Below are 71,910 nucleotides of genomic sequence, written 5' to 3'. Positions count from 1 at the left end.
AGATGAGACCAGACGATCTTTCTTTCAGCCTTTCAGGTGTACAACAGCAGCAGAGGGCCAAACCTTCATAGAATTCATAGACTCCATCCTTTGAAGGCTGCGGCTCCTGAACTGGTACCGGTATGCACCGGTGTATAGTTCAGTCTTCAATACTGTCCTGTTCTTTCTGAATAATAACAAAACACATTTACTGAAATGAAAATGTCACAGCGTGTTTACTCATAAGTCTCTAGTGATAAATGAGCAATGTTGCATCTTCACTTCCCTGTGTATCTTTACTCTGAACTGAGTTTTTGCCACTACCCTGAGTTACATGGCTTTGTATCAATAGCACAGAGTTGCCATGAATTAACTGGCTTGTGCTGAACTTAAACTAGATAAGGCTTTTGTTTGAGCCAAAGCAGAGGTGATTGTATCAGACTCAGAGAGGTGGAACGGCTATTGAAGCTCTGGGGCACAAATTCAGCATTGTTAAAACCAGGCCAGGGTGAAAAGCTGTTAGTCTGATAAAGCCCAGGCACCTTCTCCCGCATTTTTATACTCATCTAGACAGGCACAACTAAATGGTGCACACACACTTGCACACACAAACAGATTTTGGCAACTTTGGTGGCGTGCTGGAGTCAGCCACAGACTGCAGCGCAGATGTGCTATTGAATACTTCAGACTAATTAAATACAAGTCAATAAATGAGCCCATGCTGATCAGCCTGCATCCACAGAGAGAGAAGGGGAGTGTTATAGATAGGGTCAGCAGCTGTATAGCAGTTAAACTTTTATCTGACCTCTAAATAATGAAAAATAGGTTACTGCACTAAAAACAACCTTGTGCAAGAGGATATTAAAACCCTCTTACCACAGCCAAGTCTGTAAAACAGACTTGAAAGGAGGATTAAAGGAATGATACGGGGAAGGAGGATTATTTTAAAGAATTCACATGAACCAGCAGGTTAAATTTTACTGCTACATTTGTAATGGGATGGTAAAAGCAGATTATGGTTTTTTTAATTCTTAATATTCAAACCACAGTGTATTATTGAACATAATAATGTCCAGAAATACTTGTTTGTTGGTCATTTTAAGGTTTTCCATTCACTGATAATCCTGCAACAACAAGTTCAAATAAACACGTTAATGCTGGCACTTGACTTGATCACAGACAAACATTATATATATATACGTATGTACATAATATTTTTTGTATTACACTTTAATACTTAAAAAAATGAGGGGCCAAGATATCTGGACTGTTTTTCCCTAAAATATTGGATCATATATTTTCCATAGTATAGCACTTTCAAAAGTTAAGGATTAAGACTTTGTTGTGTCCGTCTCTTTGATGGACAGAACTGTAAAACTTCAGCCATTTTTCTATCATTTTAATTTTATTTGAAAGACATACTGAAGCCTGTTAAATAAAGCAGGAATTTTTATTATGACTTGGTTATGCTGCTATAAAAACGTGGAAAGAAAGATTAACAGACACAGACTGTACTCTTCACGTCATAACCAAATGAAAATGATTCTCTTTTTCCTGCAGTGACAATAGAAGGCAATGAAATGCTAAAGTCATTGTGCCTAAACAGGCAAATGTGAATAATGTATTTGACAATGTATTTAACAGAAAAAGATAATTAAAATCTGAAAAACCCATTGAAAAGAATTTGAATGGAACTCAAATGACTTGCTGCAGCCACACCTAAAAACAAGATTCTCACCATGGCCATAAAACCGGATGGAAAGTATGGAAGCAATTGTCCAGCATTGGAGACTGAGATGTCCACCACTTTTTTTACCCTTGTTGTTTAAAAAAAATAATTCAGTCCTTGGCAGTGATTGTACCTCTGCACAGTTTGAAGAAACTACTAAAAGGGCCTAGAATGTGTTTACACTGCAGCCAAGTCTTGGTTTGAAGTACCATTGTGCACTCCAGATTTAACTCTGCAGAGTGGATGTTCAGGTACCATGTAACTATCTGCAGTGGCTGTTGTTTTAATGACCCAGATATGTGCATGTATGTTAACCGGTTGTGTAATCTTTCTGCATTAAACGAAAACAAACTGCTCCTCAGTACACAAGGTACTGAAGAGATTGACGCACTGTAGGCAGTCAAATCTTTGCAGTAATTACATTAAACCGCCCTCCAAGCGTTTGTGTTGCTGTCTCTGTGGTGCATGCGAAGGTTGGACGTTGAGGCTGCGGGTGCTTTCATGCCTGACCTTCTTGGGTTCAGCAACTATTGTTTGTGTTTAGTGCAGTTCATTCATGGTGTAATCAATCAAACTCTGGTGCGGACCAAACAAACAAACACACTGAGACCACTTGAGAACAGGTCTTGGTCTGCTTGTTAGTGTGGTTTCTTTTTGCTGTCAAAGCAGACCAACAGACCTACCACGGGATTTAATGATATGGCAGAGTTCCCCTCAAATCACAGATAATAAATCTCAATTCTGGAATTGATTCTGTTTGGCTATCATCAGGGCTAAAGAATTAATTGAATTATAACTTAACCTTGGGCGAATTTAATTTCAGAACTGCACAAGCTACAATTGGTTTTGATAAAGGAAAAATGTGTTTATTATAACTTATGCTGCATTGTTATGAATGTACCATAAGTGTTTTAATGCTACAGAGACACTTTAGTTTGCAAGTCATATAGACCAGATGTTAAAGAACATGTTGGTATATTGCAAGACTCACCAAAAACGATTTTGGTTGTGAAAATAAAATTGACCATTCTATTGGAAACATTGCCAAGATAATTGCATTGTGATTTATATGTTCTGTGAGTTGTGCAGGCCTGGCTTCCATTGCTAAACATCTGCCAGGTACATATTAACACAGTAGACGTGGGGTGTGAAAAATACTACCAATTTAGCTACTTCAATAAAATTTAAACTAAACATGGCACATCTGGAAAACTTTATTTATTCATGATAGATGTGAAAACAACACTGTGAGAAAGTAATAATATGAGACCATAAATGTGACAGTTAATTTAATCTGATTTCCTAGTGTGGTTCTTTCCTGAGGAAGTAGTGCTGGATTTCTTCCTTCCAGGTCTGATGAATTAAGGATTAACTCACATGCAGTGCAGTTGGATCCAGTTAAGTCATCTCAAAAATTCCAATTTGTTGTATCAAATGTTATTACAAACTGGATTTGTGCCTTGGCTTCAGGTTAGCTTTTGCAATCTCAGTATTTGCATATTCATGTATCTGAGGTCCATGAGCAGAAGACCAGCAGACTGAGTTCAGATATTCCTGTTTAACATAAATCATGGTTATTGTCATTCATACTTGGATGGAAGGTTGATAAGACACTAATCAGTGATAAGACATGATATGAAATTAACATTCATTCCATTATCATTTAATGACTGGAGCATTCTATAGCTTTACATTTAAAGACGGTCCCTGAATACAGGCAGCCGGGGCGGGGGGTTCAACCTAATTAAAAGTTTCAAGTTGGAGGCATGCTGATTGTTAATGACTTCAGATGATGCTGGTGGGCTTACCGTTGATCTCAAGCTGTTCATGCAGTTAATTAAAAAAAACGATGTAGCGAACCAAATCGGTTACAGATTGCAATTAATGCACTCTGTGAGCCGGGCCAGGAGAAACCTATCCTGCCTCGTTAGCAAGTGCACGCCTGCCGGGGTCAGCCTATTGGAGAGAAACTGTGTTTATTTGTTTTTCATCCTTTTTCATAAGCCATTATTAATACCAAACCAAGCAATAAGCAATCATGTGCAAAAGAAATAACCAAAAAAACAAAAGCTGCACCCCTTGGGAAAAGCTTAACTGTTGCCTGGCAACCTCCCCATGCGCATGAGAATGGGGGTGATTTTATTTTGAAGGACAGCCCTCTCTTTATCTTCACCCTCTCTCTTTTTTTCATCGGCCTGTGTGATGATCAAAGGTATGACAGGTAGATAAAGAAGTTGCAGTAAAATGGAGGGTGGAAGACAGGAGAAAAAGGGGAAAGGGTGGAGGCTTTGGAAGGTTTGAGAGCATGTATTAAAAAAGACGCTTTAAAGGATAAACTGCTGTGAGACTTCGTTAAATCTCAGCTGGGTAATTTAGCAACTGTCACATTTTCATTTAAACCAGCTCCCTTTGACCTCAAAACGCACCTGACTTTGGCAGTGATGAGTGGTGTTATTCCCCCCGTATGACACATCAGGTTGCAGCTCTCAGTATGGTTAACGTGATGTGTTCTGTGATGTAGTCGCAATTAGGTTTGCTCTGCTTTGTGGGTTTTATTCTGGGCGCTTCTCCCCCCTTACCTGTAAGCTGTACGCAGAGCAGAAGAAGAGGGTTACACACAGGAAACAGAAAACTCCTGGGGGATGACAAGGAGAAAAACAGCCGCACCCGACATCACAACGATATGGAAAGAAAGTTAAACAGGAACACTGCTCCATCAATTCAGTCACACTACACTTGTTACTAATCTGAGGACAGTGTAGAGGATGAGGATGAGATTCAGCTTCACACACACACCGGCACAGTGATAAAGTGTTTGAAGATAAGGTGGGTAGTCAGATCATCACACCGCAAAAGTTCTTGATAGGAAGCATGTTACTGTGTCATTACACTGAGAGGACAGGACAGTCCAGCGTGGAGCCCAAGCAGCTTTTTTCTCAGAGTGAGAAGATAGGGAGTTAACTCGCTGAAAGGCTGGATGACTCATTTTAATGAGACACAACAAGCACTGAGCAGGATCAGCAAAGCTTCCTTTGACCTGCTTATATCGTAATGATGATGATGATCGAGTTTTTCCCTTGGATTGTTTCAATCATGTTCACAAGGATTGCATAAAACCAACCGTGGATGAGCTCTCAAATGGTTCAGGCCGCAGGTGTACATTCTACATGTTTAACTTCTATCAAACTGATTTTTAAGATGAATTGAGTTCCTAACTATAAAATATTGCTTTTCCTATTTAAATAAGGAGGCTTTTGAAGAAGTTTTCATTTCCTGTTTTCAGTTTAATTATCTATATAACAATGTGGACGTTTTTTTCTTTCTTTTTTTTTTTTTTTTTTTTTTTTGCTTTTTACTTTAAATCCTGAATGAAAGAGAGAGCACCAGAGAAGCTGTAACCATGTGTTGATTTTTTTTTTCAGCTAATTTACTTGGATGCTTTCTTGTGTAAAGCAGTACAGATGATCGAAGTGCTGTAAAAGTATACTATGTCAATGTAAATTATGGTGAAGTTGAAATTAAAAGTACCATGAAAGGGAAATGCAGAAGTACTGGAAACTGTACTTAAGGGAATGTATGTCATCCTGCAGGCTGCAGCAAATGCTAAACCCTAAATATGTGCACAGCTCTTCAGTGGAGTTCGAAAAATTTGATTCACTTCTTCATGCTTGGCTGTGCTGCTGAATTAATTTTCACTTCATGTCTTCTCCAGGGCTTACCTTGAGGCAGCGAACTGTCCCCAGGGAGAAGAGTTCAGCTTGGTCTTTAACTGCTCCGACACTGAAACTGCTCGTCTCCTCTGTACCTTTCCAATGAAGAACTTCCTCTTCACCCTGGGGCTCTGACTTCACAGTCTTCCTACTCTTTTACGCCTTCATTGCCCCAGCTTCCTTCATCAGTCCACCTCCAAAACTTCCCCAACTCTAGGTCTTTTTCCTCATACCTTACACCTCCCCTTCCCAGTGAGTCTATCCCTAGGGTACTGAAGACATGGCGGTCCCTTCAGCCCATGAGTTTCACTGGCAGAGTCTGGCACGACTGTCCAGCGGCCGTGTCTACCACACTTTGTCTGAGGTTGGGGGGCAGATGTACATGTTGGGGGGCTGTGACACTGCGGGGAGGCCATGCCCTGGCCTGGAGTTTTACTCCCCCGAGGTACCAAGCAGACACAATCTGATGTTTCACTTTTACACTTAGAGGAGTAGATAATGCAAGAGTTACAAAATGTTGTTAGACGTGATGTTAAAGAAATTGGTTCAGCTGCAGGTTTTTTACAGAATATTTTTTCAAAGGTATGAAAGCAACAACAACAATCTGGACAAGAGAACATTCACACACACAATGAGGGGTATGTCCATAAAATGTTTTGTTTTGGGTTTTTTTTTGTTACGACATAGGCAAGTGCATCCTTTCTGTCACAAAGTTTCCACATCGTGTTTCCCATCACCCAGACTATTTGAAATGAGTTTCACAATGACCATGAAATAAAGTTCCAAAATCAAACAAAATGTATTGAACTGGCCTCTCAAACTAGTTTCGAGTTCTGTGTAAAACTCTGGGCAATTCTAACCATCCACCAAAGAATGAATGTGTCAGGCTTTTAAATGGAATGGGATGTGTGTCTCTGATTAGTTAATTATGCCCAAAACACTCTAGCATTCCTAATTAACAGATGAGGCATGGAATCATGGACTAAGAGTTTTTTCAGCAATTAAAAAATTATGTGAACCCAACGTAGATGCATTTAAAAACACTTGCTTTAAACTATTTGAGTAGAGCCCATTACATTAATTTCTACACTATGTAAAACTGGAATGCTAACCTTGTAATAAAAACAGTATCTCAACAAGATTCCGATTGGTATAGAAGCTGCTCTGCCGATGATTTATTTAAAAATAAATTATATTACATTACATAAGCCTACTAAAGACACAATTTTTTTTCTTTCCATTGAGTGGAAATTAACCTGCTCTCCATGTAAAGTAAATCTCAGAACTGAAGAGAGAAAAACCTCTAAAACACAGGAAAAAATATTTTTTTTCAGATGTGTTACATTACCAAATAGCGGTTATTTCCCTTAATGCTGTTGTTTTTTTGTTTTTGGTTTTTTTTGTCTTTTTTTATGATGGCGATGTAGCCATGTGTTTTTCCAGCTGTCCTGTCCTTTGTGACATGGAATGTAGCTGCTCTGCCTGACTGCAGCTCCTCATCCCTGTTTGCAGGGGGACCGGTGGATAAGTTTGCCGCCAATGCCTACTCCTCGTGCTGGGGCTGCTGTAGCTGTACTTGGAAAGCAAATCCTGGTGGTGGGGGGAGTTGGGGAGGACCAGACCCCCCTGAAGGAGGTGGAGATGTACAACACAGAAGAGGGAAAGTGGAGGAAGAGGAACTCTCTGCGCGAGGCCCTGATGGGTGTATCAATCACTGTGAAAGGTATGGATCACAACTTATTAACCGTTAACACAAAACCCAGAACAGACAGTGTAGGCACACAGTGTGTTGTGGTGCTGTGTCTGATACATCTTATATAATAGAAAATTACGTATTTGTCAATTTGAGAAAAAGCTGTCACAGCTACTGCAGCTCTCAACTTAACACCTCACTCATCATAAAATACAAAAATACACATAGTATCTCTTTAATGTGGCTTATTAAACAAATCATCTTTTCATTGCTTAAAAAACATCACACCTTTGTTGCTGGTTGTCATTTTTCTTTTATATGGAAGCAGCAGGGGATGTGCTATAAAGCAGCATGTGAAAGCAAAACACCTTTAAATAAAAAACAAAACAAAACACTGTAACTTACTGAAAAATCATTTCAAGGCGCGGAAAGACTAAAATTGTCACTTTTATGGTTTCCATCAGAACAAGTTTTTTCTTCCATGGATGATTATAAAAGAGCAAAGGATCATTTAAGTCCTGTAAAATGGGTACTACTCTGCGTTGATTTAGTTGTTAAGATTGAGTCCAACTCATTCATTCTGATTCTGTATTTAGCAATATTTAGATATTCTCTTCATTCTTATTCACCATTCAATAAACTAGTGAAGGTGTACCTCTCTTATCTGTTCTGAATGAGGTAAATGTCTGGTAACAAGTCCTCACTTTTCTGAACCATGGTTGATATTGTTGATGTCCTTTCACCGCACAGCAGCAACTCGTGGAGGCACATGTATTTTAGTCACAGAAGCAGTTGGTCAGAGTAGCCATCATGCACAGGTGACACAGGCAAACTTTTAACAATCTGGACTGCAGTATTTTAGCAAGTAACTTGGGCTTGTGCTTCAATGAGGATCTTGCTCAATCTTGGTAGGTAGTAGGGAGGCAGCTGCTGTGATCAAACTTTCCTCCAGGCACAGCCTGTTTCTCTGCTTTGTTTTGATCACAGTCATTGCAGAGAAGGAGGCCTCAGAGAAATATGTGGAGGCAAAGGTAAGTAGCTGCTCCAAAGCTTTCTGCCCCTGATTCACACACGCCTGAAACTGTGAGTGTGGATGTGGTAAACTTCATCTGGAGGCCACTGTCATATGACACTTCAGGAGATTATCCTGATAAATGGCGGTGTGTTGGCTTCATGCTATTCTTGGCTAATTTCTGCCCACATAAAAAACACAATGCCATGGGAGGTTTGCAGCTTGTGGATAGAAATCCCATCAAAACATATTCTTCCAAATACTGTCAGAATTTTGCCAGCTGTGTTTTCACCTTCTTTGGCACTTGTCCATCTGTTTTTTCAGCAGCACTGCTGCTCTGCTTCCACCAAATCTCCATATTTTAAGTTGTCAAGATGGCAGTGATTGATAGGCGATGCCATATGAAACATGCCAGACTGGGTAATACCATCCTGGTATAACGGAGACTCTAGGCATACTGAATGTAAAATTAATCTAAACTTACATAACACTCATATTTTATTTAAATATTCAATATGTAACATTTTTAAATGACCTGTGAATTTATGCTATTTTTAACAAATATTTTTAAAGAAGTCTTCTTCTGGAGTGGCCTCAAGTACCCCTAGGGGTATGCATACCCCTATTTGAGAACCACTGGAATAGAAACATAACAGAGTCAGCTCAAAGTTCATACAGGATTACAACTGCTGGCTATACTGCCAGTGTGTGATTTTTATCATTGTGTAGTGTGAATCTGATATCTGAAGTCTGCTCAGCAGATCACCAGTCGAAAAGTAAATTCAGACACAACTTTAATCCTCAGCTTGTTCGACCAAGGTAGCGGCAGAGCAGGTCATACATGCATACCTGGAAGTCTCTACTTCCAGGTGTCCTTGGGTAAATTAAACTCCAACCGGACTCTAATGATTGTTTCATCCTATTGTTCCAATGGATGATGTCACAGCCCACTGGTGTCTCATTCAGAGGCCCAACTGTCAGCTGTTTACATAGCCAAAGTGTTTGGGATCATTTGCTTTTTCATGATCACTGTTTAAAAGACTGAGCAGAACTCATGATCAGATAAAAATAGGAACTTCAAATTAGACCACCCAAACACGTTTGAAATTCTCTATGTTGAAGATCTCTTTGGTTATTATGGCTTCTATCTGTAAAATTAGAAAAAAACAAAAAATAAATACAAGCTCCTTTCTTTTATGTGGCTATTATCCCATTTTTCAGTTAACATATATAATTAGCTTAAACTATGCTGACTTAATATGTAAAGCACTTCATGAAAGTATTAAAACAAAAAGAAATAATGGGAAGGAAAATACAAAAGAATAGAAATAGCCTAAAATTGTGGCTCTAAAATGGTTAGACTGCCAGTACGCTTTAATTATAAAGGCAGAAGTGTTTGAGGTAAATTTTCCAGCATGACGTCAGTGGAGCAGTGTTTTGGCCCTGACGTTTTTATTCTCACATTTTGGAATCATTTGGTTTACATAAAGAAACAGTCTTCTCTGCATTGGTGGATGACTTTGTGTTCAGTTCACCGGTACATTTGTCAGTGCCTGCAGGAATGCAGATAAATACTGCATACACCTAGACTTATTGGCTGAATATAGGCTTCATCGTGCTGCTCTCTCCATCTTCCCGACTGATCTTCGATCTTTGGCCCTTCGCTTGTAGTTTTATCCCCAAACTCATTCCCAGCAACTGAGAAAGAGACAAATGATCTGACAAAATGATCAATGGGGCCAAATGAAAACAAATATGGTATTTTAAAATGGATAGTCTTCACAGAATTGACTAAATGATCCCGTTTTTATTAACATTTGTGAGTCATTATTTCCCACATATTAGATGATGAACTTTAGGTAATGAGGTTTTGTTTTTGTTTTTGTTTTTTTGTTTGTTTTTTTACCCCATTAGATTTTTCTTCCTTTTATTATTTATACATTCAGTTTTCAGCTTTTAAATAAAAGTAAAAACAAAATAAAATGCAGATTGATTGGCTTGTGCTTTACTTTTGTTTTGACACTCTCACCCTGTCACCCATCTCTATTCTTATGCTGGAGGTGTCACACTAAGGTGCCAGACATGGCCTCTGCATTTCCTCTGCTGCTGCATATGTCCTGTGCTCCTTATGTCTGTCACAGTCTCTTGCATCATCACTAGTTAACTTCTCCACCAGCTCTGCAGTTTGGCAGATTTTTAACACTTCATAAAGAGCCAGTGAGGTGTTTCCACCAGTTGGGACTGTTGTTATTGCAGGAGTGAATTTTTTGAGATGGTTCTGATGGTGAGTAATTTCTTAGAATAAACTTGAATCCATAAGATGCATTTCATTAAAACAGTCACATATAAAAGTCCTTTGACATAAATTTGGCTCTGTGTGTGTGCAGATGGAAGGGCACTGGCTGTGGGAGGAATGGGTGCTGACCTGCTCCCTCGTAGCATCTTGCAGCAGTATGACCTTCGAAAGGACATGTGGGCACTACTTCCCTCCATGCCAACCCCACGCTATGATGCCAATATCAATCTGATTGGTAACAAGCTCTACGTGGCAGGTACAACCCATAGAAAACCTGAACTACGATTTGTTTCAATGCATGCTCTACAATCATCAAAATAGCTGCATACTCTTTGTTTTCATGCTCTTTAAGGCGGACGTCAGTGTAAGAGACCAGTGAAGGCTTTTGAGGTGTATGATGCAGAAGGACGTTCGTGGACCACACTACCCACGATACCATGCAAGAGATCATATGGCGGGGTGGTATGGGACACAGCTGGAAGGCTGTGCCTGCTCGGAGGACTGCGTCAAGGAGGAGGACACCAGAGCTCCAAGTTCACCAAGAACGTCAACATTTTTGACACCAACCAAGGTACAGAAAGACAAGCACACACACGTACACACTGTTATTGGCCACTTGCGATACTTATCCTCAGCATAGCCTCAAGCTATCCCTAATCAACTGATCTCAGTCTGAAATGTATCTTGTGAATGACAAAGGGAGATGCCAGTGACAGATGGAGACTTGTTTGTAATGTCATCACAATCGTTATAGATACATTATAAATTCATTTATTAGATGATTTTCTGACACATGTACATGCAACACATGATCTGTGCCAGACGGTTGTTCAGAACTTTGTTTCAAATTTCAGGTCTCTGAAGAGGTCAAATATGTTGGTGTTAATCTTATTTAAAGCTGATAAAATCAATCCACTTGGAATATTTCACTTCCTGAGGGCAGGATTCAGTGTCAGTGAAAAGCTGAAACTAAAATGAAATGTAAAGACAGTTTGAGGGCTTTAAAACCCTGTACACAGTATATAAACACTGTACCCACAAACTGTACATATGTGGCTTTGTTGCCTTCTTGTAAAGTAGTTTGCACATGGAAAACTTTAATGCTTTAAAGGAACAGAGCTATATTTTTGGAAATATGCAAATTTTCTTTATTTCCAAAGGGAGGTAGGAAGAGATCTGGATTTGGTTGTGTTGGATTATTTTAGTTTCGTAAACAGTTACCCTGAGTTTGTTTAAACTTCAAAAATAGTTTTCCAGCCTAATTAATCTTTATTTCCAGAAATTATGGAGTGTCTTGCTGGATCTGTTTCTTGATGAATAGTTTATTCGTGGGACAAAATGTCTGTGTAGAACTAATTGCCAGAAATGGTTAGAACAGAGGATTTCATTTTGGTCACTGTACACGCACATGGATATCAAATGTGGGAACTCGCCATTGTGATGACAACACTTTGCTCACTGGACCTAAGTACTCTTCAGCAAGAAATTTACAGAAAAAAAGTTCCAGCACATTTTTCCCCATAAATGTAAACATTCACACATGCAGCTAAAGCAAAACGCACCAAACAAGGGTCAGGTGTTGAGTCAGACTTCTATACATACAGGAAAAATATTTTGTATAAAAATTTTGTGTGAGAAATCTGCAGACCTATGCTTGAGGCTATGCGTCAGTTTATGGCTGCTTTAGCTACTGCTGGCATAATATATGACTAATTGAACTGTGAGTGGTGGAGTAGCATTATGGCGCTTATGTAAGTGTCAGCTTTTGACAAGAAAGCAGGATAAAAAAGACAATTGTTTCTTTGAGTTTGGTAATATTTTGCAATTGACCGTGAGCTCCATAACATTAGGTGTGAAATGTGAACAGCCGAATTTAGAGCAAGCTTTTTCTCTCTGCCTCCGATCGTTATGCTACGCCGCTGTTTTGCACTACTAGAAGTAATTTGGAGATTGGCAATTAATATCAATGATTATGAAACTGATAATTGATATGTAAAATTTTTTAAGTTTTAAAATTCAGGGCACCACCCTGTTAGGGTTAGGGTTAGGGTCAGGGACCAATGTCCAAATTAGCAAAATCAATATCAATTCTCAAAAGGGTTAACAAAAGGAGTAAATTTGAACATTGACCGTTATGAATCCAGCAATTGTCACAATTATAGCCACAATAATCACAAACAACAACAGTTTAAAATATAACAGAATTTATTCACAGCAATAATTCAATATCAAAATAACATCACTCTGGATAAATGGCTTTTATAGTTTGATTATTCAATGATACATCAGCTACTAAACTACAACAGGTAACACACATCTAATGAGAATGGGTTAGCAATATGGATAGCCTTAGCCATGGTGATAGCTATAGCGGTAACAGTAGTAACATCATATGCAGCAACACTACTAAATAGCGATAGCAATGACAATCGCAATAGCAACTAATTGCCAATTGCGAGTTTGTGTGTGTGTGAGCAGTAAAGATGGCTGGAGAGTCACATGAGTGATGTCTGTACTGGTCAGAGCCAAGATGGCGACGGAGTGACGTTGACTACACATCTGTCGGAGCCAAGATGGCGACTGGTCACCGCGTGTTAATGTGTATGAGGGGAAGAAGAGGAAAGAGAAAGAAATTGCAGACGACGTCACGAGAGTTGACTATTACAATATCACTGCACAATAGCCGAGCTGGCGAATGGAGTTCACTGGTTGGGTATTGGTCTTTTAACTAGTGATATTGGTCAATCACTGATCAGGGTGACGGCTGACACAAATCAGTTTTGCTACTTATAGGAGGGAGTTAAAGAGAGAGGGGGATCCAGTCCGAGTTTCCGCAACGCATTCTTCACTATTCTTATCCTGAGATAACAGCGACATGATGAATCCCTCGGCAGCAGCAGGAAAGATCACGGACGACGATTGTTCTTTGTTAGCTTCTGGTAACAAAGTTGGCGTGCTTGTCTTCTCAGAACGTGGATCAGCTGATCATTCAGCGGTTCGAGGAGGGGAAAAAAAGGAAAAACAAACAAAACGGAAAACAGCAGTCTACGCTCGTCCTGCGAGTTGAAGACTGTGAGTTTTGTGGTGGTAGAATCCAAATGTTTGGTGTTGCTCCCCTGATCTGGTCCAGATGAAAGCTGGGACAGCTCTGCACTAAAACTAGAGCCTGGGAAAAAGCGAAGGTGGATGGCCGCCGAGCGTCTTTATCACCTGTGTCACCGAGTACCCCTGCTAAGGGCGCTGGCATCCAGCCAATGCCCTCCTGTTCAAACTCAGAACCACACCTTAGAGGTGGATCTTGGGGGTCGTGGTGCCATTTTCAAACAGGCAGACAACTCAGCCCAGGCTTCAGGAGGAACATGTAGGCCTCTCTATTGTTCTTTTCAGAGCACGTGGGAGGCGATCCCAACACTGCACTAAATACGTGCTGGCTCCTGCTCCAGACACAACTCCAGACACTCTGTGATAATACTCTGATCATAATATGCATATTTCTGAACTGTTTGTTTAAAATGCTTTAAGTGTTAGACATATCATCATCTCCTTTTCCACTGACAGCCTTTGTCTTTGTACAGGCCTATTCAAAGTAGCCATGATCACCAGCCTTGCCGTGAAGAACAATTCTAAATTAGTCAAACAGGCTCATGCCGTTCTTAATTCCTAGCACACTCAGCCTCCCAAAACACAGCAAGATGACTTGATGACCTTTTATCCCACAAAGACACCCTAGAGTTAACAGGTGAGCAAATTGAAGAGGGGCCGGAAGAAGAAATGAGGGAAGAGGGGGATGCAAAAATCGATAAGTCATTTAAGACACTTGGCTATATCGACGTAAGGCAGATGAAAGCCAAATAAAGCAGGACATGGAAATGATAATGTTATTTTATGATAATTTGGAGAAAGTTTGGCAACAGTGTGTTTAGGAGAGATAAAGGGAAAAAAAGAAGGAAAGGAAAGGGCTGCCAGCACAAGTATTCATGTGCATAGACTAATTTGTATCCATGTGCACACAAACACACACACACACACACACACACACACATACAGAGAAGGCAGCAGTACACGCTTCTCCAATCTAATTTTGGTGGAGATGAGATGGTAGATGAGGTGCGGAGGGAGGGCTGGTGATGAGAAGCGCTTTAAATTACAAGATCCAGAAACAGATTGCTTTATTATCCATCTGCAGCAATACCTCTCCACACACACACACACACACACACAGGACCATGCAATCTGCTGTCACATAGTGATATTCTATTACTTTTCCACATCACCAGTATTGAGACACATGACCGTTAGGGGATGTTTCACCGTTGTTGACAAGCTGCAATAATAACAACAGAAAACACAAAGTACGAAGGTGTAAAAGAAAATTAACACCGTGATTTGAGAAAATTGCTTAAGAGGTCACTTCACCCAAATGATCAAAGCAAATTTTCTGTGTTTCCTCTGGCGGTACCTGGCACCAAAAAAAAAATCATTGGAGGATTCAATGTTCTGGACGAACAGAAGAAAAACTACTGCACTTCTCAGATTTCAGGCCTAGTTCAATTTTTGACATTTTAAATGTCAGAATTTAAACTTGAAACATCACATTCGTATAACCATTTATGTGCTTCTTACAAACTCAAGCACCTTTAATTTTTCTGCTTTTCCACCTGGCCCAAATGAGTGGAGTACTGCCATGATGATTGTCCTTCTGGGACTTTCTCCCAACTCCACAGGGAGACAGGTTAGGGAAGGAGAGCTGAGCCTGTCCTCTGAAGACGAAATTATTTTTTGCAGAAATTAAAGAGACAGGTTAGGGTTAGGGTTTGTTCTTCAAAGTCACCTTTGTCATCCCCACACTTAAGCCTGGTGGCCAGCTCTACAAGGCTGTTGCAAATGTCTTCCATTGAGAATGACGGAGTGATGACCATTGTTCTCTTGGGAACCTTAGGTGCAGCAGAAAATGTTTGGGTGGATGCTTGAGCCCTGCAGACAGCAACTTCTTACGCATGTCTTTATTCTTTTTTTCCTCCGATGTCCTAAGTCAGCTGTGGGGTGTGTCTTTCCAAATGAGGTTGAACCAAGTGAATTCACCGCTGATGGACCCCAATCTGAATATTTTTGTCAATGGTTGCGTGAAGTCACAATCATTAGCCACTCTTGCCTGACACACCTGTATTGAGTCCCTGCTTTAGCCTTTGGCTTGACTATGATAGTTAGATGCATGCTCAAGCCTCACCACAATGTATTTACAGCTTCATACATCAAATAAGCACTGCATAACAATATATTTCTTTTTAGAATGACCTTTTAAACTGAATCAAAGGTCTAAAGTATGATAAAGAACGCACAAGTGAGGTAATGAGGAAGTGGTAATGGCCTTGGTTATTTACAGTAAAGATCTTAGTAATGTGCTAAACTTTAAATTAATTAAATCCACAATCTGTTTTCTTGTTGGAGACTTGATACGTAATGATACATATTTTTTATCTTTATTACTAGTACCTGCAGTCTTCTCTTCCCATTAGATGCGGCAATCTTCAATTTGCAATCGAGACAAAGGTTAGGCTAAAACTGCCAACAGGCCTTCACTTCTGCTTGTAAAGGTTAATTACTGAGCACACAATAATAATTGAGGTGGTGACAGTCAAATGAGCATAAATATTTAACAACTCCTAGATTCCCCCATCTGCCTGCTGTTGAGATTCTCTGACACTGCATCGTTCAGCAAATTAGCTTGAGTTAATATAAATCACAGCTATCGCCGTAAGATGCCGACTGGCAGCCCTAGCTACTGGGCTTGTCTGTTACTGTTTTCAGGCTGGTTTTCCACATTTGGCTTGTTGTTGTTGGCATTTTTTCCCCGTGTACATCAACTTTTATTCAGCCTCTACGTTTGGATAATAGTGATGTGTTAAATCCCGGTTCATAGTGAAACAGGTTAAAAGTAGCGTCCCTTGTTGTGATTTAGGTGAACCAACACAAACAAAATTTTTATTCAGTTGCTTTTTTCAACTAGAATAATGGATTCTACTGCTGTGACTGTATCTAAAAGAAACACTCTTGTCAGTCCCTCGTGACTGCGCAAGTTGAACTCAGGCAACACTAACAAAAACCACAAAATATGCAGTCCTCCTGGGACCAACTAGTAACGTTTTGTTGCTTATTTGATTCATGTAATGCCTGACATGATAAAAACCGCCCCAAAAAATGGAATGAAGCAGGATGGTGAATAAAGCAGATTTAGTCTATTCTTGGCCATAACCGTGGATCAATTCGTAATTGTTACAATGTAATGGTGAAATTTGTCCCTGAAGGATCATCTGTGTAGTCGGCAGTGAAAACCTGGCAGAATCCATCAAAAATGAAGATCTGATCAACATCCATTTCTAGTTTTAATCATAGGGAAAATTACAGAGCAGAGATGTAGACCAAATTACCAACAGACACTACAAAGCCTTGTCTTTACAGGATCATTCAATTGTCACTCCCTCTCCACGTCTGTATTCCTGCTCTCTGTATTTTCTCTCCATCTCCCTCTCTTTATTCTCTTCCCGTCTCCCACTAGTATAGAATAATGCATGCTGGTGTTTTCCCTGCATTCCACAAAGAAAATCTTGGCGCATAGGTTTGTGTAATCCTCCAAAGCAAATATGAATCAGTCCTGCAGTCACAGCTCAGTCTCAAAAGACTAAACCATAAGTCTGTAGTGTGATGTGTTGACACAGCTGTAATTTTAAAGTAGAAAATCCAGCCTGTAACACTGTAAGCACTACTGCCATACCTTATATTATGCTTTCAAAAAGAATTCATCTTTGGATTTGTAAACAATAACTGCTTAGTTATGGCCGTGGTGTTTCATCCCCAAGCTGATATTCAGGAAGTTTGTCCATGGTGACGCTGTTGCTGCTTGAGTCTTGGCTTTTGAACAAAGGTCAAATGTTGGTGCTCAGTGCCTGATGGATGCATTGCACAGGTTGCCTTTAGAGGGGTGCCTGATGGATGCATTGCGCAGGTTGCCTTTTATAGGGGTACCTGAGGAATGTAACAGGGCTTCAGCCAAAGAAGAGGAACAACTAGGATGAAAAGCGAGAAAACACGGCTCCTCATGCTGCAGCATGCAAGAAGAATCACTATCTACCTACTTACTTTTTATTTGCTCTGCGTACATTCATTCCTCTGAACCTTGCCTCTTGCTTTAGAAAAAGATTGAAAATAAAAATGGAACAGGAAGAGCGAGTGTAAAGAGGATAAAGACAGCAATGAAAATGAAGGAGCAAAAAGGAAAAAAAAATATATGACAAATATATGAGAAATAGAAAGATGCAAAAAATTAAGGTAGAATAAGACAAAGAGCAAGAGATTTTCTATTTTTTCTTTCTTGCTCTTGTTCTATCTGTCTTTAATTGTCTGGCCTTCCCTTGCTCCTCACGCCCCTCCCTAATCATCCAAAGCTGTCTTTCTTCCTCTGTCACAACTCTCCAGTCAGGGCTTCCACCAGATAAGCAAAACTTGGCAGGAACGAAACCTAGAAGAAGAAAAGAAAATTTCAGGAGGATCTACTGGGGAGGAGTAGGAGGCCCATTATTTTGATGGCTATATATAAATTTCACCTCCACTCTCTAGTACACTTTTTATAAACTAGAGTGCCACAGCTTTGAGCGTGAAGCCAAGATTTGCAGAAAACAGTCTTTGTTGTCAGAGTGTCAGCTAATTAGGAAGATTAAGTTAAAATTGCAGTGTCTTCCACACCTGCGGTTTAACTGATTTTATTCTTGAGTTGTTTTGGGATTAATGGTGCCATTGGCTGTTTCAGTGGCACATCAGAAAATAAACAGCAATGACATCTCCACCTGGACAGTAGCAGTGGTATTGGTGGGAAGCAGTTGAAGGGCTGTGTATGTCCCACTATTTATTCATTTCAGCAACCTACCTGCAATAAATGTATCTCATACATAACAGATTTGTAGCCTCTCTTTAAGGCACACTGACTCTGAGTGTCTTCCATGAACTATAAATAAAGATGAATGCAGTCACCTGTAGATTTTCTGAAGAGTTTTTAAGCTCACTATTGGACCCAGATTCTGGTAGTCAGGTGTTGTTACTTCTGTGTTAGCTTAATTTCTCTGTGGTCCCTCCGTCACCTGGACTGAAGAATAAACTGATTCTTTTGGCGGTCAAGGGTCAGAGCGACTGTGACCGCACAAACACTCAGAAATTCATGCAAATTATGACACAAATACAAATACAAAGCTATGAATACAATACAAATACCTAACAGGAAAAAACACAATGCTCTGATGATATTTTAATGAAAAAGAACAAAGATCAACTTCAATATATACCATAATATCACTAGCTCAGGAAAAGGAAATTGTGACTATATTTCCTGCATATTGACTGGTTGGAGAAAAGCAACCAGAATGTCGTGAGGTTTATCTGGTGGATTGAAAAAAGCAGAAAACCAACAGCTACTTCACCCAGATCTCCCACTCTTAGTTTAACATCCCCTTTTCTTTATTGAATTGATGCAACAAACTTCAGTCATCCTGTTGTCTCCGAAAGTTCTCGGATGAACTGTAGCTCGCAGGTAACCACCTGAATTCTAATGCTGTTGTGCAAACTTTTGACTTAGATCAACAAAGCCTTCTTCAACCAGAGACCTGCTGTTGTCCATGATTAATAGGAGGCAGACCAAGAAACAGAGCCATTTGGAGTGTTCTTGTCATCATCAGTGTCAGCCCTGGTCTCCTACTAGCCACCATTTCAAATTTATGATTAGAGATTGCTCATGAAAACGATGTACCAGCAATCAAACAAGCGTATCCTCACTCCCTCTCCCTCAAGGTCTGACTCCAGCCTTCCTCCCTGTCTGTTTATAGTCTGTGTTTGTTATAACCTTTCAGTGTCCTTGCCAGTGCATTTGTACATTCGTGTCCTGGGTGCAGCTGCCTTGTGGGATGACCTGTTTGTGCAGGTCACTCTCTGAAAACAAACACACTAGCATCCTGTCCAGCTAAAGTTAGAATGCAGTCCCACTCGGCTACTTTAAACGCTTGTGCTTACTCCACTCCTCATTTCTCCTTCTTCATTGTCTTCTGTAGGTGCCTGGTTGAAGTCAGAGGAGACTGTGGCTTTGAAGACAAAGAGAGCTGACTTTGCCGCTGCTTTCCTGCGTGACCGGATGGTTGTAGCAGGAGGACTTGGTAAGAGAGACGAGTGGCAAACTAAAAGTTCCTGCTGCTCAGAAATGTTGGTATTGCATTCATGTTGTCTGAATTGGCTTGACTGAATATCTTGATACAGTCCAGCACAAAAATCAAGATATACAATAATACTGGAGAGGAGTGGGGGCCAAATTTAGTAGTTCAGCTACTATGCAATTATATTTCTTAAAGGTGGAAGCCATCTAAACTGTATTATTTTCATTTTTATTTGTCACATACCATGTATACTGTGCAAAACAATAAATTCTATATTGTCTCTGCTTCTCAAAATCATCCATAGCATATCACCCAACATTCATAGGTGAATGAAATTTCTCCAGAAACACTTAAGGTGCTGCTCTAGGCACTGAGCATCCATGATGCACAATATCCAAAGTTCAAACTGGAACTGCTTTCTGCCCAGTGAATAGTCCCTCTAAGATCTGTTAACAGCGTGGTCTGTGGAAACCTTCCCACCTGTACCTAATCCTGCTGCAGGACAGTTTAACCATCACTTGTATTTATATAGCCCCTTTGGTACCAGTCAAAAAACCTCAAAATACCCGCCACCGTCTGGGTTTTGTTGGCGGTTAAAAAGGCCACAATAAGCATTCAGACCTGGGTGAAATTGCTGTGTAAGGAAAGCAGGTATTTACTGGCTCTGGCGTCAAACAACATTGATGTAAATACAACACCCAGGTGCTCTTGCTAATTTTGTGCCTCAGTGAGCCCCTAACCCTCCAAGAGAAATGACTCTCAGAGCAAAAACACTGACCTATCACCTGCCCAGCATGGGGCTGTTAAACCAGAAATACTGCAGCTACACTGAGCTCCGGGATGGCAGAGAAAGCTGCAGCCTCTATATAAGTTTTAACAAGACCTAATCACCGGTTGAAGTGTCTCACATGGAGAAAAGAGCAACAGCCTTAAGATAAGCTGTCAGACACAGACATGAAGCTGAGACAAACTGGACTGGAAGTGGGAAAGGAGTCAGTCAGCTTTTACACACACCCATTTATTCCTGTAGTTTTGGTGGAGTAGGGTTAGTGTGTGATGTATGATTGACTGCACTGTGTTAAAGGTTTGTTGGTCACAGTCGTTCCAATGTCAATGTAGTCATGCTCATAGTCAATTGAGTTTTACTGAAAATATTAGTGCTGTGTAAATGCCTTCCATTCTTTAGGCCATGAGCCCTCAGCGCTGGACACAGTGGAGGCCTTTCATCCTGGGAGGAAGAAGTGGGAGAGGCTGGCTCCCATGACCTTCCCACGGTGTTCTGCCTCTTCTATTGTCATCAGAGACCGCCTCCTGGTGGTAGGAGGGGTCAACCAGGTAGAGTAGAGCTTGGTTTCTCTGCAGAGCTTACAAACAGTATTTACAGTAAACATGATTACAGTCTTTGTGGTGGCAGATCTGTGGTTTATTTATATCCTCAATCTGAATATGTTGTGCCCTCTACAGCCACTGAGTGCAGCTTCGTGCCGTGCCACACACTGTAGTGAGCAGCTTCTGAATAGGGATGTGTTAAGAAAAAACCCTTGGCTGTCCGTCGACCATGACCAAAACCATCAGGCCTGCACAGACCTGTCTCTACATTTCACACTGAACATGACAGTGATAGACAGAGTCTTTTTTTTCCAGCAATGAGCAGTTTCACAAGATGATGTAAAAATCATTGCAATTGACCAATGACCAATACTAACCTCTCTTCCATGCTTCCATATATCACACTAAAATGATATATGAATGAGAATTAATAGCCCTGATCACACCTTGTAACATGTGGGTGATTGTCAATGATCATGTCAGCTCCATTCACTTCTCTAATAAACTGCTTGTGTCATAGCTCATAGCTTAGTCTCATAGCTCAGTCCATAAAGTGCAAAAATAAAATGTTCATACTAGTTTTCAAAAGATAAGTTAAAGCTTACGTCTGCAGACTCTGACTTTAAACAGAACAATTTCTATCGCATCAAATATCCAAGACAAAATTACCATCATGCAAAGTTAAAGTTAAAAACATTCTTATTTCTTATTTTTTCAAGTTAATAGCACCTTCTGCTTCAAAAAGACTGTGGATTGTTTTATTTGATTCACTGTGGCCCAACAATCATTTGCTTAGTAAATTTGTTTGGTGAAACTAAATTCTTTGTCCTCAGTAAGTATCTAACACTTCAAAAACAAAAATAGAGAAATAATTAAACAAGTCTGATCTTTGAACTCTCACAGTATGAACCTGATTTAGAAAATGTGTTTTCAAGGACCTTTAATATTCATCGATCATGTGACACAGGAACATTAAACCTTGGGACATTTGCACAAAGAAAGAAAAAAGCCTCCATTACCCCCCCTCCTGTTGGTATGAGCATGACTGCAGAGCTCCACCTTGTGGAGAATCTTTGAATACCATTTCAAGAAGGTCCCTAATCAGTCAGATATGTTTATGATTTTAAGAATTTAAATTTTTTTTTTTCTTTTTTTTTTACCCTAGTTTATATCTCCTCTCTCAGTGTCTGTGTATATTCTCATTCATCCAGGTGATAGTCATATCTGAGAAAAAAATTTAATTGAACGCAAAATAGATTTGTCTAAGAAGAGATTCATTACTTTTCAATGCATCGGTCTGACTAGTCCTCCCTAGTCCTCTCTCGGTCTTCTCTCTGGATCTCTGAACAACAGGTCAGCCGACCAATCAGGAGCACTCAGCAGGAGCAATCAGGAACAGCAAATTTCTGATAAACATTCGGCAAAACCACATCTTGAAAGATTGGATGGTGTCTCCAGAGCATCTCTCAGTAGACTGAGCAATTTAATAATTTCACAATGTTAGACTTTTTTCTTCTTATTACATTCTTGTTTCCTGGCCTGAGCATGACTTTCTTTACGCCAAACATGCAAATGACAATAAATCAACCTTGAACCTTGAGCCCTGAACTCCTAAATTTGACAGCATGATGATCAAAGACCAGATGGAAGTTTACCTTTAGACTAGATTTGACCATTAATGTTACTGAGTGTGCTGCTATATGTAGATGCTTCCATGAAAAGATTAGGATGAGACCGTGTGTAAATGATTGTGTTTCAGTGAGTTAATCCTTTAGCCATTCTCTGTCAGTTCACTGCTTATGTTCATGTGTAAATTGCAGTTACTAAAATGATACCTGCTACAGTTGAAACACAAACCTGGCACGCTTGTTTAAGGCAGTGGTTAAACTGTTAGCAAAGACCATGTAGAGTATTTACAGACTTTTTCTCTCTCTCACAGGTTCCTAGCTCAGCCCATGAAATCCTCTATGTCAAAGAAGAAGAGTGTCTGTAGTCTGTAGCAACTGACACCAAACAAACGCAGCAGACTCCACTTCCTTTTCTCCGTGCAGCCCTCCTGAATCGGACTGTAGTGAAAAATGTAGACGACAGTGAGAAGACTGAGTGAGATTGAGCCTGAGACTACACTGTCAGCAGACCACACTCTCCCCTGCTGGGCTACACTGACATCGAGTACCACATGGAAGCACACACTCGCACAATGGAGGAGCTGGCTCTTTCTCTCTACCAATTTATGTCTCTTGATACTTTTAGTACATGACACTTCTGCGTTGTACGTTGTAGTGCATACTTGGAGAAAAGATATTTTGTAGCTCTCATGTTTACTAATGTAGACAGAAAACGTTTGGAAGACCTATTTTATGGCTTAATTGCATTTCATGTTTTGTGTCTGTATTTATTTGCGGGCAGCTTGCTAACAGCTGATAATAGCTAGGTAATTTGAGTTGCACATTTTCATTTAGCTTGACGAAAATGCAATATATATCACAGCAAAAAAGTTCTGAAAATTGGGAGAGGTTTTCCCACTGAGTGCATCGTCAATCATTTCTGTAATGTGTTGGAATAATTACACTGAGAATGCCTTCACTTTCTGTGTTGTGACAGTGCACGCTTATTATTGTCATAGATTTGTTTTCATTCATTGCATATATGAAAAGAAAAGATGCATTAAATGACAATATGTTTGTGATTACCAGAGTAATGTCAAAGAAGAGGATTCTGATTGTACACATGTTGATTCCTGAAGCAATAAAAATGTGTGTTTGGGTAACATGCTGTGTAGTTATGATGTTCACTTTATGACATTTTGCTCATGTTGTGTTTCGCTTGTTCAGAGGAATTCCTTGTGCAAGAATTGAACTTTTTATTATATCCCAAACACAATCAATGTTTCTGCTGCTCTAAACCTAGTCCTGACAAGAAACGGTGAGAATATGATTCCTCATGCTCAGTGGACAAAATGCCATCTGTACTTTGCATTGCTCTTTTTTTGCACTAGATGGCAGTGATCACACATGTAAGCCTCTCTGGTTCACAGTTAAGTACAAACTAGTTGGGTATGATGTCAGAGTCGCTTGAGTTACATGTAAATATTAGCATTAGTAAAAGAGGGAGGTAGAGAGCAAAATTTATTTCCCGACAAATCATTTAATTTTTTTTGTGTGTTTGACAGAAGACCACGGCTAACTATTTTACCACTATCCCATACAACAGATCAACATCATTATCTTGAGACAAAGTTTCTGCTTCTAAACAAATTTATATCGAGAAGGTTTGGAGCGACTCCGTTTGTACATAAACAAACCAGACAGACTGATGGCTTGTGCAGAGAATGGTGACTAATGTAGCATGTTTCATCACATCAACATGATTGGCACTATCTAGATTTATCTAGTTATCAGGCTCCTCTTCTATGGAACCAACTTTCAGTATCGGTCCGGGGGCGGACTCATTAGTAATTTTCAAGACCAGGCTTAAAAGTTTCCTGTATGACAGAGCTTATAGTTAAAAAGTTAAAGTCCTCTACTCTTTAGCTATGCTGCTGTAGGCCTAGACTGCTGGGGGAAGGACTGAGCTTCTCTCTCTCTCTCTCTCTCCCCCTCTCCCTCTTTCTCTCTCCCTCCATCTTGCTCGCTCTCCTTTCCTCCCCCCTTGCATGCATTGATAAGAACCATCCTTCTTAAAAAAACACAGTTTCACCCAGTTCTAAGCATTTGTACTGCATTTACTAACCATGTTCTGCCAAAGTCTCTGTCTCTCCCAGTTCCTCTCCTCTCTCTCCCTGTCCTCATCCTGCAGGTGGTGACTCATCTCCATCCCATGTTCCTGCAACACCTGCTGGTCCCATATTTCATGAATTCTGTATTACAGCTCAACTCCATGAACTTCATGCAACAACATGTTCCTGCCTACACCCCCCCCCCCCCCAATGCCTGTCTCTCTCTCTCTCTCTCTCTCTCTCTCTCTCTCTCTCTCTCTCTCTCTCTCTCAACCCAACCGGTCGAGGCAGATGGCCGCCCCCCCTGAGCCTGGTTCTGTTCGAGGTTTCTGCCTCTTAAAGGAAGTTTTTCCTTGCCACTGTTGCCAAGTGCTTTCTCATCTGGGGATCTGTTGGGTCTCTTTAAATAAATGTATGAAGAGTTTGGTCTAGACCTGCTCTATATGTAAAGTGCCTTGATGTAACTTTGTTATGATTTGGCGCTATACAAATAAATCAGATTTGATTTGATTTGATTTTGATACTACTGTACGTGTTAATGGCCATTCAACAGTTTGAGATGAGGAAATAGAAAATGCATAGATCCCAATCAAATGTCCAGACTGTGTTTTGATGATTTGATGATTTCTTTGATCATTTCTTATCCCTGCAAGACCCAGCTGTGTGTATCACAGTAATTATGGATGCTAGTAGCTGTTCCCTGCTGGAACCAGGCCTGTCAGCTTTCCAGTGTGAGGCATGTTTAGAAAACAACATACAGATTCACTACTAAAGTAATTTTGCTCATGCCAAGCAAAGTTTCCTGTTTACAGGAGGTCTTTAGTGAATGTACAAATAAAGGACTTAAATCATGAACACAATATGGAAAATGTCCTGTGCTCATGTGAAGATACAGTGGGAACCCAAACCTGCTGTTTCATGTCAGTGGTAGATCTCTGAATTTGCTTTAAAGCCTAATTTTAATGGGAAATAAAGAGTCCTTGACCATTACCCCCCCCCCCCCCCCCACACACACACACACACACACACAACTATTTTAAACATCATCCAATCTAAAATGGGCTGATTGCATTCAAATAAGCCCAGCTGCGTGTTAGTGACCACGCTCGGTAGCTGCTGTATTCCTCTCTGTGTTTTTTCCACATTAACTCTGTCAAACTAATTTCCCTGACAAAGCAGCACAGGAGGGAGGTCATGAGCTTAAACCTGTAAAACTTCAGGTAACTAGAAGTTTAACGGCATGACAGAAGAAAGAAAACACATTTCACTTTAATTTCATTATCTCGCCAATGCGAAAAATAGAATCTGAAATAAAAAGTTATGAAATAAAGATTATTTTTGAATTAGTTATATTTTTAAATAGATCAGAAGGATATAGCATTAATAATTTACTCATCAGACACTTAGGAAAAGGTCAGGTTCAGCATCAAATTTCATTCCTGTAATCACCAACAGCTGTTTTCACTGGAAGGCAAGTTTCAGTCTGCTAACGTCTGTAACATATCTTGACAAAGATCTCAGGCATCAGTCATTCTGAAGAAGGAAAATGTGGTTTCACCACATAGAGTATCTTTTTCTTGGCAGCTTTAATTACGTAGTAGGCAGAGCTCCCAGAAACACATTTAGTAGAAAGAAACTTTGACAAGAATCAACAGCATCTTCTTCTGGCTGTTTGCTGAGGGGTCATTTGATCTGAGCGCAAGGTTGGTTTGTTGCATAATTTAAGGGAAAAAGTATATTTGTACAGTCAAGTGCTACAACCTTCGAGGGAAAATCCATCCGTGTGTGTGTGTGTTGGAAGAGGGGTAAAAGGTTATGAGGAGGAGTCAGCTCAGTTGAGGTTAGAAATGCTTAAAATATGAAACTCTTGAAGCCACTCTTAGTAATGAATTTCCAAAACAGTGCCAAATGTGATTGCTATGATATTTGCAAAACAAATGCATTACATAAAGCCACTTTGTTTCATTTTGTTGAAATCTGCTGAAAGAAGTCAGAGTTAAAAGCACTAATACATGACTGTTAAATGATTCCCAAATAAAGGCCCTGCATTTAAAAACATACTAAAGTACCTCTTATTTTGGATAATCTGTTCTTACTGAAAGACATATAAAAGCTAACAAGTGATTTTGCACAAAAGAAAGCATCAACAGGACCCTCAGATCTGGACTCATGAATCCAAGATCAGTCTCAGCCGTGAGGAGGAACAAGTCCACTCCTCACCAACATCCACTTCCCATCTCAACATTTTAGGGGCAACTCTGAATGGCCTTGAATGATGCAGCCAATTGGCAGCACAGTGGCATAGTGGTTAGTGCTGTTGCCCCACAAAAAGAAGGTTACACGCCTGTTTGCATGTTCTCCCCATGTCCGCATGGGTTTACTCCGGTTTCCTCCCACCATGTTTCATGTTTGGGTTAACTGCTGACTCTAAATTGTCTGTAGGTCTGAGTGTGAGTGTGAGTGGTTGTTGGTCTCTGTCTGTCTCTGTGTGTTGGCCCTGTGATGGACTGGCAACCTGTGCAGGTTGAACCCCGCCCTCAGCCAGAGTGAGCTGGGATTGGCTCCAGCAGCCCCCACCACCCGGATAGGTAGCAGATGGATGAATGAATGAAGGTCAAACAAAGAAAATATAGGAATCTGAAGAAGTAGATTTTAGTATCCCCACACTCACACAGAGACCAGCGAGCTCTTCCCCGTTTCAGGTCTTCATGAGCTTTCCATCTTCCAACTCAAGTTTTATATTGATCATATAGATATTAGTGTGACACAAAAGTTGAACTTTCATGTAAGGCACTTTATATTTGCTTAGGCTGTTTGATCAAGAACAAGCTTTTCTATTGTAAACATTTATCATGTAAATGGATCCAATGTTGATTTTAGCCATGTAAGCATATTTAATGGCAGATACAAGAGAGTACGTTACCTACTGAAGTCAAGGGAAATACATTTTCCCTTCCCTTGAGAGGAGTTTAATTTGCTGATAATCTTGAACTGTTATTACATAATAGTGCAAGAATAAATGACTAAGTAGCCCCATGGATCACACACTTAACTAATACAGCAGCAGTATCACCAATGAATCAGCCTCCAGTTACTGAACTCATTACATCATCATTCTAATATATTTGCGTGAGTAGTTGTTGGTCTCTGTCTGTCTCTGTGTGTTGGCCCTGTGATGGACTGGCGACCTGTCCAGGGTGTACCCCCCCTCGCCCAGTGTGAGCTGGGATTGGCCCCAGCAGCCCCACGACCCGGATACGGATAAAGCGGATGAAGATGAAGAAGATAAAGATTTTCCCAAGACATTTTGCCAGACACCTCTAGGCCATTATGAAAATGCATGTAAATCACTGACAAAGTCACACTTGATTGGAAAACCAAATGACATAAATAGAAGCGAAATTTGTAGACTGGTACAATTTTTGTGTTATCAATTTTCCATTCATAATCTCATCTAAAATCACAAAATGCCCAAGAATGAAAATAAAACACTGAGTGACGACAGCAATGTTTTGCAAATCAGTATTGTAAGCCAAGTCATACATGTGGCCAACGTGTGGGGCCTTTAACAATCTGTTTCCATCGCTTCATGATGTGATGAGGATGAGGATGAGGATGATGATGTCTGTTCTGTTTAATGGCTGAACCATGTGTTTCCTGCACGAGGTTACTCTTCACCCTCCCATCCACCTCTCAACGCCCATCCACACACGAACACATCAATGCAGAAGCTATGTGAGGAGAAGCAAGTTAATTGGTGAGGCTGCTCGTTACTCTCTAACATTATTGTGTCTTTGACAAAAAATATTTTGCTGTTGAACAGTTTCTTCCTGAGTAAATAACTTTTTTTAAACATCACACTGGGTTTTTCCATGCTTCACACACACACGCGCGCACACACAAACCTACAAGCCTTGAAGCTCAGTCATTACAAGAGACCAGGGTCACAGGCCAGGACTTAACTTTCCATCTGCACTCCACGGCCCCAAGTTTGCCTTGATGGCAGTTAAATCACACACTATGGTATAGTTTCCTGCATGTCAGAGCAAACTTCAGTTTTGATTTGAGTGACCTGCCAGTCAAATGGATGGAACACGTCAGAGTATAAGAGAACATGTAAAATCACTGAAATACTTTAGGTTAGCTGACTTAAAGCATAAGTACAGGCCATTTATTATAATTACAGCAAACTAACTGTAATAAGCTCATCACATAACAATCTCTCTTTCTAGAAGATCAGCTTAGGTTTGGCCATCTGAGGCACTTTATTTGAAGGGAAGGGGTAGTCATAAAGTTGTGACTGGCCTCTCGTTGCACACAGTTCTGTGAGAGGAAATAATATTGTTTTAGGAGTTTCTACGTAAAATTGCCATCATAGAGCTGGAACAGGGAGACATGTAGTCTCCGTCAGTGGCCGGCTTGTCAGAACTACATCAAATGTTTGAAACCAAGTCACAACCCTGTAGTGAGCTGCACTTGTTTGTCGGGAACACCTGCGCATTCTTTCATGCTTGAAGTTCTTCTACAGCAGAAATAATTGAAACTAGCATGCTGATGTTGCTATCTCTGTCTGCCATTCACATGGCCCTTGCCTTGAAAACGCGCAGAGGCGTATTGAGGGCAAGGCCACACAGAGGAGTGCTATTTGTTTAAGTACCAAAGCCACCAATGACATGTGTAGGGTTAACGTTATGTAACCACTGTCCCTACAGCAAAAACCACTCAACTATCACGATGAAAGCACGACAATCACAGTAGGTTTTAATCAGTGTTAAGGTGGAAGGTGAAAGAACCTTTCTCTCTTTTCATCAACTATACCATATCATTCACTGAGAAGGTCACACTCATACAGCCACATGATCACGGTTATCTTACAGCTAAGTTCGGTCCCAGGTCACATTCTCCATCTGGTTTCATCTGAAAGATTTTGCTTTGGTTCCTGAGTTACACAACTTAAAATGGAACAATGTTGATTAGAACTACATGTCCTTAAATGCCCTTTCAGCCAAATAATCAGATGCACAATGGGTCCGTAATGATTGACAGCAGAAGTGAAAACTCAGATTCAGGCCTGTTGCACTTTTCTGTGTGTAGAGGCGAAGGCTGAAGGGGATGGGAGAGAGCGACGGGGGTGTGTTCGGTGGGCAGCCATTCATCCTGAGCTAAGGGAAGGTTTCCAGATCTCCCCCCTAACATTCTTCTGGTCTCAAAGAAGCCCCGGCACAGAAGTGGCCCAGAACTGGCACAGACCGCCTCAGCGTTGCCAGGGACAGCCACTCTGCCGAGGTGTTGCTGGGGTCCAATGCTGTTTTGTCTTCCATTCTCACCTCACTTCCTGGTTTGGAAAAGGAGGCTAGAGGATCATTAACCAGAAGAAGGCCCTCATACGGCACCATACTGTATGTAACCATGTCTCCATTCAGTTAGCTATTTCTGCCTTCACTGGCAGCCAGTGGCATGGCCTTCCTTTTTTTTCTCTAGAGCAAACATCCATCCAGTGTAAGAAGATTTCTTAACCTGACTGAAAGATTATTCATATCTCACTCATTACACGAACCAGATGCCAAATTAGTTTGTCATATTGTTCCATGTCCTGTGTTTGACTGTAGTGTAACTTTGGGTTAAAAAATGTTACATCACGTCTTTTCACTGGATGAATGTCGTCTTATCCACCTTACACAGTTCAACAACAAAGAAGCTGTCTGACTTCGTTGGGAATGGCTTTGAGGAATATGTCATGTCATGAATTTCACTTTGCTCCTTAATCATAGAAAATATCAGGCAAATTTCACATTACAAACAAAGACTGTTGGCATTGTACATAATGCCGGCCGAAGTGATTTTTGTGATCTCTTTGTCTGATTACACGCAAAGTGCCTAACTTTGAAAAATGGTTTGGAGAATTTCAAAATCAACGAGGGCTGCGTTTTTTGACTTTAGCTAACTTTAGCAAGTGGAAGTTAAGAGACAAATGTGACAACTAGAAGAAAATTAACACATGGTTGGTTTACATACGGTCAGTAATTTGTGATGTTTTTCTGACTTGAAATCATAAATAGCTTAGTATCTAATCAAAAATATTAAGCTACAACCACTATACTGTATTCTTCTGCAAGCCTTGAGGTGGGGATCTCAGTATTTTTATGCCGATGATACACAGTTATACCTGCTTGTGAAACCCAATGACTCTGGATCTCTTAGTTCCCTCACTGACTGCCTTATGGACCTGAAGAATTGGATGGTGAACAATTCCTCTGAACAAAAACTCTGATGAGACAGAGATTATTGTCATTGGGTCTCAGCATGTGAGGGAACAAATCCTGCCATGTGTTGGCACCATTACAAATACAAATGTCAAGTCTGTTGCAAAAATTCTTGGCATGTCAAATTTAAATTTTGAGCAGCACATCACAAAGCTTGTGCTTTTATCAGCTTAGAAATATCCCCAAAATTAGACCAATTTTAACTTGCAGTGACACTGAGACCATTTGAGACACTGAGACCATGCTTTTATCTCGTCCCACCTAGATTATTGCAATTTTTACTTTCCTGAACCAAAGTCAAAAAATCTTCATCAGACTGTACAGAATGCAGCTGGCAGGCTTTTACCCAGAACAAAGTGGTGGGGTCATATTACACCTGTTTTAGCATCTTTACACTGGCTCCCAGTATGTTTTAGGATAGACATTAAGATTTTATGAATTACTTTTAAATCTCTGGTCTCTGGTCTCGCCCCCTGCTACATTTCTGACCTTTTAATACCCTATGTGCCAGTCCATACCTTGAGATCCTTGGGCAGAGGTCTACTGGCTGTCCCTGAGGCCCAGCTGAGCACCAAAGGGGAGAGGCCGTTCTGGAACGATCTGCCCGAGGAGATCAGGTCAGCTGAGTCAGTAATGTCTTTTAAATCCTTTCTTAAAACATACTTTTATTGGAGAGCCTTTCCTGATTTTATTTGAGGTTAATCTTTTTAACTATTTCTTGTTTTATTGTTATGTTCTCATGTTTGTTCAGTGGTGTATCTTTTTATTTTGTACTTTGCCTTGTAAAACACTTTGTAACGCTGTTTTGAAAGGTGCTCTATAAATAAAGTTTACTGGTATTATTATGATTTGATTATTTCACGGCTCACTGTCTCTGTCCCAAGGTGTGACATTTCAAAAAGACAGAGCCACCACTAATGTTTTTGCTAACAGTGGTGCCATGACTGACTGACTGAAGTCAGCTCTATAATGTCCAGATCTACCATAAAAAATAATAAAATGGATCGGAGGTTAAAGGAAACATGAGTTTTCATTCTCTGGAACTCACACATTTTAATGTATTTCTCAAAAAACCACTTTCGTTTTACACTAGTACTTAGCCAAAAACCAAAAATGTGAAATTAGATGTACTGTAGCATAATTTTGCTGATATATACTGTATATGCGTACATTTGGCCGCTTGCTTGTAGTGAAACAAGCACGAAAAACATTGGCAGACAGAGCACCATTAGCAACATTCATTAGAAGTTGTGTGTCTTGCGATTTGACGAACTTTACCCCTGTTCAGCTCTTTTTCAGATGACACAAACTCTTCAAAGACAAACAAATAAATAAATAAATGAAACGAACCCTGCTAAAAGTCTCTGCTAGTCTCTGTCAATCGAGACAAAAAGCTGAAGAAAGAAAACTGCACAGCTGGCTGGTATTTCTGTGTGGGGTTGTTACATTGGCCATATTTATGCTAATACGCTGTTAATATTATTTCATGTAGTTTTAAATAGTTTTTCTCCTCTAACTGTTAGAGATTCATTCAGTACTCATTCATTCATTCATTCATTCATTCATTCAGAAACTCTCAGTGCAGTTAGACTGTCAATCACTGCCAGTGAATGCATGTTGTAACTGAAGTTGTAGCTAAAAAAACTTCCTGTCCAATCAATGAATGATAGAGATGTCCAGCTTAAATGGAGGCTGTGACTTTATATTTACAAATGATTGTGTGTGCATTCAGCTGTGATGGTTAAGGTCAGTTTAAAGAGATAGGGAATGCATCTGGTTCTTGTGAATGTATCGAATATGTTTACTGTATATTTATTATATTTTTACAAAGATGCATATGCGTATTTTCCTTTGATTTTCATGCATGCGAAATGGAGAAATGCTTTTTTTTTTTTTTTTACTTAAATGAATTGGTTCAAGTTGTTATTTGTAATTTCCAGGTGGATACAAGTTGTTCTGCAAAGTAGATAAATGTAAATATATTTTGCATTTGTAATTTGTATTAAATATTACTAAGAGGATGTGAAATTAAAGCCATTGCTCATTGAAGAGGTAATCTCACTGTTTGCCTGTGATGACTTGCGTGTAACGAATAATGGCAGAAAATGGGATTTTAACATATCTGTTGACCTGTGAGGAAGAAGGAAACAAAGGCAGCCCCTGTGTTAATGCTGGGGTTAAATTCACTCAGGTAAATAGATCGAGGGATAAAAATGCATGAATAATAAGCTTAAGTTTAGATACATCAGTGAAGGATAATGATTTCTCACAGGGTATAATCTCACGCAGCTCCCATTTTTTCAGAAAATTGGAGAGCTAGACTTCTGTCATTCAGGTTGTCTGGAGAGAAGTCTGATGTGAAAAATACCTGAACATGCACGTATCTCAATATATAGGGAGATACTCTTTGTACTTCTTCTTGACTAAAACATAAAAAGTATGAAGCATAAATACAAGAAGGAGGACTCACAGCGAACCTGAAATAGAGGCTCTGACTGGACTGAGCCTAGTTACAGTCTGTGCTAAGCTAAGCTAACCAGAAACTGCTGGTAGCTTCATATTTACTGCACAGACATGGGAGTGGTACAAATCCCCTTACCTAACTCTTGGCAAGAAAGCAAAAACATTTGCCAACAGATATATTTCCCCGAAAAAAATGTCAACACTCATTTAAATTTCATTCCGGGTAAACTGTTTGATCCTTTGTTAGTTACTCAGAATATTCCCTGATGGGAAAAGATCGTGGCAGAAACATCCTCTACAGTTCAGTCTTACTTCCTCTCATTGCCTTGTCATTACTGGATATTTACGCTGTGTACAAACTGGCTCACTGCACCATTGGGGGGGGGGGCAGTGAGCCAGCTCTCTGGGTGATGTTGGGGCTGCTGATGCTGAGCCAGGTGGCTGTATAGCAACAGGCAAACAGCTAAACAAAGCAGCAGGTCCTCTGGGGACGTTGTTAGAGCTGCTGCTCTCTTAGGAACAGCATGAGGGGGCTGAGACAGCGAGAAATGCATCTGTCAGATGACACATAAAGCACACAGATACTGTGCAATCCCCATCAGGATCAATATGAGACTTGGTGGTATTGTGTATTATGTGCCTATCAAGGAATAGGAATAGGAATATTTTAAGGAGTAACATAAAGTAGTCAACAACTGCAATGACAGAAATAAGACGCTGTGTTTTTATGGATGTGAATGATTTCACACTAAACAATTCAAAATACTAAACCATTTTAAACACCAATCAAGCTCAGTATCCACAATGCTAATTCCACAAACAAAGACTGTAAACGGAGATATTAAAACGGCCCAGATGAGTGCCTGCTGGTGTGTTTTAGATCTGAAAACTGCTATGGGTATGGGTATGTGACAGGAACCTTTCACTAAGCTGCCACTTAGACCAACAGCAGCAGGTAGCTATTTTCAGCATGAAAGAAAAGCACTGATAAAGCCCCTGTAGACCAAGGCGGCAAAGACGACTGCCTGGTAATAGCTGGTAATAGGATGTTTTTCTCTGGAATTGGTGGAGACCAAAATGGAACTAAAAGAAGAATGAACATTGGACTTGTTTGTTTTTTTTGTTTTTTTTCTAGTGCTTTTGAGTGACTGAGTATCCTTGTCTTTCTTAAATAAGGGACAAATGGATAAATGTGAAAAGCAAAAAATTGGCAATGAATGGAACATGACTTCTTTTTTGAAAGAAGTGGAATGGATTTCAGATCACAGTGGTGAAAAAAGGGGGAGGGTAAGGGACGAAAACTGAATTACTGAAGGCACGGTGTGCCCCTTGCTGATCGTCATAGCTCTCATGTCTACCCAACTGACTCTTTAAACATGACGATAGAAATTGTCCAGGTCAGGGACATACCCCTTCACCGTAGACAAGATCGATGATCATCTTTTCGTGCCATTTCTCACAACTAAGGTATTATTTTAGGAGATTCCAGCGGCTCCAACCCCACGTCATTCTCCTCTTGTTGGAAAATTATCGAGGAATTCTGTGATCTGCTAAAATAGGATATCCTCTGACTAATTCATGCCACTATCTACATGATCCTGTCAAACAGATACTTGACAATTCCCTGTCCCACATTTTGGACAGAACTGCACCGCATTAGGAAACAGGTCCAATCACAGAGTGTGAAGTCCTTTCAGTGGGCTGGTGGATTTGGACTGAATATGCTTCATAACTGCTGTTGTTATGCTTGATAACATCATTATGTTATGTCGTGGGAACTGCAAAAAGCAAATGTCCCTAATTCACCCTGGATCTACAAATCGTAACCACAGACACAAACTCGTGTTGCAGATAACGTCAGGCAAAATCTTGTAAGAAGATATTTGTCTGTTTGTTTTCAATCACTCTTAATTAATATTGTTTATGAATTCTTCAATCAGAGGCGTCTACCCCTCTCTTCTATTTCCAGGAAACTTTGGTGGAATTTCGACCTCTATTTATGTAAGACTTGGATTTATTTATGCTGTGTTAGTGGATGTGTGACTAAAATCTAAGTCAGCTCGGTTAGATAGTGCTGGTATGCGTTTGTGTGTGTGTCTATTGTTAAAATTAAACCTCCATCTCTGGACTTTGGTAGTAATTTAGCAGGCCTGCGGAGGAGACTGGCACCGCACGGCCACACGTCTCCACACATGGCTTAGAGGGAGGGGACATGCTTGTGTGACAAGGGGTGGGAGGGTGTGGTGTTTGTGATGGAAGGGAGGAGGAGGGGGGGCTGTATCGTCATCTCGGAGTGTGGTAACAGGGCCCGCCTTGTGGCTTCCTGGCCCCCTGCACCGGACGGGTGTATTATAGATGCGCATCCAATCAGCCGGGCAGCGGGGGCCACTTGACGGGTGCAATGTGACGGGGGCTCAGCCTTTAACCTCACGGGAGGTAGGGTTTAACCATTAACCACCATCAACCATTAAGGCGGCTGTGCAGAGCCGGCTCCGTACATAAGGCGTGCACACCGGCGTCCACCGCGTTAACGGCAGGCGGAGGATACACGCAGCAGCAGCACCGCGCTCACTCATCACCGCGTCCCGTCTGCGGACCTCACACCGAAAGGTAACCGCCGACATTCAGCTCTCCCATGATTAGAGAATGAGCGGCAGGGAGTCCTCTGTCTGAAGGAATGTGTCATGCTTTAGGCAGTTATGTGTGATGGTGGTGATGAAGAATGGGGAATTATTGTGCGTTTGTATTCGTGCTCATCAGTTGTACACTCGGGGTAACAGTGGTGGCAGTGACATGGGCTCCAGCCCGGAGCTGGAACAGGGAGCCCTCTGCCCCTGTTTAAATGAGCAGCAGAATAGAAAAGAAGGGCTCGTCTATTCAGTGCTGACCAGGGGAGCACTAATTTACGCCTTTGCCATGTTGGGTTCGGGTGGTATTGGTCCTGACTACTAAGCAGTGGATTTTTTCAGCGGGGAAAGCCAGTCTGTGTGCGGATGTCGCAACATGCAAGCTGGGAAAAGCTGAGACAAGTCCGCAGCAATACGACTGGAAGCCAGCAGAGAGGCCTTCACAATAAAAGTGTTCGTATTTAGTCATTTGTGTGCAAGTTCAGGGAGAATAAACTGCTTTGGGCCCTCTGCGTCATGTGTGCGGTGTCAGATGTGTGGGATATTTAACATGGTTTGTCTAAAGAGATCTAAAATCTGATCTGTCAGCTGTTATCAATATAGAGGTCACAGCAGGATTACTATTATCTCTGTGCAGTACAGCGCATCAGAGCTAATACAGTACGGTCTGGGCATTAGGAAACAGGAGCTAAATGTTCCAGCCTGTGCTATTTTTTTTATGTCTTTTCTCTTCTGATTCCATTAATAGATTTGACCGCTTCTGGTTGTTGGATAGAAGGCACAGTTTATTATAGTTGAAGATACTTAAAATCTTCAGTATTTCGAACTTTATGGGTAAAGAAAATGAAAGGTTTGTTGATTATGGGTCTCTCAGACATGATGTGAAATTTAAGCATTTTTTTTCAGTCCTTTTATTTGGGAAGAAAGTGTGTATTGCTTTTTTTACTGTCCCTAAACTTTTGTGAGTACTGGTCCAACTTTCAATGTGAGAGTGATTTTTTTTTTTACTGCAGTTCATGCCCGTAAAAGGATGAAGGGGGAAGTTTATTTATTTTGAAAGGCCTGGCAGGAATTATTGTCTTTGCAATGCTTTTGCTTTGAAGCTGGTGCATGCACGTTTCCAGAGGATGTAAGCAGGCACCCCTGTTAATGGTAGAATATTTTTAGACACAGAGAGGAAATTTGGCGTGGGATGAAATTGTCTTTAAAGTCACTGTTGGCCTCTCTACACTTCTAGCACAATGTCAGTGGAGAGAACAAAGTCTTGTACAGAGCTTAAATGCTGTAATAGTGTATAGAAAGGATTTATGTTGCATTTGAGGCACTCAAGGGTAAGAACGTTTTTTATTTTTTTCATCCGCAGCAAACATATTCTAGAAATGATGTGATGTTATTGTGACCGTTAGCGATCATCTTCTGAGTGGCTATAATTTTCTTGTAACATTCAGAACAGCTCTATCAAAAGTGCATGTTAGCCTACGTGTTTGTTTTTTGTATGTTTCCAAATGGCTCATATTTAGCTTGCTTACATGTGAGTAAATAATCAATGAACGTGGTCTTTTCCCAGGTGATTCTCCACTCTGGTGTGGAGGTACTTTTCTGCAGCCAGTAATTCAATCCTTGGACAGCAGACCTTTAAATATCTCCCTTGAAAACCCACCAGCAGCCACATGGTGTAAGGTGAGACATTCCCAGCCCGGTACACTGGCCAGTCTGACGTGATCAGTGGACTGAGAGCGTGACCAGTCTGTGCTGAAGAGTCTCCACTTCAGAGCTGTGATTACAGCTTTTTACTGATTTTTTTAAGGGCTGCTTGGCAAGTGACTGGAGGGGATTTCTGTGGTGAGTCCCCAAGTAGATTGTTTTCTTCTACCTAGGTGTTGAACCAGTATGCTTTCTTCTTCTTTTTGTCGGCCCACCGTGAGCACCTTGCCGTGAATGGAGAACATACTGGTTCTGCTCCCGAAGCACCGACAGGAACACGGGCTCTGCAGACACACGGCTGCATGTGCCTTGCTGCATGATTTTTCTTCCAGAGTAGTTTTCTCTTGGTCTTTAATAGCGACATCCACTCCCTGTAAACCTCTTTAATGGGATAAATCAATTGGACTGATCAGGTTCAAAACCAGATCAGGTAACAAAATCCATTCTGACTGCCCCAAAAGTGTTAGGCCAAGGCAAGCTGACCTTTCTTTGTCAAGCCCACCGTCTTCCAAAGGCTTCCGCATGGTACTTTGGTTGAAAGAACAAGACAAACTCCCCGACATCGACATGTCCTCCGGGGCCATTGAGGTGAAGAAGGAGGGTGGCCCTCTGACGCCAGCCTTCCTCAACTCCAACTGCTCTGTCCACCCGGTAATAGTCACCAAAGGCACTGAGGAAGTGAGCCCAGGGACCGGGGACGAGTTCGAGCTCACAGAAGTCGCATCTTTCACAGAGAGAGCCGGTGAGACTGGGGAGGATGAGGAGAGGTCAGAGATTGTGGTGGCGATGGACTGCCGCGCCAATGCCAAAGGTCAGCGGGAAGAGGATGCTCTCCTGGAGAATGCAAGCCAGAGCAACGAGAGCGACGACACCAGATCTGACCAGAGCCCCGAACCACCAGCTCCACTCAAGGAGACCTCCTTCTCCATTGGTCTGCAGGTGGTGTTCCCCTTCCTGCTGGCCGGGTTCGGGACTGTAGCGGCGGGAATGGTGCTCGACATCGTCCAGGTGGGTGATCCACACATCTTTTGAAATGTACATAGTCAGTATTCAGCATATATTTCTAAAGACATGTTCTGGGTTTTGTGAGATCATAAATAGAAACTGATAAATGTAAATAAAGGGTTTAGTGAACTAAACTTCACTTGGGTTTTATTTGGAATCCTAATTAATTAATTAATTAATTTATTAATTAAGTCCATTCACCTGTGAAAATCAGTAGGTCTGCCTCTTTTCCTTGATGTTCATCTATCTACCTATTGTGTTTCTCAGTCGTGTGTATCAACATATGGGATGGACTCACTCCTTGAGAATTTGAATGAGCTGGTTTAGTGAGCCTTGCTCGGCTTGGCATGTGTCTGTTGCCTATCTGATGGCATGCCTTTTGGAATGGGCGGATTGTGCAGTTGTCGTGCCATTGGGGGTATTTACATAACCCTTTTCTCATAAGCGGCCTGCATCCCTGTCCTCTGCGCTATCACATACCATTACACGGTGTGTCTTCTTGTGACCCGTCACGCTCTTTGGACACACCCAATGGAAACAAGTAGAGAAGACGAGAAATAAAGAGATACTTCATCCAATTTGCGCCCAAGAGAAACATATAACTCAAATTCTAAATTGTTTTTTTTTTGGCGGAGTCACTGTAGTTGCTGTCGATCTTTGAATCAGAGTGTGCAATGTACAAAATGCATGCTGAAAGATCATATATTCCTTTAAAGTCAGCTTGTGATGCAGATAAAGCTGGAGGTGTCTGGCTGCCAGGAGACCAGTCCAGGCACATTGTGTACACGCATACTGATGCCAACATGGTGGACCCCGGGAACTCAGTTCACAGAGGAGGGGGAGTGGTGAGGGGAGAAGTGTGTGTTTCTTTGAACACCTGAAATGGTAACAAACTACAGTTGCACTACTGAGTAAAAAAAACCAAAACAAACAACAACTAAATACAGTGTGTGGTGTCAAAGCCTCCGTTACCATGTGCTTAGGTATCCTCACTAAACCAGGAATGCAGAGGTTTGAGGTCAAAAAGTTTTCATGCTGCCTCAACTTAGGCACCATGCTGCTGCGGTTTCTCCAGTTTCCAAAACACGCCGTGCACCATTCCTTTAGAGGTGAGGCAGGGAAGCAGGAGATACAGATGGTAAAGGGTTTCTCTTTCCCTTCTGGTCAGCCACGCTCGCATCTGTTGGCAGACCGTAGAGGTCACAGTGAGATGCAGACTGAGGCCTGTCTCTACAGACTGATCCAGTGAGTCGGCTGAGCATCTAGCAGGTTCTCTCTCTGCCTAATTCCCCCTCCATGACACCGTGAATCGCTAACTCAGCTAATCCTCCCTGTCCTTGCAGGAAGGTAATTGTCTAACTCTCTCAGGCTCTCTCACTCAGCCTCGCTGGCCTGGTCACACTGGACCAGCTCCTTTGCTCAAAGTAAATTTGAATACTGTAATATTTGAATCCCTGTAGTTTAAGCGTCTGCCTGGCCTGGATTTAGAAATTGTGGCTTGGACAAGTGCTTGACACCCGTCACCCTCCATAGGTCATCTTTGAAATATGATCGCTTTAATGTTGGACGCTTTGACTATATGCAGGGTGCGCACACACACACTCACAGAGCTTCTGGCCTCATTCCCACTCGAGGTTGGCCCAGAAAAGACTGTCCAGGCTGGTATAGGGGAGTGAGACGTCTGCATAGTTCTGCTCAGTGACATGGTAGCAGCAGTAGCAGAATGACCCAAAACTGTCAGTCTTTCACTGCCTGGGCCAAAAACAGAGTTTGAGGGTAACCTGTTTCCTCGGAAGAGCTATTTTTCCTAGGAAAGTGACAACAGCATCATAACAGTAGTGATTGAGTCTCCTGTCTGAGTTTGTATCAACTATGATTCATTCCTCTGTGTAGTAAACAAACACATCAAGACTTTTTTTAAAAAAAGCTCGTAAAGTGCACCGTCATAATCATCTGTGTTTGTGTCTTCTTCAGAGTTGAGCCAGAGTCTCTCCTGCAATGAAGCGCCAAAATAAAGCAAAGGAGTGGGACACAGCTTCAGCCTAAAAAACTAACAGTCTAAAAAATATAGACTCCACTAAACAGGAAATCATAGTCAACACAAAGGTGTAACCCCAGCAAGGCCCCGCTGCCCACCAGTCATTTTGGTCCAACCACATCCACGTATATGAAAACAGCGTGGGCTTATTCTCAAGTACTGAATCATCTCTCAAATTACTGGCTTCAGCTGTGTTGCATGTAGTTGAATCAGTTCAGCACAATGTCATCCACTCTATTCTGTCTCTTTCAAGATTTATGATTATTTATATAGAAAAAAATTATCTTCATATATATATATATATATTTGGTGCCTCCTGTTGGACTGATCGATTTTTTTTCTATTGATATTGGTCAGTTATTTCTGACAGGTGACGACAAAAGATTTAAGTCCTGATAATCATTAACAACATATCAGCTCACAGCCATTAAGGCCTGACAACATCCCCAAAAGCCTATAGGCCAGCATGTCAGTGATAAGAGATTCAAAGGATTAGTGCGTTAGACCGCTTTTATGTCGCACCAATCTTTGGCTAATCTTTCACTTCCTTAGGAATCCTCGGTGGGTTCCAGCTTGTGTGCCTTTTCTTCCATCCACCTTCACCTGGTCCTTGGGTGCCAGCAGCTCATATCTCTCATATCAACTCTTTAGCATTTGTGAGACTGAAATATATCATCTCTCCTTAAAAACCCACGTAATATTCAGTAAAATAACATCTGGTTCGACGTCCATACATTCAGTGCGATTATTTCATGACATCATTGCTAATGTTAATTTTTTGGGTTCAAGTCAAGTTTGCCCATTATTTTTGGCCACAGCTATGCTCGTGTGACCTTTCCATGACGCGCTTTACCACACGAATTTGGAAACTGACTCTACTGATCACGCAACAGCAACAGGAAAATGAAACTGACGCCACCTGATGTAGTTTCTGTGATGCTGCTGGGATTGCACTGACATTGCATGCCATCAGGTTCAGCTCCCTACTCAGAACAGCAAGTACAGTGATCACAAATAAAATGGGGCCAAGTTACTCAACTGGGCAACCTAACCCTTGTGGGGCTTGCATACCAGAGCTCCTATAGGTCTGTACACAGAGGTACTGGGGTTGTCCTGTAGAGTTCCTAGAACAGAGGAGGTGGCCATGAGGAGAGAGGGCTTGTTTGGCTTTGAGCCAGTGTTCCATGGAGACAACAACATATATCACCACAGGGAGGCAAAGAGGGAGATAGGGGAGTGAGACAGAAGTAGAGCGAGAGGAAGAAAGCTTGAAAGCATGCGGCTGTGAAAGGAGAGAGGGGTGCTCACAGAGGTGCTCACAAGGCTGCTGGGTTGGCAGAAGGCAGCGAGCCAAGCTCAGGGACTGGCTGTTGGAAAGGAGCTGTGCTTGGCCTGATGACAGCAAGGGGATAGGCAGAAGGACTTTAACCCAAACTGGAGTTTTGGTGCCACGCCTACTGATACAACACACACTGAAGCGTAGACGACACCCTTATCAGCACTGTACATCTGTATGCACACTGGGAAGCACACAGTGCAACAGAAATACGAGCTAGCCAGTGTGAGAAATTCTGGCCAACAGTGTTTGTATGTAGTTTCAATGTGGGCTACTCTATTTTTTTCCCCTCATCTATTTTCTCCTCTCCTTCTCTTTTCTTCTCTGTGTCAGCCTCAGTGAATATTGATTCAGCTCAGGGCAGACTGGACTGTAAGTGCTGGGGGGCTGTGGGACAGGCTCCAAAGATAAGCACTTTTGCTGGAGAAAGATCGATGGTCTCAGCCTCAGCGAAGCTTTGTTTCTGACCACAGTAGACCACAAACCTGCTATCACTGCGCGAGTGCACTGCAAGTCCTGAGGCTCACAGGGAAGACACCACTCAGGAACTGGCCATTAGTGAGGCAGAAGGTTATTGAGGGTCAGGGCTAATACTATAGACCATAAACATCCCATTTAAGGCCAACTACAAGACTGAACAGAAGCCTTTTCTTGCATATGCTCAACATAAATGGCAACTCCATCAAGCAAGGCCACCGCATGCAGCAGTTTGTTTTTAGATATACAGTAGATGGTCAAGGTCATGATTCACATTACGGCTTTGTTTCAGGTTTTGCTGACAGCAAAATTCACCTTTTTTTGCTGATACAGGAGCAACAAGGCCAGTTGTCCTTATACTGAAACATTTAACGTATAATGTGAGCTCTGTATGCGGCATTATGACATCTTAGTCATCATGGCAACATCTCCCACTCCATTTGTTTCCTGTCCTTCAGTCAGGCAGAATTTTTGTTAATATCAGCTCATTTCTGTTCATGGAGAAGGTGACTTCAACTCATATTGGTTTTTGGTTTGTGTGAAGCTGATATTTCTGAATGATGACTTACAACAGTAAGTTGTACACAAATCCACACTTGTTTTGTGTACCCAGGCTCTGGTTCAGATCTATAAAGATCCAGTTGCCTGGCTGTTTCTCCAGCTGGAGAAGTCTTCACTGGGCAAAAATCTAGAGCTGTTTGAAATTTGAAAATGTGCGAGGCAAGTCAGAGGTCTGGAATCAGCCTAGAAACCCTACACAACTCAAAAAAAATTAATTCACATTTATAAAGGTTACTTCAGCAGAGAAGACATTACACATTACCACATTATCAATGGTTAAATGTTTACATTATAAGTGATCCGATCTGTCTGATAACTGGTGATACCACTGTGGTTGTAGTGAGACGTGTTGAGTAGTAGTAGAAGAAGATCGGTGAGTAAAGGAGGGAGAGGGGAACCATGAGGAAAGGGGGCAGCGGGGACCATCATAAATCATTTCACCATCAAGTCCCACTGACCTTATTCTCTTTAAGGGGAGAACCAAAATGATACACTGCACAGAGACTATCTGGTCCGGCATGCTGGTTGGATTTCACCCCTGAATCAAGATGATAGAACAAGGTCACAGAAACCCAGACATGTTCTGCACTTAAGTAAGGACTGACTTTGGTAACGCAGGTGCTGTCTCTCTCTAAATGCGATGTCATTATGGCAGTGTGGTGACTACGTTCATGCCATTTTGTTGATATCATATGTGATTGTTGCAGCACTGGACGGTGTTCACGGAGGTGTCGGAGGTGTTCATCCTGGTTCCAGCACTACTAGGCCTCAAAGGAAACCTAGAGATGACGCTGGCCTCCAGGCTTTCCACAGCGGTAAGAAACGTTTGTTTGTGTGTGTGTGTGTGTGTGTGTGTGTGTGTGTGTGTGACTGTGTTCCTGTGTGCTGCTGAAGGTTCGCATTTAGCTGCTACAGCTACAGCTACATACAAAGATTTTTATGTATTTATTTCTGTTTAAAAACAGAAAGTAAGTTGTTTAGTTCTTGTTTGAAGAGTTGTTTCAATTCATAATGGCTCTCTAAAGTCACTCCTGCTCAAAAGTTACCCAATCTGCCCCATTACCTGTTTCCTCCAAGACTGTCAGGCATTAAAGCTCATTGTTGCTGAGTTCAGAGGTCAAATTGCCAAATGTGACTTGGATTTCAGGCAGACTGATAGTGACGTTCCTCCCCTCTTTGTTTTTCGACATTTTCGCCGACCATGGCCACCCCGTTCACCAGACTGCACAGGTTGGTTTGCCTTTTGGAGGCTGAATCAAAAGCAGATGTCTCAAGTTTTCAGCTGTAAATATGTTAACGATCTCAAACATCTCCTAGTGAGCAAGAAATTATCTTAACAAAATGTGCTTACATTTCTGAAAAGACAGTATTTTTTAGGGAAGAAAAGGACATTCTGCTTCTTTCAGATTTTAACGGTGCTTGATGTCACTAGATATATAGTTCTTTATTTTCTTGGCCCTCCTGCTGGCCATTCACATACACAGCTGTGGCAGTTAAATGCTGTGTTGGTTCAGGTACAGGGCTTCCGCTAGAAGAATCTGATGCTATAGGAATATAACAAGTTTCACTTACTAAAATAATGTCTCTTTTTGAGCAAACAGTATTGTTCTTTGTTTAGACTGATGGGTCAATGACCTACCAGCTTGCTAAACCGAGGTTAGCAACACACCCTTACTTATGAAGGCCCAAGAGAATTAGTTCAGTATTGCTCTTCAGTGCAACAATCCTCACATTCTTTCCACTGGCCTGTAGGAAAAAGGTGATGAAGCTGATTAGCATTCTTAGCAGTGGCCCGACTAGCATGGACGACTGACCTCATTCACATAGCAAAATCTATTGAAACCGGACAATCAAGAGGAATCTGACAGTTTTCAGGTATTAAAACGTGTGAAAGTAAATGCAGGTACCACATACTCCATTTTTACATGTTCCAATGCAGTGTGTCCTGGAGAGGTTTTAGTCATCACTCAGATTCCAAGTTCCCCCGGAATCTGGCATTCATCCCTCAACAGAATGAATCAGACGTAACTGCACAACAGATAAAACACAGTGCAAGGAGTGTTTGGATGACGAAACATGCCAGCTAAAACCTGGCCTATCTGTATTATATTCCGTTAAGATGCACTTCATAGTGCTAAATGGATTTAATGGCAAATATATATACGTTTCAGCTTTTTCCATTAAAAGGTCAATCCGAAGTTAAATATTTGATACAAGACCACTGATGTGATCCTTTGTTAAACTTGCAACTTTTTCTAGGCAGTGTTTTGTTTTTACACAATTACGGAGTGAATTATTGTCAGATTGGAAAATTGATTCAATGACATTTTACCAATATTTCCAGACTGATTTAATCATTTGCTTTTGCTACGTGGCTGAATCATATTTGGAATCACAGCTCAGTTATGACACTTCACATCTTTAAGTAAATAATTTCTTACAAAATCATGATATGATCTAATTTCACATTGGGCTGTTTGCACACATTGGCGCCATTTGTATTTGAAGTAAACAAGTGCATGAGTATAGACAGTGCATGTGTTCCAAAAGCAGTTACTAATCTGTTTGAGTATAAAATGATTCTCACATCCGTCATCATAAAGTAGGCCAGAGTTTGGTATTTGTCCTGAGACATAGCTGTTAGCTCTCTGCTGACTGGCCCCAGCAGGACCACGTTTCTTTCCACGCTGCCACTAATTATGAGCAGATTAAGACCACTCTTGGTTTCCTAATGCGCTTATTACTGAAAAAAATAATGTAATCCCTAGTACTGGCTGGGTGGAGGAGTTTGCATTCACATGACCGTGTTTCCTACTTGATTTTTTTTTTTTTTTTGGTCCTTTTTAACCTCTTTGCCTTTGAACATTTCATTTTAAATACTGAAATGAGGCTTGTCCTTTATTTTCAACACTGTTGCTGTGGCTCTGCTCTGTCTCATCTCCTCTCATGTCACTGAGCTCAGTTGATTGTTGGCATTGGGGGGCTTTTTGTGAAATACTGGAATTTGGCAGCACCTGCGTTGCAACTGTTGCCTAAAATACAAGGTTATCAGAGATTACAATGGGTAATAAAATTATTTAGCCTCACTTTAGGTGTATTAAATATTACACGCACACTCCATATATGCTCAGATTTTATCACTGGTTAACCTATCGAAAATGAATAGTGCTGTTATTTAAGTGAGAAGCAGGCTAATGCTTTTGCTATTTCAGCCTTTCATGTGTCTAATACGATCCGTGAATCACTTTCTCAACATTTAGTCCCTGTGATGATCTGAACATTACTAATCCAGCTGCCCACACACAAACCAAAAGCTGAGGACTTGGCATCACACTCACACGTCATCACATGAAACCAGGCAATGGTTATGTGAGCTCCTGATCTTTCTCGGTGATCTGACTCAGATTCGCATGTTGTTGCTTTAAAAGCTCGTTTTGGTGGATGTTGCAAATACTATTCAACATTTATTGTATGAAATGAAGTCTAATCTGACCTCCTTAAAGTGGTTATACGTCAGTTTATCATAAGGACTTCATTGTAAGTGCATTATCCCCACAGTGCCATCCGCTGATGTTTGGTTTTCTCTTATCTCACTGTCTTGAAATTTCTTATCAGCACTTGTGGCTTCCTGCCCTCTTTGACAGATGGCATGGCTGGCGTTGGAGGGGTTCCATGCTGATGTTGGTATGGCACTGATGGGTGAGGGCTATGTTTCCATGGTTGTAAAAGCTGTGTATCTGGCAGATACACAAGCTATGGTGACGCATGGGTCAGACTTGTCAGTCAGGCTTGTAAGTTTTCCCTGTCCCTGCTGCCAGAAATAATCATCAACTGGGGCACGGAACTTTTTGAGAGGGAATCAAGAGGGAGGGAAAGCCACACACACGCACGCACACACACATTTAATTGAGCGATAATAAAAAAATAAATAATAATCATCCCACAATGGCTCACCATTATTGTTCAGTCTTTAAGATTATTGTACATTTAAATATCACTGATGACAAGCTGACAGAACACTGCCATGCTAATGACTAACACTGACACAAAAAAGGCCCCTCTTGTCCTATCTAATTTTATTCTGTTTTGTTTTACCGAGAGAGAAGCCGCTCCAAATGTAATTTTATTGTACAGTTGTTATAATGTCTTTATATAGTAAATCATTCATTCTTACTGTAGAAAGGGATGAACTGGGTCAGGGTGTATTTACATTAAAACACTTACATGTGCACTTGCTGTTCTAGGGTTCTAACTTGAAAAGTCGCAAAACATTGGACAATGAAAATCACATTCATCCATTCATTATCCATACCATTGATCCATCAGGGTCAAATGGGTCTTTGTCATTGAGCAAGGACAGTAACACACACATCGGTCTTTTATAGGTGTACCTTGCCGTCCTTTTGGTAATTTGTCAACGCCATCTCAAGCTGCAGAGCTTTAAGTTCCCAGGGATTCTGTAGCTGTAAAAACTTAAATATAGTAAAATAATAATGACATTAATATGAATAGGAGTCAGAGTAGACGTATCGAACACTCTGCATTCTTGCATTCTTCATTGTTGCTGTCCCAGAGTAGAAGTATCACAGAAAAAAATTCCAAACGGGTATTTTTATCTCTTAAACCATATGTGCTGAAGATAAAATATGATTTATTCTTATTTATCTAAAAAAGTTGTTTGCAGCCGCTTTAATTTAAACAACAATAACCATCACTGTAAATCAAACAATGCATCATTCCAGTTCAAAATCAAATTAAACTCATCAACTGGAAAATAATTTCTGTCTGTGTTTTTAGTTTGTTATGAATATACACTGATCAGCCAAAACATTATGACCAGCTGCCTAGTATTGTGTTGGTCCCACTTTTGCTGTAAAAGTAGCCCAGCCCATTTGAAGCATGGACTCCCTGAAGGTGTGCTGTGATATCGGGTACCAAGATGTTAGCAGCAGATCCTTTAAGTGCTGTAAGTTGTGAGTTAGGGACTCCATGGATCAGGCTAATTTGTCCAGCACATCTCACAGATGGTTGATTGGATTCAGATCTGGGGAATTTGGAGGCCAACTCAACACCCACCTTGCTGTTGAGCTCCTCAAACCAATCCTGAACCATTTTTGCTTCTGCTGAAAGAGGCCACAGACATCAGAGAGTACTGTTTCCATGAAAGGATGTAGCTGGCCTACAACAATGCTTCTGTAGGTGGAACGTGTCGGAGTAACATCCACACAGAGGTTTCCCATCACACTGCCTCTGCTGGCTTCTTCCCATAATGCATCCTGGTGCCATGTGTTCCCCAGGTAAGCAACACACACCTTCTTTGCCATCCACGTGATGTTAAAGAAAACATGATTCATCAGACCAGGTCTCCTTCTTCCATTGCTCCTTGGTCCAGTTCTGATGCTCACGTGGCCATTGTCGGCGCTTTCGGTGGTGACATGGGTCAGCATGGGCAGCCTGACTGCTCTGAGACTATGCAGCCTCATACTGGACAAACTCTGATGCACTGTGTGTTCTTACACCTGTCTATCAGAACCACATTTAACTTCTTCAGCTATTTGAACAACAGTAGTTCTTCTGTTGGATCGGACCATGTGGTCGATCCCCATGTGCATCAGTTAGCCTTGGCCCCCAATGACCCTGTCGCCGGTTCACCTCTGTTCCTTCCTTGAACCACTTTTGATGGATACTGACCACTGCTGATTGGGAACACCCCACAGGGGCTCCAGTTTCAGAGATGCTCTGGTCCAGTTGTCTGCCCATCACAGTTTGGCCCTTGTCCTTGCTTAAAATTTTAAGCTTGCCACACATGAACTTTGAGGCAAAAAAGGTTAAATTGCTGTCTGGTATATTTCACCCTCTAAGTGTCATGATGAAGAGAGAATCAGTGTTATTGACTTCACCTGCCAGTGGTCATAATGTTACAGTGTTATTGGTGCATGTTTATTTACAGAAACGTGAATCATTTACCTCCATCTTTTTGTACTCTTCCGTATGAAACCTGAGCATGTGTTTTCATGGCTCCAGATGTTTCCCTTCCCTCTGTGAATGTAAATGTTGGGGAACGGAGGAAGAGGAGATCCTCTGTTTCTGTCCTTTCACTGTGGATGAGCATTAGGATCATTGCTGTGGACACACAGTGACCCACTGTAACCACTACCACTTGATGCTTGAAACCATCAGTGTGCATGTGTCTGTGTGTGTGTGTGTGTCCAAGTGTCAATGAGTGAGAGTGAGAAAGAGAGAGAGGAGATGAGCTAAGTGGAGTCGGCCGCAGGGTGGGGAGGTCAGATCAAAGTTTCTTTGTTCAGAGAACTGACATCTTATTGTTCTGATTGGAACAAGAGGCAACAGCATGTACACACGCTGTATGCCCACACACACTAACACACACACATATGGTGATGATAATATGCTGACCTTGTGTGTTCTCTGCCTTTTTCAGGCTAATATCGGTCAGATGGACACAACCAAGGACATGTGGAAGATGATCATGGGAAACTTGGCCCTCATCCAGGTAAATGAAACTGAAAAATCCAGTTGAGTGTAGTGTCACAGAGCCTCCTGACCACACTAACATGCACATAACAAACCAGGTTACTGGGAAGAACTGAAGATAATCAGTTTATATATATCAACATTGCGTTAAATTACTTTGGATAACAGGGTGCGAACTACCAGAATTGATGTTGTCTATATATAGTTTCAATATAATCCTTGTCCAGTACATTTCTCCGCAAATAATTTTAATTTTATATCAAAAAAACAACCGGAATACAGCCAGTTTATCCCAATCCCTGATGCAATATCAGGAGTCAAGTTACTGCCAAAAATCTGGGAGTGATCAGGTTTCATAAGTTCTGTGTTTACAGTAACCAATGAATGAACACGACTGGGCACAGCAAAAAATATCTGTGTACTGTATTACAACACTTGAGCATGAGCTTTCATCAGAGAGCAGAGAGAGACACACCCAGGTACACCTCCCACTGTCTGATCTGACTGCCACTTCAAAGCCATAGACATGTTGGGGCAATCCCAAACCGACCCCAACTCACTACCACTTCACTATCAAGTGTCATTTCAAATCAAGTTTGACTCACAGCTGAAGAGGGCACTTCTAATGAAGGCTGGAGAGTATAAATAGATTGGGCCAGCCTTTTACCATCTACTGGAACCCTGAAGTAATGGTCACCATGGCCACTGATGGACGCCGTACTGTGCCGGCTGTTGTAGTCATTGACATTTATACGTATATATGCCTATGGTTGCGGTGTATTCACAGTTTCAGGAAGCATGAAAGGAAATCCACTGGTATGGTCATTTTGGATTCCTATATGATAAACAAAGTGCTTGAGCTTGAGGAAATTTTGGGCCTGAAAATCAAAATGATCTATGACACAAAAGGGAAATTTTCACCACGCATTTTGAGATTTTGTTTATCACCATGCTGGAGGTATGAGTAAAAAAATGTACATAGTAAGAGGTCGGACCCTATGTTGTTTCTTCCTCCATTCTCCTGTTGAACTTCCTGCTTTGGTGTTATTAAGTCTGCACTGATGCAGACTTACTATTTTAGGGTTGAACAGTCCACTTCAAATGAATAGGAAAGTGTGTCCAAACACACACACACACACAAGTGGGCTTGTTGAATTCAGACAGATATTGAAAAATTGCCATATGATCAGTATTCTGTTTATTTTGTTTCCCTAAGTGAGCTCCTCATTTGGCCTCAGTGAATCTGTCACCCCTCTGCCATTTGAAGTGAGCTTGTTGTTATGTAATGTTTGGTAAGTCTATAGTTCCTGGAACACTTTAAACCAGTGCTGGCTGGGTGCTGACACAACCTCCTATTTAGGGTCAGTGTGCACTCACACTGGTTCACATTGGTGCTCCATGAGAACTGTTAAACTGGAGATTCAAGATTTGTCCATGTTTGGTTGGCTTGGTAGTTCAAGGGTGTGTAGAGATTGGGCCCCCTCGGAGTAAAAACCTAATTAACTGAGTGCCAGAAAGAGTTGATTTCTTTAGTTCATGGCATTAAATAAGTGAGTATTAAGTATTTAATAGTAAATAGTAGTATTTCTCAAATAAACACAGCTTCAGCAATGAGTCGGTGCTGAAAGCTGCCCAGATGACTGTTTTAAAAGTATATGTGTGTGTGTTCAGGTCCAGGCCACAGTGGTGGGGTTCCTGGCCTCCATTGCTGCAGTGATCTTCGGCTGGATCCCTGAGGGACACTTCAGGCTGGGCCATGCAGTGTTGCTGTGTGCCTCCAGCGTGGCCACTGCATTCATAGCCTCGCTGCTGCTAGGTGGGACGGGACTTACTTACTTACTTACTATATTGTCACAATGTTTTCTAATATTAGTTCTGCTGAACAATAAAACAAGAGCTATACAACTTTATTACATCATTGGAAATCGAGTCCTACTGTGATTTGGTGCTTAAAGCTAAACGCTGGTGTCAACATGCTAGCATGCTAACAATCCATTATAACAGTACAGTCTACCATGTCCGCTGTCATGATTTAGCATGTTAGCATGCTATCTCTGGCTAATCAGCGGGTCCTCTAGAGCTGCTGGGAATGGCTTTACAGGTATTTGGTCATAAGTGTTGTACAAATTACTTTTTTGACAAGATGTTGGTTCTTGAGAACTTACATAGAGATGAACACAGTAATTAATTGAAATGCATACCTGTACTCAAAACTCTAAATATATAATGATATAAATGACACCCTCAGATGAAAAGTCAAGGGGTCAGAGAAAGATCACAGAATTATCTATTCCAGGCCCAAATTCTCATGAAACTCATGAGATCATGAGACCTCAGAACTCTAGAACACAAGACATTATCAGTATACAATCATGATCTTGACACTTAGACATCTCTAACCTGGAATCTCACAGGGCTGATCATGATTGGTGTAATCATCGCATCCAGGAAGGTTGGCATCAACCCGGACAATGTGGCCACACCCATCGCAGCCAGCCTTGGGGACCTGATCACCCTGTCGCTGCTGGCAGGCATCTCAACAGGACTGTACACAGAACTAGGTAAAGTAATTACACACACACTTAGATACAGTGCAGACTTCTGCCAGGCACGGGCAACGTTGCATTATTGAGGAGTTGGGATATAAAACATATTTTCATTCATTTATAGCATATTTGTGTGATTATGCCAGATACAAAGACAGGGAAAAAACACCAAGAAGCCGCTACGTTTAGGTCAAAGTACAGATTTGCTGGGGTGAGGGTCAATGGGGAAGTGCAGCAATTTCTTATTTTCAGGCTAGTGGTTTAAAATAAAAAAGTGCACATTAAATATGAAGAACACAGAATAAGATTAAACATTTAACTATTAATTAATTCTGCAATCAAATGTACCTCCTGCCTAGGCATAGAGCAGCTGCTCATACCACCTGAGTCGGGTTGTGGTAACAGATGGGTTGAATTTGTATGCATGTGTTCAGATTGCGAGTCTAGTTTGTTTCATACACAAACTGCCAACTTGGATGGCGAAAGACAAACATACAGAACATGAGGAGCCATGTATGAGGATTATTTAGAATGAAATCAAACCTATACAAGTTACAGCACTTTACCGGGAAAAGCAACAAAACAGGATAGGTGTTGGTACGTTTGTAAAAGAGATAGAATCATTTATAAAGAAGCGATATTTAAGTGAAAACAGCTCTGCAACCTTTGAAGCTGTTATGAAAAAGCAGCAGTATTTGTGAAGAAGCGTGTGAAATGTGCCTCAGCGTGTGGTAAATAAGGATGAAAGCTTCCCACGCATCACCTCGCCTTCAGGGTGAAAAACCTTAATGTAAACTCTGTGATAATATCTCCACCACTGACACACCCAGCTTCAGCGTTTCCACACCACAGACAGACAGATAAACACACACATTGACACACACACAAGTGATGAAACCTGACCAGAGAATGGAGTCATCTGTCTTAGGCAAATGTTACAGTCTTACTTATTTTGACTGCCTCAGTCAGGGACTACGTTGAGCTAATGTCGGTTATTTTGCTAATGTTTGTGTCTTCTGTGCAGACATTGTTTGTCCACTTGTGATTTGAGTGGCTTATAGTATCAGGTGTCTGATTGTAAATTTAGAGGTAACACTGCCTCCTAGAGACAGGCCTAGGTAAATCCAGTTTAGTTCACCTTCATAAGTTAAACTCCTTGTTCCATAATGGCCAGTTTTAACTTTATCATAGATATCATACCAGGATTAAATAAGTTTGACCATATGCATTGATGTTTGAATCGTGAAAGTTTCAAATTTATGAAAGCACTTTTGCAAAAATGTTACATTCTTGTGTTCACACAAGAGATGCCATGTGTCCGTGTGGATATTTTCTTTATAAATTAGGCCTAGGTTCTGTATTAACACTGAGAATATCAAAAGGATTAAAGCCAGGAACCAGGACTTTCGTAACTACCGTGTTTCCTAATATTAGTCGCTTCCATTCTGAAGGATGCAAAATCTCTATTAATGGCCTGGTGCTTTGGCCAGTAATAAACACCTCCTATTTCCCCACAGGAATAAACAAGTGGTGCCACTAAATGACTGTACCTATCCAAGAGAGAATGCTGCTCTATGTAGCAGAAGATTGATCAAATTAATATAATGTCTAATATAAGCCTTTCTTCTCCTGAAAGCCCGATACTCTCAGCAGTCGAGTAAACAAAAGCCCCTGGTCACTGTTCGAATAAATACAGTATCTGATGTTACAATTTAACTCTCACCATAGAGACACATGTCAAGCCCTGTCCACCTGGCTCCACCATCCAAGATTGCAGGATTTTGTTTCCCTTTTCATCATCTCCGAGACTCATGGGAGCTCATTAATTTCTCAACCAATGACAAAACATCACATGACATTTAATAGTCAAGTACCCATAACTTTAATTTCTATACGACAGAGAATTCAATACAACAACTAATTCAAGGTTTCTTAGTGAAATGTTATGATACTTCAAGATGTGCTTGGCGTTTAAATCCACCTTGTTTCAACCTTTACAGAGTACAATGACTATGCCAACCCGCTGGTGTGTGCAGTGTTTGTGGCCATGTGCCCCTTATGGGTGCTAATAGCCAGAAAGATCCCATCCACCAGAGAGGTCCTATACTCCGGCTGGGAGCCAGTCATCATCGCCATGGCGATAAGCAGGTACACCAAGCAGGGATCAATATAATCAATCAAATGGCAGACAGATAACAACAGTCACAGTGTTTTCAACAATATAGCGCTCTTCATTATGAACTGTGCGCAGTGACAGCAGTGATTTCAGTTATTCCCTTTTTGACCGTCTTTCAGTGTTGGTGGCTTGATCCTTGACAAGACCGTCACTGATCCAAACTTTGCTGGCATGGCTGTTTTCACCCCGGTCATCAATGGTAAGGAGCTTTTCCATTCACGGCTCCCCTGATTTGTAGAGTACGCAGGTGGATGTTGTAATGTGTCAGACATATGGATGTGTTTATCAGGGTTAGCTTATGTATACTCAGCTGACAGATGGAGGTAGCTTATTGCTCTTAAAAACAGCTTGGTTATAATTTAAAAAGTGCAATATCGGCATTTATCTGAGGCTCATCGCACCAGTATTTTTGCTCTTTCCATGGTGTCATGCTGTGTGTTTGTGTGTGTGTATCAGGTGTGGGAGGTAACCTGGTTGCAGTTCAGGCCAGTCGGATCTCCACCTATCTGCACATGAACGGTCTACCCATGGGGGATCCCAACCCCACCCCTAGGAAATGTCCCACACCCTGCACCTCCTTCTTCGGCTCCAGTAAGTTTCTGGGTGGTGGTGGAACATTCCACTGTTTCTCTCCTCTCTAAAAACAGATCGTTCCATGTCAGCTTGTAGTTCGAGCTCCTGCCCTAAAAACTGTAGCCTCTGAAATGCTGAAGAAGCTTAGCTACATATCTTCGTTATACTTTTTGTTCTTAATGTATGACTGACTTCTCTTTTCCAGCTGTGAACTCTCGTTCAGCCCGTGTGCTTTTCCTCCTGGTTGCCCCGGGTCACCTCGTCTTCCTCTACACCATAAACTCCCTGAGAGGGGGCCACACCACCCTCACACCTATCTTCATCACCTTCTACTTGGCTGCTGCTCTACTCCAGGTACACACACTGTCATGTTTGTTTGTATATACCCTTGGGGGTAACTCACTGATGACACACATTCTCAAACAGTGCAACTGAAACCCAAAAATTAATCCTACCCTCAGCCTAATTCTAACTAATCTCTAAAATTTAAGTTACCGTTTGGACATGTTATGACTCCAATTTGGTGCGTCCCTGTGGGTTTTGTATATCTAGGTTTACAGTCCTCACTGGGATATCAGTCACAATGCAAACCAGTGGTAAGCTTGTGCCGGACCCAAGCCCAGATAAATGGGAGGGTTGCCACAGGAAGGGCAGCTGGCATACAAACTGTAGCCAATTAAATCATGCAAGTCACAGAGCTGACTGGCTGTGGTGACCACACATAGGGAAAAAGCAGGGAGGGGGAAAAACAGTGTCCTCATTGGAATATAGAAAACAGTCTATTGCCATAAACAAAACCACACTGATGGTTTACTGGTTGCTCACGATGTGCATGCATGTTGTCACATTCATGCATGCACAACAATAACATGCGCAATGTGCACACTATTATATGTGTTGTTTTGTGTTGACTCCAGTGATTAGATTAATTTAAACCAGTCAACCACATTAGAGGTTTACTCTACTGAAACAAGATGGAGCCCTTCACATCCTGCTTTGTAAATGTTGCTGCCAAAATGACTGATTGAACTGATTAGTAATTACGCCTGCAGCAGCAAAGTTCATGGAACTAAGCCAGTTTAAGTTTTATTGCTGATTCATTTAACTTTCCATTTGTCTTTTAAAAGTCGAAGTCATAGCATCCCTCAACAGTTTTTGTTTTTGTTCTAATAAATAACCTCCTTCGTCATCTTCCTGTAGGTGATGATCCTCCTCTACTTGGCAGACTGGATGGTCCACTGGATGTGGGGCCGAGGGATGGACCCCGACAACTTCTCTATCCCCTATCTGACCGCGCTGGGTGATTTGCTGGGAACCGGCTTCCTTGCCCTCTGCTTCCACATGCGTTGGTTCATTGGGGACAGAGACTCGAACGTGGGCAACTAAGTGCACAGACACACAGAAACACGCACAAAAAAAAAACAAAAAAACAGAATGAACGTAAAACACCAACTACAAAAGAAAAAAAAAAAAAAAACAAACTCATTCTGAACGCTTGTACTGCAGGCACAGACAGTGACGAACATGACCCGTAATCTGAAACTGGAAGATGTCTACAATAAAAGGGCTTATCTCCTGTAGGCTCTTATTGATGGTGTAGTGCACTTAGAGGACTGCAGTGTCATCTTGAGGATATCGGGGCACTGATGCATCACATTGCAGAGCAGCCCAGAGTCCAGACAGTACCTGTGTTTCAGCATAGAAACAATGGACACACCTCAGCCACGCAACAGAGCTCCACCTGATGGATCCAGCCCCATAGACTTCACTGCTCCTCCTTTATTCTACTTAATAACTGAATCCTACTACTTTTATTATTTTACTATTGACAATGATTCTTGTTGTTAAATAATGCATTTGATATGAATTGATATCTGTACTATGTGAGGGGCCAGTTCTCATTATTTTCAATGGGGACTTTAACCCTCCCATTTTATAAAGATCAACTTTTAACACTTGAAACCAAGATGACAAAAGACGGCAAAAAATAAATCCAAACAAGCCTAGAATGCTTAATCACGAAGTGCTATGTCATAGAAACAGAACGATTATATGAAATCTAATGTGTTTCATTATTGATTTAGAAGAGTACATAAGGCTAGTTCTCTTATCTTTGGCCGTGTGACAGAAAGAAACCGGCTTGGGGAGGGTTTACTATAGGGGACTGCACCGCAAACATATCAGGCTAAAGTACCTTTGGCTCCCATCTTCATTTAAGTAGGAGCAGAGCCAGGAAATCAAAGTTGTAATTTCTGCGTTTACTCCCTCACAAGAGAAATGGGAACCAGATCACAGTCAGGCACACACTTACGTCAGACAGTAGCAGAGCAGATGGTTTGTGATAGAAGCTCAGCATCATCTGATTAATCCTTATTTAAAAGTTAAATATAGGTCACATTATTTTTTTTTATTTTTTTTTACCGGTTAGACTACATACTGCAGTTGTATCAAACAGAAACACACAGAAACAGTGGAAATTTGTATGTGGAAAATGAACAGAGAGCTGTGGGATAGGAAGGGAAACACACACGCACACACACAGGCACACCTCACCAATTGGTGCATCTCACTATATTTTTTGTTTTGTTGTATTGGTTTTTGTGGGTGCCAAGACAGGTCTTATTTTGCTCTGAGTTGTTCTAGGAGAGAATAGCACCAGTCCCTGTCTTAAATCATCCACCGACTCCCAGTTGTTTTGTTTTTTGTTTTGTTGTTGTTGCTGTGTTGCCCAAACTGGGCTTACAGTAAGTAACAGGCTCAAATGGACTGGAGCAACTCTGCACACCATACTCAACGGAACAGCATCATGTTCTCACGCAGAACTTGGTGTGAAAGTGTTTTAAGTTTCCTTAGCTGGCTCATGGGATGTGCTCACTCAGGTTCACTTGGAACAGTCTGATTCCAGAGAGAAGCGAATGAGTGCTGATATTTTGTGTGCACGTTTTAAATTTATATTCCATGTGAGTATTTAGATTGTGTTGAATTGTTGAAACTTCCCCATTAAAGTCAGACTAATGATGCTCTTTGGTTGGGTTATAGTGAAGTCACATTATCTGCTTAGGAAAGTTGTGACAAACATTTTCAGCCTTTTAGTGTTGCAATTGGTTTTGTAGTTCTTAGATTCAGATTCACCGAAACGCCAACACAGTTCTTAAAGCTGTCTGACAGCTCAGTCACGGAAAAATCACTGAATCACAGTGCACACTGCTCCTCTGCAGAGGAATGATCTGCAGTCAGATATGAAACAGGAACTAATATTAGAAGACAAACCTTTAAACTCACAGTGTTACTTTACTGTTCCGTTAGTGACCAAACATGCTCATCAACAAGGCCCCTGTCACTTTGGCAGGCCTTGTTAACTTCTCCCTTATTAAATCTGGATTGGAGCACATGTTAAAAAAATTGCTAGTGACCATATTCGCTGCACAACACTTTCTGCTCTTAAGGTGCACAAAATGCTCCACAATAGTGATGCAGTCTGTAATAAGTTGCTCGAAGTTGCTTATACAAATTCAGTTTTGCTCTGTGAGTGTCCAGTGTGACTGGCCTGGACTGGAAGATTTCATCAGATTACTGTATAACTCTGGAAGAATTTTTCACTTTAAACACAAGACAAACACACAGTCACACATGTACCCATGCTATCTTCCACCAGCCTCAGATGATCCAAGATTACTCTCTTTTGAGGGCTTAGAATGAGGAGAAGAATGAAAAAGGAAGTCGTGAGCCATCTTATCAGACACTGACCCAGAGGCTAAGCCCAGTGTCTTTCAAAAGAAACCTGCATGTGATGCTCAACTTATCTGGTGCTTGTCAGACTTCTGTGCTGTTTCACGGGGCCAGCAGAATGCATGTGCAGGGCACAGAGTGTGAATGTGCAAAACTTGATTGTTTTATCTCTCAAAATGATTTTGTTTTGGTCTGATTTTTTTTTTCATGTGTCAATTATGGTAAAATTGTGATTTTTTTTTCCGTCCCTTTCCTCTTTTTCTTAATCTTTTTAACTCCTGATGATTATTGTTTTGTGTTATGAATTTCATCGAGCAAACAACCGCTGTAAAGATGAAACAACTTCTGTGACGCTGGTCAAAATGCACAAGTACTGTAAGCTGCAAAAATGGACAGTAGAGGGCACCACAGGGATTCTCTTAACTGTACATTGCGCCTGTGTATCTTTGTCCTCTGGACTTAAACCCACACACATCCACCCTAGGTGACATTTATCTTGTCTTCTTTTCTACAGCATTTACTGTGTTGTAAAATTTACATCCTTTCATCCGTATCCTCCATTCTTACTGACCAGGTGCCAGCGTTCTGCCTCTATGTCAATGGAAAGTTGTGAATACTTCTATAAGAGGGCAAGTGAGTTTGTCTATTTATTTTTAGAAACACACAAAGCAAATTGTACATACTATATTTATTCTATATATAAGGTTGTGTATTTTATCATTTCATTTTGGCTCAGTTTCTTTATCACCATGTTCATGTCATGTTTCATTTCTCTTCAAAAATGTTTTGCTTTTGTTTTTTTCTTTGCAAAAAGCCCATGACGCTTTTTGTTGCTTGCCGCAATAGAATGGCGGTGAGGCTAATGAATAGCACAGTGCCTAATACCAGTCTTTACACACCTCACACATATGAACATACACCCTGTCTCATGCAGGGAAAGCATACTTAAAAAGGCCTTAACCTATCAGAGCCAAGCTCGACTCAGAGTAACCAATCAGGAGCTAGGCTTTGCCACAGAATAGTGTCTCTTTAATTATCTTTGATTAATAAAAGATATACAGTGAGTTGATAATGTGTAATGTAGCAATGACTTTATGTGATGTAGCGGTGGAGAGGAGGGCTGGCAGCATCAGTTACAAGCTCATGTTCATGTGTATCTGCAAAAATACGATGGGAGTGAAAAACCAGCAGGTTGGCTTACGGGGCACCTGAAAGGTCTGGAATTAAATGAAGCACCCGTATTTGAAGTATTGACCTACAAACACAGAAAAGCTGAGAAGACAAGTGCTAAATGACAAATTCTACAATGTCACACCTCCTTGTGATTCCAGACGTTTCCCTTGGTATATTATAACATGCCTGGCCTTGAAAACCATCCACGTATTGCCTTGTTAACCTCAGTGCTTCAAACCCTTGAACCCCTGAACTCACAGGGAACCACGTTGATCCTCAGGCTGCCAATATCCACATCAAGATCGAAGATTTGATTCAGGCTCTAAATATCCACCTGCCCCACTCAGTTATGTTGCCTACAAGGAAAAACTGATGTAAAAACATGTACAGTCTTATTGGGGCTGAGGTTTCTGGGTTCTCTGTGTGTTCTTCTTGTAAAAGCCCTCCCTCTATGAGGCTGGAGGAAGGCTTTCTCCCTGCAGGACTTTGTAAATTGCTGGAAATAAAGGACTATATTATTTCGTACCACTCCCCAGTTTTCGTGTTTGTTTTTTTTTTTCCAAATGTGGCTTGGTTATTGCTTTCCAGTGCTAATATCTCAATGGGATCTCCCACCACAATGAAGCCTCCTTAATGTCCCTCGCTTGTAGGTCACTTTGAAGAAATTATTACCTTTACAGTGACTAAACTGTCACTTCCAGAACACATCAGCAGGCAGTGAGCAGCTAAATAGCCAGATATTTCCTTTGAGAACTAGCAGAGTCAAAAACATAGCTTAGAAAAGAGCTGCAGGAGAATTTGAGACTAAACCGATACACTTTTGATTAATCACAGTGATTTGGTGATCAACTTATGGTTGAGTTGCATCATCTCGGACCATCAGGCCACTCAAACTACCAGCTGGACAAAGACGGGGTTGTTGGGTTGAGAGGATAATGGATCCTGAAGTAGAACACTGGACACAGTATTGCAAACAGATTGGCAACTTATTGTAAAATGCAAGGAATTTGGTACAAGAGGGGATAGAGCTGGAGTCCAGAGTGTGCAGAGTTGGTTGATGGATTTCCAAGGGGAAGGCTGGTGTAATACAGGGCTGACAAGGTCAGCCATAATGTTAGTACCACGTAGGTGGCTGAACAGCTTGGGAGCATCTGCTGGGATGAGCTGGCCTTTATACTGCAGGGCTTCATGTGTTGATGGTTGGCAGCAGCTGTGGAGGTAGGTGGCAGGAGAACTGGCAGGAGCAAGCCCAGTCACCCACACAGACACACAAATGGGAGCTAACAGGAAACACAAGAAAAGGGGACACTACGAAAGGCATGACATGACTCAGGATGCTCCTCTAAGTGTGAAAAAGCAGCAGCTCCACTTTTACCTCCTCACCTGATCTATAATGTTGCTGTCTTTGTGATTTCACATGTAAAAATGTCAGACCAAATGTCTCTTTCAAACATAAGCTACTGTAGGAGGACAAACACAGCAAACAGTCACACTGAACACTACGTATAGTTGCATCTTGTCAAAGATCTTTGTATTAGCGCTTACACAGGTGACATGGATTTGGATAAAAAACATTTAATCATTTAAATTAAATACATAGAAAATATAAGGATGGAATAAAGTCTTTAAATACACACAATCAGGTTCAACACTGTGGCTACACAATAAGGAAGCGTACACAGGTGCAATCAAGCCATACGTGAAATAGAAGATATTTAAACAGAGGAAAGGGGTTAACTAAAAAGTTCCGCAGTAGTAGCTTATTAACAGGAGATGAGCAGAGGGTTGGCACTGTTAGTTTGATGCCCTGAAGATGTAATCAGGAGTTTGTCTCTGCTCTCTCCTCCTTCTCTTCCTCCTCCATCACCCCCTCTGTCTTTCAGGAGGTCAAAGGAGGATAACCGAAGGCAAAGAGCCTCAGCAACCTGCAGGACCCTGGACGGACCTGAATGGAGGCATTTAAAAGCCATTTATCCATTAGTAGCAACATAAAAATGTAATCATTTTGGGCATCTGGAAGCGGAAGAACAGACATTACCATCTCCATTTCTTCTGCAGCCACCCAGAGTGTCCATCTTTCCAAGCGCCCTGCAGGACATGTTCTAGAGGACAGAAGAAGGGCAGAATGTTTCACTTTCTGGTGTCTTAAAACAGAAAGCGACACTTCATCAGAAGAGGGAAGGATTAACTCAAATTACATGAGGGCTGTAAATGTTTTATCTGTCTACGAATCAGCCCAAAGATTCATTTGCCAAAGCAACTGTTCAAATGCATGATGGGATATGCTCTATTTACAAACCATCGACGTCTGTGAACAGGGTAAGAAAGTATACAAAATCCCTCTTAAGCACAACATGCAATGTGTGTATTTGTAAAGCCAGGGGCTCTAAAATAGGTGTTAAGAAAGACTTATTGGTTCAGCACAAGCACAAGATTTGCATGGCTCAATCCAACACATAGCTGAAGGATCAATGACTGTGACCTGGATAAGCAACAGACAGTGTTTTGATATGGGCAATATGGCGGCATAGGGGTTGCAGCATGTTTCAACGTTGGTTGGAATTGGCACTCCCCGTCACCCGGGAACGGATAAGCAGTAGAAAATGAGCGAGATACGTAGATGTGCGTGTGGGTGTGCGGTGAATGCTGTAAGTCTGTACTGAGTGCCGTGCCTTGTTGCGTAACTGCACCAACAGTGTTAGGGCATCTGTGAGTTTCTGCTCCAGCAAAAAAATTTGACTGTTTTCATTCTCCAGCCGTGCATTGTCCTCCTCTTCTTCGGATCTCTGGAGGACAAGAGGAGGGAGAGATTCATGCAATGATAAACGCACAAGCTCTGAAGCCCATTATTTCACTGGTGATCATGGACAGTCACTGGAAATAAGGCCTGAAACTGAATGCTGCAGAAATAATGCTCCATCTCATGCCCAAATGCCAAAAACTGCTCTCTGGACAAGGGAACAGAACAAGAAACTCAATGCACTGTCACTACAAATATGCCTTTTCTTTATATTGTTATAGTTATGAAACACAGTTTTATTTAGATTTTCTTTGTCTGAGTGAGTCCAGATACACAGACATTATCTCCCTAACCCCTAATCCTATGTAAAACATAACTTGCTGTGCCAATGGACTATGCTGTCATCTAGCAAGTATTGTCCAGTTCATTCTTTAATTCAGTATTCTTGTAGAAACAAACTATTAACTTTACCGCTAAACAGACTAAAGCCAGTTCACTCTCTGTTGTGCAGAGGTCTCATTTCTTATTTAATCTGACCTAGCCTTCTCTCTTTCCCACCTTTTCTTTGTCAGAGCCTTTTCCACCATCTTTCTGCTCTTGGTTTGGTCCGTTCTTGTCACAGCATCCCCCCATGTCTTTGGAAGGGCTAAAGAGGTTTTTCTCACACAGGTGACTCTGAGAGAGAAGCTGATGGACTTGTTGGTTCTGGTATCTGGGGGACAACAAAGGAAGTTGAAGTGTTTAATTGTTTACTTTCAGTTTTAGTTGTAATGAGGATATTTCTGCATTGTGAGTAAATACCACCCGTTGCATGGTGGGAGTTTGCATTTTGTCTCAGCAGCTTGTAAGCAGGTAATACTATTAGCAAAGAAGGCCACAGGTAAGGACAAAAGTGCCGAAGATAATCTGGGAGTAAGACCAGTACATCTCAAAGGTGGTGTAAACTACATAATTGTTTTTTAAGATGACCATGTTATTTGCAAGGATGGAGTGCAGTTCTTTTTGTGTATAAGTGTGTTATGTGTTAACTAACCCTTTGCGACAGCTGTGTAACTGCCTCTTCACCTCTAACAGGGAGCACTGTCCTTCCTCCTTCGGCCCCCTGTCCTCTTCTTCATCAGATGCAGCTCTCCCCTCCACTGCTCTCTGCAGACACTCTCCCTCTACAGATACTGCCCAAAGACGAGCCAGTGATTAAGAATCCATGCATGTTTAAATGTGGGAACTAATCTGTTCCTGAGATTTGAGGATGGCTGATAAAATTTCTAAACAATAATGCTAAAGGGAGGGAAAAGAGCAGCTCATCAAAAATACATGTCCAGTCACCTGTCTGTCTAGAGGTGTCTCCTTCGTCGAATGCATTTTGATGAGATGAGTCAAAGAGGCAGGTACAGCCAGATCTAAGGGTGAAGGTAGAAAAAAAAAATAGCATTTCAGAAAGGTGCTAAGTCAGACTTAAGATTTCCACAGTGCAACGACATAGCAGCTTTTTATGTTTCATGTTGCAAATTCACATATGGCCGAACAGGAAAAACCAGATATGTCCAGATATGTCAGGAACGCTTCATGTCATAATGTTGGACATGTTGGAAACATTGCTTAAGAAAAAGTGAAAGAGCAAGAAATTCTGACTCCCCAAGACTTTCCCTCAGGACCTCGCAATGCCGTGTACTATATATGTTCAGTATCCAATTTATCATTACTGACTTACTCCATACTGTATTCTGATTGGTTGCGATCTGTTAATCCAAGTGGAGCCTAGCCCTTATGTATCCGCTGCTTTTTGGTTTGCTACAAAATGTGTCATCGTTCTGCTCACATTATCTCAGTGCTGCTTGGTTCTAAGCAGGCAATGCACAGGGCATGAACAAAAACAATAAAGGCACTCAGTGTAAACTACTGCTTGATTTAGAGAGCAGTGAATTTTGTTAAAAATTCAAATTTCATCCAACTCTGAGATTCAGATTAGGTATAACTTAATTTGTAGATCTTGAGCGGACTGAATTTCAAATCAGCAGGGCACAGAGGCAAATGATGTGTAAATGGACACACCCATGCTCAGTCACTAAAGAACACACACAGCATTTGTACCTGTATTGTTGCAGTTCAGCTTCCAAATGGTTTATCCTGGACTGGAGCTGTGGCAGAGACTGAGCCTGCTCCTGAATCAGCCGGACCCTCTGGAGCCCCATGCTCAGAGCCTCCCTGGCCTCCTCTGCACGCCTCCTGTTACACATCTTCCGAAAATCACCAATACATCCCTCTCTATTTTCTATTCATTCTTCCTTTCAAATTTCACATGGTCAACAATGAGAGTACAGAATATTAAAACCTAACCTGATCTGCGTGTTCTCCTTCCTCAGCGCAGACTCCACCCTCTGCAGCTTGCGCACCTCCTGGTACGCCCATTGCAACTCCTTCTCCAGCCGCTGATTGAAACTGATGGCCTCCTCCAGCTGCCCATCACGTGACGATCGGATCAGCTTCAGCTCTCTCAGAAGGGGGTCCCTGTTGTCCTGTCGCCTTGCCACCCTTCTTGCAGCGTCCCCTCCTGCACCTCTGCATTGTCCTTTAATTCTGTGCGTTGGTACCAGCCTTCCCTGTGCGAAGGTGATGGAAGTTGTAGGAGGGGAAACAGTGGAGTTACAGCTGGAGTGTGAAGAGAGGGAGGGGGGCTTCTCTCGTCGGAGTGCCACTTCCAGAGCCAGGCAACGAGCATCACTCCCCTGCAGTGCTGAGCGGAGGTCCTCCACCAGCTCCCTCAGAGCCGATACCTCATCTAAAAAAGACAATCCGAGGGGAGGGGATTCATCATTTATTTTCTTTACTAAACCTCGATATCTTGTTGTGTTGTTATTTAGAAGTTGATTTCTAGTGGTTTTAAGAACCAAAGAACACCTCAGTGAAATTTTACATTTCTCGACGGCTTCTCTCTGGAGCTCAAGTAACAGGTCAGTTAAGTTAACCAACCTGAGGCTCTGAGCCTGTCCTCTGATTGGCCAATTGTTATCTGAGTTAAAAATGTAAATGCTCTCTGCTAAACATTCAAATTCTGAAATTTGGAGAAGGAGTTCCAGTGAGTGTGACTTAATGAGTGTTAAACTGTGGCATCACAAAGTTCAAGAAGTCCTGATGGCTGGTGGAAAGGCTGTGATTCTTCATGGTATGAAGACAGAGCCTGAACCTGCTTTATGATCAAAGACCAAATGGAGGTCAATCTTTAGACTTTACTGACCGTTCAAGTTTCATAAGCTTTGCACACTGTGGCAATTCATTAAGTGGCAAAAAGAAAAAACATGGAAGAGAATTGACAAAAGCATTATTAAAATAGATCACAGTTGGGTAGACTGTACTAATCAGCAAATCTTTTTTAGCCCATTAGTTGGTCATGACCACTAAACTAAATTAAGTCTACTTAAAATAAAGATAAAAGTATTTGCAGCATGAACAGCTAGATGCTGTTGATGCAGCCATATATGAATCACAGTCAGGAACGGATTCTTATTCTGAAGGTTTATTTCGTCGATAATGTTTATTTGCTTTTACTTAAATAGGAATGCAAGAGTTTGCATACAGTATATATCTACAGTTTTTCATTGCAAAGTAAGGGATCCGATGTATTCAGCCACCTCGGACTGAAGAACAGACGGAGCGAGGGATGTAAGGTGTGGTGCACCGATCAGGAGTGAATGTGAAACAGACAGAAAAGGAAATGAGTGGACCTAATTGGTGCCTGTTGCCACTTCCGCCCCTTCTATTACCACACTGCCTCGGGATAATAATAGCAGCTCTGTGGATCTGCCCGCAGTAGCCTACTATTACATATGGTTTGATGGTAGCAACAGGGTCATTAAACAATTTCCTGCGTTCAGTTATAAACGGGAAAAAGTGCGGCAAAGAAATGAAATAAAGCGAAAAACAACATATTTAAGATCCAGATACAAACCTGCGTCGCCGTCCTGTCTGCTTAGACTTTTAGCAGATTTGTCTTCAGATCCGTTCTGGTCCTTGGTCAGATCAAAGCTGACACACTTCCTCCGCCTGACGCGCGGCCACCGAATCCGGATCTGCTTCTCTACCAGCTCCGTGTCCTCCGTAAGAGGCAAGCGCCAGGCACAGTCCCCGGCGCCCCTGCGTGCGCTGAGCACACGGAAAACCCCACAGAGCCGAGAGTGGAAGTCTTTAAACGACAGCTGAGAGGGCAGCCCGGAACAAACATCCCTGGACTCTTCATCTTTTTCATCTCTCTCATTATCTCCAGTCTTTTCGGTCCTTGTCCTCTTTCCCGCAGTGGCGAGTCCTAACACTGAGCACAGCGTGGTGAAATCCTCCGCACTGACCGTATCGTCCCGGTTGGGATAAGCCAGGTGGTGGAATACCTCCTGCAGGTATTGATCTATTCCAGTGGCCAGGACGACGATCTCGTTCTCCACGCCGGGATCGGGACAGTGGTGATGGGCCAGTGCGCTCCGGAGCCACTGGCTTTTACGCGCTGCTCGAGGCGAAGGCTCGACGCGCGACAGGCTCAATGCCATGGCTGCACATAAAGTTTTTTTTTTTTTCCTCTAAATGTCCCCAAAATAAAATCTGTGTGTCGGATAGGATCTCAAAGCCGGGACACTTCCCGGTGTGGTTTGGCCTCTAGCAAATTCACTTTGGATTCCTCAAGTGAAGATCTGATGCCTTGGGGTGGAAAAAAAATCCCGACTCCACCCTTTTCCGTGCACGCCCTGACCGCACGCGCGTGTGTGCGTGCATGTGACTCCACAGTCTACAGTCAGGTATTTGAGAAAGTGAGTACAGTGTTGCCGCTGGGGCTGCATGATCTCTGCTACAACACCTGATCTCATATGAGGTTTTACCACAAACTGCTTTAATCCACATTCACACAGGGTCCCGACTAAGGCCTCACTGCGCAGGTAAATGAATCCATGTGTGCTAAATGGCCCGAAAACAGTGGCGAGTGAGTCACAGTAGGTTTAAGTTTGCACCTTTCTCAGAGTGAATCTTAAATGGATCTGACTCAGTCTGTGCCAGCAAGAGCAAAAAAGAAGTCAAATAGCTCCGGAAACTCTGCACCATTTGAGTGCGCACATAACACTGGACAAGCCTTCAACCTGAAGTCACTCACTTTGTTCACAGGAAGCTTGGCAGATCCCTGAAAAATACCTTTCCCCTCCTTGAGCTAAACACCTCTTACACGCCTGACAGCCATAACAAAGGAGCTCATCCTAATTACTCTCAGCCAGGCATGACTACACCATACCAAACAAATTACATGTGAATTACAGTCCTCTGCACCTTAAATAGAACATTACACAATGAGAGGAATTCATTCATTTCATCAGATTCTGAGCCAAAACAATTTGTCAACTGGCAGAAAATGAATCAGTTAAATATTCAAATCAACTATCAAGTAGATCTTGCTCGTTTCAGGCGGATGCATGATTCAACAATAAATTTGTATATTTGGATTTTGAGTTGTTTCTCAGATAGAAAGATCTGAGGAAACTTGGCTTCTCTTGGCTTTGGAAAATTTATGTTTATTTCATGTTAAGAAGGAAACCAAAGGCAATCAAATAAGATTGATGTCAGAATGCACTATGATTTTTTCATATTGCTTTATATAGTGAATGAAGCTTAATAAAAGTGAAATGACCATTAGAGGTTCTAAATTACAGTCACTATTCCTGTTAAATCATTTGTTAAGTGCAGATTTAATAGGATCTCTCACCACAGATATTATTAATCACCAATACCTTTTCATGCCTTCCCCAAAAAAGAGGTTCATATAATTTCAGTATATCAGTCGATTTATTATTCTGACCCCCAAGTTACTTCAAAAGTTCAAAGTTCAAAAACCTTTGTCTTAGCTCAAATAAAAACATCAAAAGGCAAGATGTTGAGTTTAGCAAACTATGCACTCTATTCAAGCAGCTTCATGTTTACCAATGAGACATGAGGCTGATATCAAGTTCCTCATCTGATTCTCAGTAAAAAAATAAAATAAGTGTACCAGTCAAATTTATTCCTTCAAGTAAATGTATATGGTTTAAAAAGGCTATGGTTCCTTCTGGTGGGTAGTTAAAGATGTCTCAGGGAGTTGGGGAAACAGGACTCATCTGAATGCTTTTAACCACCACAGAGGGAGAAACACTTTTCTCCACGAATGGAAATCTCCTTTGTGCCGATCGGAAAAGAGGAAGATTAATCTCTTTCAACTAACGAGGAGAATTAAAAAAAAGAAAATCCCCAAAATTACGATGAGAAGAGTTACAGATCACCTCACTAATGCACTGTTAAGTAGATGAGTCACCTGGTGTCGCATGGGCTCACAGAGGAAAACCTCAAATATTGCGTAGTCTTGTTTAGGTCCTCGGGACTTATCTGACTATGGCTGAACAGCAGCTCTTGCAATGACTCATAATAGGCTTTTACCTTTGAAAAGGTGCCGTTTCAGTTTGTGCTACTTAAGGCTACACATCTTGCGCTACCTCGAGTCAAACTAATGTGTTCGATCAAAGACACGGGGTCCTGCAGGGATAAAAGGACAAAATTAACCCATTTCTCAGACATGCTGAGGCAGGCAGAGCAGTGAGTGGTGATGAGCATTTTAGATGCTTTGGCTCTGTATTGTTCACAATACACGCCTCTGATAAGACAGTCAAGGTGAAGGTGTGAATTGTAGCCACACACACACATTTTTGACTAAACAGATAAATCATTTGCTGGTAAATACAACATGAACTATACAGCAAACAATAACTACTACAAAGTAATTTGTGTATCATCTCACTTCCATGGCAGCCTTTTTTATGTGAAAATATAACACATTTATATGAAATGTTCTGCAGTGAGTTAGGGTGAGGGGCTTTATTTTTAACTCATGCAAGCCCAGGGAGAACATACACACTCTGCACAGAAATAACCCAGGCCCACATACCCAACCCACAAACTTCTTTTTGTGGGGCAAAAGCACTAACATCTATGCCGCTGTGCTGCCCTACCAAATGCAACACAAATAAATTACTTAACCCTCCTATTATTCTCAAATATAAAAACACATTTGATCTATGTATCGGCATCATATGCTGCCCAAATTATGATGCTGTATTTGGCAGGTTTGCTCAGTATATATTGTCGTAATGGACAGAGCCCACGAAATGTAACCAAGCATTCATCAAAAGTCACCATGAGAAGTACCAAAGTTCTCATGGGAATTATCCTTTCCCTGCCCCCTTGTGATGCATCAGCTCAAAGGTATCAAGTCTGCACCTGCAGCTGTTAGGATGTGAGGTCACAAACATAGACAGATGTTTTTACACAGCTTAAAGAGCTTGGGGTCAAATGGACCCCAGAGGAGCAAAATGTGTACATCAAGTAAAAAAAGTATCATCATGATAATTTTATGCTTAATCAGTTGTCCCCCTCACATTAGGAAAAGTCAAGAAATATGAAGCCAAAAACTACAATCAACTGCAATTTGCTGAATGATAAACATTGAATGGGGCCAAATTGACCCCAAGTTCAATAGGAGAGTTAATATTTTTACTTCACACAACTCCCTTACTGCCACCCACAAGGAATCAGTTAATACCCTTTGGTGCCGTTAATACAGTTAACTGTCAGAATCAATCCAACTTGCAGTCACATATCCCCAGCAACAGCAGAAGACAGAACATGTGTGAGGATGAGTCCCTGAATCAGAGTTTATCCATAATGATTAGTCCAAAGACAGCACAGACTCTCATAAATCACATAATTGGTGTTTTGGGGAAGATAAATGCTCATTTTATCTCTTCTTCCTATATATTCTCTTATTTCCCTATTGTGTGTGTATGTGTGTTTGTTTGTATGTGGGGTAATAAGTAGTTAAAAAGTAGCTCAGAGCTGGTCCCTCTGTCCTGCTGCTCCCTCCCTGCCTCCCTCTGAAAGTCAATCCTCCAGCTGTTGCCTGGTCTGGGTGAAAGGAGCTCATCAGAAATGAAAGGACGGAAAGAAAAAAGGGCTGTAAATAAAGGGGGTGAGGGACCTAGGCCTTGTGTGTGTGTGTGTGTGTGTGTGTGAGTGTGTCCTGTTGTTCACCTTTAAGAGAAGGAGTGAAGCAGTATCAGTATTGATAGGACCTGAGTCAGGGCTTTGTGTTGATTTCCATATGCTCCTCAGAGGGTCAACAAAAAGGCAAATACAGCTTATGCGCACACACACACACGCACCCTCTGGGGATATGAAGGTCTTTAAACAAGAGGTCACACACATTAACCTGCCAGCTTTAGTTAGCCAATGGTTTCTTCATTTGTCTGTGTCTCTTTCCTGTCAGGCAATTGTGTTTCAGGAGTGAACCATATGTCAAGGACAAGAGAAGGTTGGATACTTCTGAATAGTCTCATCATTCTCATATTTAGTTTTAGGAAGATACAGGCCATCAATAACAAATACTGTCATATAGAATGTATCCCTCTCCCTTATCTCATTGTGTATAGTTTTTTTTTGCTGTTAATTCTGAAAATATATTTCCAGGAATTTTTGTCAAAAATCTGAAAAGTGAACAAATTGTGTAATCATTTTACCATTGATGGTTTTGTTTTTTCTTTTGCCCTGCTGCAGAAAATCCTGCATAATAACTTCTGTCATAATTTGAGATAATCAAAGCTACAAAAAATTACTAAACATGACAGAGGGACAGAGAGCAATTCAAAGGAAAAATACAAAGAAAAAACACAAAATCAGAGAGAGGTGATGCACCGCAGCGCAAAGGTATCACACCTGATGAGACACAGGAGAAACCGGACCCCACAGAGTGCAGATCCTCCATGTTGTACATACAGTGCTTCTCAGTCTCTCCCTGGGGTAGGTTCAGATCAAGTGGCCACAGGCCAGTTTGATGAGGATGTTGACAAGGAGCTTGAAGCAGCTGCAAGAGGAGATGTGGACCAGAGGCTGCAAGCAATGGCAACCATCATCTTCAGTCTTGCCCAGGTGAGGAGAAGAGGCCAGTTCGGACAACCTACACCATGAACCAGGTGGCAGTGAAGATTCACAAGATCTGAGTTAAATTCTCTCAAGGAAGCCAATGAGGAACAGCAATACCCTTTGGCAGAGTTGCGGGCCATCTTGAGGAAGCGGTTGATGACTCTGTGCAGAGCAGAATGGCATCAAAGGTGCCAAAAGGAGAGAGCCAGGAAACATGCCTCATTTGTAGTAAACACATTTGGCTTTCTAAAGATTCTTAAATTCATATGGAGGAGATAGAAGGTGGTGCAGCAGTGGAGGTTTGCCAAAAGGGTCTGAATCCCTAAAGAGGAGGGTTAAAAGTAGATCGACCAGTTCAGGATGATTTTACTGCT

At 41.5% G+C, this 71,910-nt stretch overlaps 3 protein-coding genes across 4 annotated transcripts; 2 read left to right on the top strand and 1 right to left on the bottom strand.

Moving 5' to 3' along the window:
* Nucleotides 1-5,698: 5,698 nt before the first annotated feature.
* Nucleotides 5,699-23,595, top strand: klhdc8a (kelch domain containing 8A). The gene is made up of 7 exons (XM_029502854.1): nucleotides 5,699-5,863; nucleotides 6,931-7,141; nucleotides 10,511-10,675; nucleotides 10,772-10,990; nucleotides 19,512-19,613; nucleotides 20,797-20,945; nucleotides 22,879-23,595. Exons 1-7 carry the CDS (start codon nucleotides 5,699-5,701, stop codon nucleotides 22,930-22,932), a joined length of 1,065 nt encoding a protein of 354 aa, XP_029358714.1. The 3' UTR covers nucleotides 22,933-23,595.
* A 12,162-nt stretch (nucleotides 23,596-35,757) lies between these two features.
* Nucleotides 35,758-60,351, top strand: slc41a1 (solute carrier family 41 member 1). Of its 2 annotated transcripts, none has more exons than XM_029502746.1 (11): nucleotides 35,758-35,993; nucleotides 37,578-38,722; nucleotides 43,839-43,946; nucleotides 49,574-49,645; nucleotides 51,298-51,442; nucleotides 52,041-52,187; nucleotides 54,173-54,320; nucleotides 54,468-54,547; nucleotides 54,805-54,939; nucleotides 55,127-55,275; nucleotides 56,122-60,351. In XM_029502746.1, exons 2-11 carry the CDS (start codon nucleotides 38,237-38,239, stop codon nucleotides 56,305-56,307), a joined length of 1,656 nt encoding a protein of 551 aa, XP_029358606.1. In that variant the 5' UTR covers nucleotides 35,758-35,993; nucleotides 37,578-38,236; the 3' UTR covers nucleotides 56,308-60,351. The 2 variants fall into 2 exon arrangements, with proteins under 2 accessions (XP_029358606.1, XP_029358607.1); XM_029502747.1 differs by lacking the exon at nucleotides 35,758-35,993 and adding an exon at nucleotides 36,806-36,860.
* Nucleotides 60,352-60,718: 367 nt separating this feature from the next.
* LOC115043731 (EF-hand and coiled-coil domain-containing protein 1) lies at nucleotides 60,719-67,216 on the bottom strand. Its single transcript, XM_029502410.1, has 9 exons — nucleotides 66,510-67,216; nucleotides 64,901-65,342; nucleotides 64,655-64,789; nucleotides 63,890-63,963; nucleotides 63,597-63,735; nucleotides 63,122-63,275; nucleotides 62,496-62,609; nucleotides 61,862-61,925; nucleotides 60,719-61,768 (listed from the first exon to the last, which is right to left on the bottom strand). Exons 1-9 carry the CDS (start codon nucleotides 67,096-67,098, stop codon nucleotides 61,587-61,589), a joined length of 1,893 nt encoding a protein of 630 aa, XP_029358270.1. The 5' UTR covers nucleotides 67,099-67,216; the 3' UTR covers nucleotides 60,719-61,586.
* Between the last annotated feature and the right edge of the window lie 4,694 nt (nucleotides 67,217-71,910).

This window comes from Echeneis naucrates, chromosome 5, assembly GCF_900963305.1.
Source record: "Echeneis naucrates chromosome 5, fEcheNa1.1, whole genome shotgun sequence".
NCBI lineage: Eukaryota > Metazoa > Chordata > Actinopteri > Carangiformes > Echeneidae > Echeneis > Echeneis naucrates.
The sequence above is the reverse complement of the archived record's forward strand: the minus strand, read 5'-3'. Positions and strand labels throughout refer to the sequence as shown.

Bases quoted from the DNA above. Each gene is read 5' to 3' on its own strand.
- klhdc8a (XM_029502854.1), top strand. From the start codon at position 5,699: ATGGCGGTCCCTTCAGCCCATGAGTTTCACTGGCAGAGTCTGGCACGA. The intron at 10,991-19,511 runs GTACAGAAAGAC...TGTCTTCTGTAG, and splicing joins CATTTTTGACACCAACCAAG to GTGCCTGGTTGAAGTCAGAG. The intron at 19,614-20,796 runs GTAAGAGAGACG...TCCATTCTTTAG, and splicing joins GGTTGTAGCAGGAGGACTTG to GCCATGAGCCCTCAGCGCTG.
- LOC115043731 (XM_029502410.1), bottom strand. From the start codon at position 67,098: ATGGCATTGAGCCTGTCGCGCGTCGAGCCTTCGCCTCGAGCAGCGCGT. The intron at 65,343-66,509 runs GTTTGTATCTGG...TGTCTTTTTTAG, and splicing joins CAGACAGGACGGCGACGCAG to ATGAGGTATCGGCTCTGAGG. The intron at 62,610-63,121 runs GTGGGAAAGAGA...CTTGTCCTCCAG, and splicing joins AAGGCTCTGACAAAGAAAAG to AGATCCGAAGAAGAGGAGGA.
- slc41a1 (XM_029502746.1), top strand. From the start codon at position 38,237: ATGGTACTTTGGTTGAAAGAACAAGACAAACTCCCCGACATCGACATG. The intron at 38,723-43,838 runs GTGGGTGATCCA...TGATTGTTGCAG, and splicing joins TGGTGCTCGACATCGTCCAG to CACTGGACGGTGTTCACGGA. The intron at 54,940-55,126 runs GTAAGTTTCTGG...TCTCTTTTCCAG, and splicing joins CACCTCCTTCTTCGGCTCCA to CTGTGAACTCTCGTTCAGCC.